Source organism: Helianthus annuus, chromosome 6, assembly GCF_002127325.2.
Source record: "Helianthus annuus cultivar XRQ/B chromosome 6, HanXRQr2.0-SUNRISE, whole genome shotgun sequence".
Lineage (NCBI taxonomy): Eukaryota > Viridiplantae > Streptophyta > Magnoliopsida > Asterales > Asteraceae > Helianthus > Helianthus annuus.
Genome location: NC_035438.2, coordinates 19,002,432 through 19,073,662, shown reverse-complemented (window position 1 = coordinate 19,073,662; position 71,231 = coordinate 19,002,432). Strand labels below are relative to the sequence as shown.

General features: G+C 38.0%; 7 protein-coding genes across 7 annotated transcripts; 2 read left to right on the top strand and 5 right to left on the bottom strand.

Moving 5' to 3' along the window:
• The first annotated feature begins 4,496 nt into the window (after positions 1-4,496).
• LOC110864902 (aspartyl protease family protein 2) lies at positions 4,497-6,496 on the top strand. The gene has a single exon (XM_022114068.2). The coding sequence runs from the start codon at positions 4,677-4,679 to the stop codon at positions 6,282-6,284; it is 1,608 nt and encodes a 535-aa protein (XP_021969760.1). The 5' UTR covers positions 4,497-4,676; the 3' UTR covers positions 6,285-6,496.
• A 24,511-nt stretch (positions 6,497-31,007) lies between these two features.
• LOC110864903 (protein PAT1 homolog 2) lies at positions 31,008-35,589 on the top strand. Its single transcript, XM_022114069.2, has 5 exons — positions 31,008-31,220; positions 31,658-31,803; positions 32,473-32,532; positions 32,920-33,001; positions 33,110-35,589. Exons 1-5 carry the CDS (start codon positions 31,181-31,183, stop codon positions 35,083-35,085), a joined length of 2,304 nt encoding a protein of 767 aa, XP_021969761.1. The 5' UTR covers positions 31,008-31,180; the 3' UTR covers positions 35,086-35,589.
• Positions 35,590-36,618: 1,029 nt separating this feature from the next.
• Positions 36,619-40,937, bottom strand: LOC110864904 (reticulocalbin-2). The gene is made up of 6 exons (XM_022114070.2): positions 40,134-40,937; positions 39,414-39,516; positions 39,242-39,307; positions 38,946-39,119; positions 38,729-38,825; positions 36,619-36,939 (listed from the first exon to the last, which is right to left on the bottom strand). The coding sequence occupies exons 1-6, from the start codon at positions 40,696-40,698 to the stop codon at positions 36,814-36,816; spliced, it is 1,131 nt and encodes a 376-aa protein (XP_021969762.1). The 5' UTR covers positions 40,699-40,937; the 3' UTR covers positions 36,619-36,813.
• A 2,902-nt stretch (positions 40,938-43,839) lies between these two features.
• LOC110864905 lies at positions 43,840-47,318 on the bottom strand. Its single transcript, XM_022114071.2, has 6 exons — positions 46,682-47,318; positions 45,881-45,979; positions 45,409-45,586; positions 44,996-45,093; positions 44,568-44,629; positions 43,840-44,315 (listed from the first exon to the last, which is right to left on the bottom strand). The coding sequence occupies exons 1-6, from the start codon at positions 47,153-47,155 to the stop codon at positions 44,114-44,116; spliced, it is 1,113 nt and encodes a 370-aa protein (XP_021969763.1). The 5' UTR covers positions 47,156-47,318; the 3' UTR covers positions 43,840-44,113.
• A 3,695-nt stretch (positions 47,319-51,013) lies between these two features.
• LOC110864906 (oxygen-evolving enhancer protein 2, chloroplastic) lies at positions 51,014-52,998 on the bottom strand. The gene is made up of 4 exons (XM_022114072.2): positions 52,629-52,998; positions 52,243-52,472; positions 51,618-51,668; positions 51,014-51,427 (listed from the first exon to the last, which is right to left on the bottom strand). The coding sequence occupies exons 1-4, from the start codon at positions 52,876-52,878 to the stop codon at positions 51,167-51,169; spliced, it is 792 nt and encodes a 263-aa protein (XP_021969764.1). The 5' UTR covers positions 52,879-52,998; the 3' UTR covers positions 51,014-51,166.
• A 6,545-nt stretch (positions 52,999-59,543) lies between these two features.
• LOC110944472 (cysteine-rich receptor-like protein kinase 8) lies at positions 59,544-63,542 on the bottom strand. The gene is made up of 5 exons (XM_035974422.1): positions 63,258-63,542; positions 62,953-63,163; positions 61,070-61,307; positions 60,807-60,957; positions 59,544-59,885 (listed from the first exon to the last, which is right to left on the bottom strand). The coding sequence occupies exons 1-5, from the start codon at positions 63,372-63,374 to the stop codon at positions 59,562-59,564; spliced, it is 1,041 nt and encodes a 346-aa protein (XP_035830315.1). The 5' UTR covers positions 63,375-63,542; the 3' UTR covers positions 59,544-59,561.
• Positions 63,543-64,283: 741 nt separating this feature from the next.
• On the bottom strand, positions 64,284-67,489 carry LOC118479508 (putative cysteine-rich receptor-like protein kinase 9). Its single transcript, XM_035974058.1, has 3 exons — positions 66,655-67,489; positions 64,698-64,774; positions 64,284-64,616 (listed from the first exon to the last, which is right to left on the bottom strand). The coding sequence occupies exons 1-3, from the start codon at positions 67,475-67,477 to the stop codon at positions 64,284-64,286; spliced, it is 1,233 nt and encodes a 410-aa protein (XP_035829951.1). The 5' UTR covers positions 67,478-67,489.
• Between the last annotated feature and the right edge of the window lie 3,742 nt (positions 67,490-71,231).

The window sequence follows — 71,231 nt, the reverse complement described above, 5'->3', positions numbered from 1 at the left end:
TGTAGGGTTTGTTTTTCTTTTTTCATTTTTAACCAAAAACTTTTTTTCTTTTCAAATTTAACCCCAACTCTTTTTAATTTTCAGTTTTGGTCTACCATACATTTCATCTTTCCCAAGTTTTTCGTTTCGTTCAAAATTTTGTGAGTTAACACACCGCAACGTGCGTGTGGGGTTCAACATTTTTTCGTATATTTTTTCACGTTTGAGTGGCCCGTCACAACATATCTATTTTTCTCCGTTTGACAAGTTCCTCGCAACGAGCGAGTCCTGGATTGACTTACTTATTTTTTCTATGTTTTTCGTTTCGGTTTAATTTCTCTGCAACGAACGTGCGTGATTCAAAGATTTTACGTCTGCTTTTTGTGCGGCATTATTTTTTTCCGTGGTATAGCATTGGTACTACTTGCGATAGTTTTACGACAACCACTGCAATGCAAGGGCTTAATACTAGTAATTTAATAAAGTCCTTAGTTACAATACAAAGTTTGTTAATCATAGGCACATAAGCCTATATACATATATAAGGTAAGAAAATAGTAGGAATAAAGAGGGTGATAGTTTGCGTAATGAAGGCGGAATCAATTACACAATTTGTTTCTTCTTAAAAAGTGTCATATGTTTTATCAATTCAATTGTATTGTTAGAATCGACGAGATGATAATTTCGTAATTAATTCAAAGTTACTGAAAGCGTTTTACACATTCGTAGAATTGTCTGTGAGCCTGTGTTGCATTATTATTATGTGTTTAGGGCGGGGCGTCCATGAGTGTTCCATCCGTATAAAAGGATGCAGTTGAAGAGTTCTTTTATTGTTGTTGTTGTTGTTGTTACTATTTTTCCATTTTTTATTTAAAAAAAATCAAATTATATTTTTTTTAAGTATTTAAACTAATATGTTAATGTTTTAATTAATAAATACTTTCTTTGTTATGTTTAAGTTTGACTAGTTTTTTTGTACGTCGCGCGTTGCGGTGAAACCGAGCAAATGATAATGTAAAACAAACGTGATTTGAATATATAACATGTTGTTTAGAAAGCCAAAGCATTAGAACGATTTAGTTTATCATCGTATCGTTTTATGATATCAAATGAATACTTTATTTTGAGTACAACTTCGTTTTTAACAAAACTTATAACAGAATGTCGGGAGAAAAAATTAAGCATAACTACGTACGTAAGTTTAGAAAAAAAGTTATAAACGTAATTTATTAAAGAAGTGGCAAATTAATTAATAAATTAATATATGTTCTAAAAAAGAAAAAAAGAATTATCAAAAAAGTTAGTAAAGAAAATATATGGTTTAAAAAAGGAAAAAAATAAAAAATATGTCATTAAAAGAAAATATAATAATAAACTATTATAATATTAAAAAAATAATAAAAAGCTATATATTATTATAAAAAGTTACTATTCATGGCTCTTCGTTAACAATATATACTAGTGGATATTTCCGTGCGTTGCATCGGATATTTGGTCGGTATCAATTCGGTTTATTATAGTATATGTATGATACCGGCACTTGATAACCGAAAGACATATGTCCAGGAAGATATCAACACTTGTTTTATGTCAATGAAATAAGTGGAAAAAAAACAAATGGCGGTACCGGTACCCTTGTTATATGTGTATGGTTACTTACGGTAGATTACAAAAAAATGATTATATTTGACAAATAAAACTTTGATCGAAACATCGATAAGAGTAAGAACGCCGCACCGGTAAATTTGAAGTTTTATGAAGCATTATATCATATTATTAAAATAACTAAAATGCTAAACGACGTTACTTTATATAAAAAAAACTAATGCATGAGAGTTGAGATAACTTTGATGACATATACGTTGTTTTGCTCACTTGTACATTTTTATTCAAATCTCAGCTTTGCGTAAAATGTATAGCAAGATGCAGATAAAATAAGCACGTTAAAACGACATATTCAAAATTTTATCGAACATGTTACTTAAAAAGTTATAAAAGAAAAACAAAATATGCTTAAAATAATATAATAGTAAAATAAATAAAATAATATGAAATGTTGTTACTGTTCATCAACCATGAACTTTAATACATAGATAATATAATATAATTGTTTATGTTTGAATTTATTTAATTTTAAAGTATTATATTGATATGGAGATGTGTAAGTTTGAAAGTCAAAATCCACATCATTGTATTAACTAGTTTTCAATAGTTCATTCTTCATCTAAACTTTAAACTCAAATAACTTTTATAAATTTATTGTGATTTTTTTAGTAAAACTTAAAATTGAAAATTTTGTTATCTTTAATATAAACTAGCATGATTCCTCGTGCTTCGCGGCGAACTTTAGGCCAGTATAAGTTCATGTTCGTTACAGGATTGATACTGACCTATGAAATTAGTACGGTATTGGCACTTTCTATAGCTTATGATACCAGATGATACTTTATTGCGAATACCAATCTATTTTGAAACGTCGAAAAAATAATTAAAGCGAATATCCATACAAAAGCTCTGGCGATATCAGTTCAAATCAATTATATTTGACCTTTGTTTTCAATGAAAATTATGTACGATTATCGAGAAAACCATAAAAATCGAATACTGATTTCACTTTTATTCGAACGACATCATCGATCCATTATGTCATAGTAAAGAACAAAATAAAATATATTTGATTCTTACAACTCTGTTTTATTTATTGAAATATAGATAAAAATATGCACATTGCAACATATATTATTGTAATTACAAAAATAATAAACGACATCACTTTAATTTATGAAAAAAATAAACTACAAAGAAGCTTTAATAACATGTACGTTCGTGCTTTGATTATTTTTAGGTGTACACTTTTATTTAAAACTCGATTTTGAATAAAATTTATAGCGATGCGTATATAAAAATTATATTTTGTTCGAAATGTATTTATAATAAGTTATTTTAAAAGCTTAAAAGCAAGGACAAAAGATTTTATTGTTGATCGGAGAACTTTCTGAGTGACGCACACCTAAGTAAAAAAAAAAATCGACAAAGAACCATTAATTATTTAATTGCAGCACTATTCGATATTTACATTTACCATAATAAATGTTTAAATGGTAAAAGAAAGCAACATAAAAACATAAAGGACCATGCATGCACAAACCTACCAAAAATTACTGTTTCTCAAAATTTTATAAATTGATAATACTAGATTTTGCCCCGCTCGTGTTGCGGGGCACTAAACCGAATATTTCTCTCTCATAACATGTCCGTCTGTGTTTCGATTACTTGTACATACTACTTATAACACGTTCTCAAAAAAATTACATTGAGTCAACAAATTAAATTAAAACACTATCATACTTTTGCTTAAGAAAAACAAAAATGATAGAAAAACAACAATTTTAAACTAGAGGCAAAATTGTAATTTTTCAGAATAAATGAGCGTGTGTCAGGCAGCCGCCTGACACAAATAAAAATTACACCGAGTCAAACAATTAAAACAAAGCACTACTATAGTTTTGTCAAAAAAAAAAAAAGAACTAAAACGATGACATGACTATAATTTTACAATGGGGTCAAAATCGTAATTTGACTGGGAAAGCAAAGGAAAACAATGGCAAAAATGTAAATTTAGATTGAGGCCAAAATTGTAATTTGGCTGGGTGGGGAAAAAACAAAACTAATGGCAAAACTATAAATTTAAACGGGTCAAAATCGTAATTTTGAATCGAGGGCAAAATGGTAATTTTTAGTTTGAGGGGCAAAAACATAATTTTATTTTAAATTGGGGGTAAAAACGTAATTTTGAACTGATGGCAAAATCGTACTTTTAAAGCGGGGATAAAATCGTAAATTGGTTGGGCCAATGAGGGAGTGCCAGACAGCTTCCTGGCACTATTCCCACATCTAGTGTCTGTAGTTATTTACTGGGGGCAAAATCGTAATTTTACTGGGAAAACAAACAAAAACAATGACAAAAATGTAAATTTAAATTGAGGGCAAAATCGTAATTTTAAACTAACGAAAAAATTGTAATTTTAAAGTGGGGACAAAATCATAATTTGATATGGCCTAAAGCAGGTGAACTATTGTTCACCAAATTTCACAAATGTTATAGAGTTAATATATAAATATTATAGACGTATGCTCAAAACAGAAACAGTTCATTTCATTAATAGAGACAAACTATACGATTAACCTATTTACACAATGCAAATATACATGTTTAATGTATTTACATTATACAAACATGTGTCTAGACGAATACTGAGTTTTGGGTACACATTACACTCCGGTCTAAATGTCCCATGTAAATTTTACATCTTACAGTAGCATTCCTGTAATGCACTTTCTAATAAAAATGATTCTCTCAATGAAACCGACCATATACATCTGAATAAAATATTCCAATAAAGTTACCCTATGTGGAACTTTTACCCATGCACGATTATTATATTAAAAGTAAAAAGATTAAACCCTCTCCTTCCTTGTGGGTCTTTTTCAACTCTGTATGAGAGAGTCAAACCAATGTTCCCACCACCATTATCAATCCTTTCTTGATTTTCAGGCTGCTTTCTTCATTCCACATTTTCAATCTCCAAATTCCCCTTTGAATCCTCCAATTTCTCATCCCATAAAACCTTTCTATTTCCCCATACACTCCACCCTCAAAACAATCAATTGTTTCTTTCCTTCTAATTTCTTCACCAATGAAGTTTAACAACTTTCTCTTTCTCCTCATCTTCATAACCTCTGTTTTCAGGTTTCATGCTCATGTTACTTTAAACCCTAATTCCTCTTCTCTCCTCACCGGAATCCAAATCCCACACAACTTCAACCCCGATTCATCTTCATCTTCTCTAGATTGCGACTTCACATCGCCGGAAAACTCACAAACCCTAACAAAACCGTCGGTCAAACTCCACCTGAAACGCCGATCACCTGGCTCGTTCATCGACTCAGCCGTTAACGATTTGACTAGGATTCAAACCCTTCACAAACGGATCCTAGAAAAAAAGACTCGCAACTCGCTAAAAAACCCGAAGAAAACCGATCACCGTCACACCAAAACCATAAAACCGAAACAAGAAGTTGAAGCACAACCACCGCAGCCGGCGGAAACCTACGCCGGAAAACTCATGGGAACATTAAAGTCAGGTGTGACCTTAGGCTCCGGTGAGTATTTCATGGATGTTTTCATAGGCACTCCACCTAAACATTACTCGTTAATTTTAGACACCGGTAGTGACCTAAACTGGATTCAATGCACACCATGCTACGATTGTTTCGAACAAACCGGACCTCATTACGATCCGAAACAATCTTCATCTTACAAAAATATTAGCTGCAATGACCGTAGGTGCAGTTTAGTAACATCCCCTGACCCGGTCAAACCTTGTAAAAAACCCGAATCTGAATTATCTGACACGCAATCTTGTCCGTATTTTTATTGGTATGGAGACAGCTCAAACACCACTGGCGATTTTGCGACCGAGACGTTTACGGTTAATTTAACCACAAACGTTGACGGTCGCAAAATGCGTCACCAAGAGGTGAAGGTGGAGAATGTGATGTTTGGTTGCGGGCATTGGAATCGCGGGTTGTTTCATGGTGCTGCGGGTCTGTTGGGCCTGGGTCGTGGCCCGTTGTCGTTTGCTTCACAGCTTCAATCTTTGTATGATCATTCTTTTTCTTATTGTTTAGTTGATCGGAATAGTAACTCGAGTGTGAGTAGTAAGTTGATTTTCGGGGAGGATAAGGATTTATTGAAGCATCCGGAGCTGAATTTTACGTCGTTGATAGGTGGGAATGAAGCGCCGGTTGATGTGTTCTATTATGTTCATGTTAAATCGGTTGTTGTCGCCGGAAAGGTTCTCGACATACCGGAGAAGACGTGGGATTTAACGGCCGATGGGTATGGTGGAACCATAATTGATTCGGGTACTACATTGAGTTACTTTGCGGATCCTGCTTACAATATTATTAAGAAGTCATTCATGGAGAACATCACACGATTCCCATTGGTCGACGATTTCCCGATTCTCGAGCCATGTTACAACGTGTCGGGGATCCCGGATTACAAAAACGATTTACCGTCGTTTGGGATTGTGTTTAATGATGGCGCGGTGTGGAACTTCCCTGTCGAGAATTACTTTATCAAGCTCGAGCCGGAAGAGATTGTGTGTTTGGCGGTTTTGGGGACGCCGCGATCGGCTTTGTCGATAATTGGGAATTATCAACAACAGAATTTTCATATCATGTATGATACGAAGAAGTCTAGGCTCGGGTATGCGCCAACAAGGTGCGCTGATGTTTAACTTAACATCGGGAAATATGTAATGAAGTTGTGTGACAAATAGGCGGATGTGTAAGCAAAGCAAAGTAGCGAACGAAGCCTTATTTTTATTTTTTATTCTTTTTATAATTTTTTTTCGGTCGAGAATGACCGGGGCATAGATTTAACACATGATTGACAATATATTTGTTCTTGGATGTCCATCAATAATATAAAGTTTTTATAATTGTTGTACTTGTGGTTGAACACTAACAAAAGTATTTTTTTGTGATGACTTTGTTTTGGGACAAATGGAGGACTATTTTTTAGAGTAGATTATTCGTAGTGGTTATCGCCTCAAGACTATTCTTGTTAGTTGTTACATATCCTATGAACACAAAAGTTGTCTCAAGACTTCTACATTCTACTTTAAGCCACATGATTTTGAAAAAAGTCCTTTTTTTTTGGTTATACACATTAGGGTTAGCAATAACAAAGCAAAAAGCGATGAAGTGGTAAGAGTGATTCGGTGGTGTTATGATGACAGTGCCATATAACTTGAGCGAACTTTTTTTTAACAACGAAACACTATATATTTGAATATATAGAGTCAGCAAGCCGTTGGAAACCTTACAATCCGACCCGAAAGGCAAAAGACAATTACGACAAGTTCAAAACGTTAAAATCAGACCAACATCCTCAATTCGTCTTTGGGCGATTAGACTTGTTGCTGACTCACATCAGAGAGTCCTTTTCTCGCTGCACGATCTGGTTAACCGGGATGAAGTTGTTCTCAAACACTTTTGCATTCCGAGCATACCAGATTCTCCAAAAGGTGGCTTTTATGATGACGTTCACTAGCATGGGCGAAGCTTAGTTATGTTCCGAGGGGGTGCCCGCCCCCCCCCCCCCCGAACTTTTCGATGCGTAGTGTTATGAATAGTACTTTCGTATAGAAATTTTTTAGGTATATATGTTCCCCCCCCCCCCCCCCCCCCCCCCCCCCGTTTCGGAAAAATTAGGGGGGGGTCAAGCTTCGCCAATGTTCACTAGTCTTTTCTAAATCTTTGACCCTGGAGCAGTTTCCATTGCTTCAGCACATCCGACAACAAGTTCAAATTATTTGGTTGAGGAACCCGGATCCACACAAAGATGTTCCACCACATCCCTCTTGCCAAGAGGCAGTTGAGCGAACTTTTTAAAGGGCCGATGCATTATTCACACAACGTGTGTTTAGACCCTTTAACTGTGTGTGTAACTCAAGCAACCTCCCAATAAAAGATGTATCTTTACTGTCAAAATTTTACGTTTCTACTCATAACATGTATTTATTACGCTATGATACACGTCTCAACTTCTTATAACTTATCACGCTTTTTAGGATTTTAATTTTGTTTTGAATATACATGGAGGATCAATCTAGAAACATTACATAACAACAAATTAATTTAAATGAACGATTTTTGGTATCTTGAATGATCATATTTTAATCCATTATTGAATCCGTGACAATTATATATACATTTTTTATTTATTCCATCAATCATGGTTATTGCCACTTTTTCATATACTCCATAATGGAAGGCCAATAATGTTTTTTAATTTCCATCGACTTAGTTTTTGTATTATTTTAAGGTTTGTGTTACAAGAAAAATAACAATTTGTTTATAACTTTTTTTGAAGTTGAATCTCTAAATGCCATTGATTATATTAGAGTATGCATGCACGTATCAAATACCAAGTATTACGATTTTTGGATGATGTAACAATCGTAAATGAACAAGTCTAATTGGATAAATTTCTAAAAAAAGTAATGAGTTTTTTAGACACGTTAAAATTGAAAGGATTGCATCTATTTCCATTTACTATCAATCTTTTACAATTTTATAAAATCAATAAACTTGATTAATAGTTTTCAAACTTGAATAAAAAACAAATGATAATTTTTTTTTTGTTTCTATTAAATAAAAAAGGTTGATTAATAGTTTTTATACTTTCACTAACACACCACTTGTATTATTATACAGTTTTAGTTCGACAAGATTCAAATTAGATAATATAAAACATAACATTGGTTTTCCCTTGTTTAGTCTTTTTACAGTGTAACCACATGTATTACTTCGATTAGAATAAAAAGAATCCATGTACTTGTTTTTATTTAAAAAAAAAGTATATTCAATATCACAAAAGCTAGCTTTTAGATTTTTGTGTTATACGGACAACCTGTCTGAAAAAAAAAAGTTTAATTTACGGGTGGGGGAAGTGGTTAATCGCTGGTAAGTGTTTAAGTTATTTTCTAGTCAATAATATCATGTCATGTCAAGTTTCTACTCCACTCCCAATTTTGCATTCAATCACTGGTAATGGTCAAACACATGATTTGGGCTCACCATTCACCCTCTCTCTCCCACCTTTCTCTTCTTCACCAAATCGGTGAGTAGTCACCGCCCACACCACCTCTCTCCTACTCCCCTATCATCACTCAATCACTGGCAATGGTTCCCCAATCAGTAAACCCCGCTCCACTCACTGAGACCACTCCCTCCACCCTTACATTATTAGACCATGCGTAGTCGTTGGGGGTGAATAATGCCCCATCCTAGGGCATTTTGTGCCATGTGGCATCCCAGTCAGCAATGGGACATTATTGGGCGTTTTCTAAAATGGGTGTAATTGGGATGTGAACATTGTAGGGCATGTAATGATCTTTGTATTTGTTTGGATGAAAGTTTGTTTTTGCTAGTTAAGAAAAAACAAGATAATGATAATGGACAAATCATAGATAAAAAATGTCATAATTTTTATTATGTTATAATATATACTAGACAACTCTTTATTTTCACATTCACATGACCATTACAAATGTGTTAAGAAAATTTCATAACCGAAACTAATGGTTATAGTTATAGTTAATGTTAAAAACTGAACTAAATGAACTTATGCACACCCTTACTTTGAATCTATGAAATTCATAAGTTTTAGATATGAAAATTTGAATATCTGACTTATTGAATTCATATTTTATCTAACATCACCGTGTTATTCATTTTTTATATATAACTTATTAAGTTCATATTTTAAGGGTTCATTTTTTTATTCGTTTCGGGTTCTGAAATTCTTAGGAATTATCAGGACGGCTCTAATTACTTATAGTAAGGAGATCGTAGATTTTTTAGATTTTTTTCTCATTGCTCGATTGTTAAACATGTTAGGATATCTTAGTGGAGACCTCTGCTCAAAGTCAACTTTTAATAAGAACTGAAATATAGCTTTGCGTTGGTATTTTGAAAATCTCAATGGGGATAGAGGCATACATAATATGTGTGGCTACGATTTCATCAACCATGTAACTCTTGACATAAAGAGTTGACGCGGAGGACTAGGAGGTGACATAAATGCAAGACTTAGTCATTGTGTTTATTCAAAATGGACGCATAAGGAGTGAACATAGTATTTCACATATTTAAAGTAGAGTTTCACTTGGTTTTTACCATTAACGATAACCATAACCGCTAGCTTCGGTTATGGAATTTCTTTAACGATAATCATAACCGAACTTCGGTTACGGTTAATCAGTTGTGATTTGATTTTGGTTCATTCCGGTTAATTAACCAAGCAAGGTTTGAAATAAATATGGGTGTGCATGGTTTGGACTTGGCTTGGGCATTCTCTTATAAGATAATGAAGACTACACGTTTTGGTTAAATTACCGATGTGTGATTTCTTTTAATAAGGAAATTCTCAACAAAATAATTACGATCATAGCACCTCAATTCTTCATCAAAATAAAGGGCATTTACATTAAGATCATTTTGTTACTAACATACTTTTATCTTAGACCGAACGTCGTGGGCCGTTTTTTGCCCGGAATCTCGCCCGAAAACGCCCGATCACGCCCCGGTGCCGCCCCCTAGGCTTTTTCCGGCGTTATTTGCGAAAAATGGAAGTTGGCGTGATTTGAAAAACGCCGGAACTTGATTTCTTTACCCAATTGAACCTTGCCATGTGTGTATACTTAGTTTTAATTAAAAAAAACAAAAGAAATTAGTTTTAATTAGTTTTAGTTAGAAGGTGATTTAAAAAACAAAAGTTGTAGGTTGTTGTTTGAGTGAAAGGAAGAAGATGATGATTTTTTATTTCAGCCCCTTCATTTTGATTATATTTAAAAAATGGATTTAAACTTCCAAAGTACTTAAAAAAAGACTTATTTTCATTTCAGCCCCTTCATTTTCATTTCAGCCCCTTCATTTTGATTATACTTAAGAAGATGATGATTTTCTAGTATTGTATTTTTTTTTAATTTAATAAAGTATTTTAAGTTTTTAATTAAAAAAAATAATTGTGTAATGATTGGAAGGGGCGTTATTGGGCATTATTCCCACTACGACACTTTTGTAATAATGCCCAATAATGCCCCCATGCTGGCAGAAAACGCCCCATGGTGGGGGCATTATTGAGCTAACCACTACGTATGGTCTTAGTAATAAACCTCTGTTTGATTAATGTAAAACATAAATCCATTATATAGACATAACACTACAAGTTCGGTTCGGTTTATATCGGTTAATCAAAGATTCATAAGTATAACCATAACCGATTGGTCGGTTACACAATTTTTCATAAACATAACCATCGATTATGTTGGTTATTGGTTAATAGTTGTTCGATTATGTCAGTTATGATTCGGTTATCGATTATGACGGTTAATTTGCTTTCCTTTAATTCAAAGTATTATATCTATCCATATCCCATCTAAAATTTGTTGCCAAATGGCAATGAAAAAAAAAACACATGTTTGATTTCTAAACACATGATAGGCTATTTGGCTCATTCAAGTTCAATCAAAACATAAAAGTCGATTGTTTTTTTGACTACTTTCATGTTCGACCTTCAATCAGAACCTCAAGTTAAAAAATCAGTATTAATTATTCAATCAAACCCTCAAGTTAAAAAAAACATCACTTACCTGCTTGCAACTTTCAATCCTTGCGCAATTCCGATTCTCATGGCGATCGCAATCTCAGACTCGCGTCTCTCAGTTCGGCAATCCGACTTTATGTTTGTCACCCCTTTGATTTGGTTTGTTTTATTGGGTTTAAAATTATGAGTTAAATGAGCTAAATGGTAATTGTGTATAAAGGGGTTTAATTAGAAATGTTTAGTAGGCCTAAAATAAGTCAGATGTTAACAAGCAAGTGAGCCTAAAATAAAACATTTTATTTTAGTTTTAGGCTTTTATTCTCTCTCTCTCTCCCTCCCTCCCTCTCTCTCTCTATCTTTCTCTCTCTCTCTCTATATATATACACACATATAGGGTTAGGTTTATTAGTGAACAACCTCCTTCATAGTAAACACCAGTGAACTAATCATATTCCTTGATTATCAATACACAAGTGTAAATCAATGGCCATGATTTGATGATGAAAATACACTAGTGTTTTTTACGATTTGATGATATAAATCAATGGCCAGGATTTGTTCACTCAGTTCACAAATACACTAACAAATAGGCTTTTATTCGCTCTCTCTCCCTCTCTCTCTCTCTATATATATATGTATATTATACATACATACATACATACATACATACATACATACATACATACATACATACATACATACATACATACATACATACATACATACATACATACATACATACATACATACATACATACATACATACATACATACATACATACATACATACATACATACATACATACATACATACATACATACATACATACATACATACATACATACATATAGGGTTAGGCACATTAGTGAACAACCCCCTTGATTATCAATACACAAGTGTAAATCAATGGCCATGATTTGATGATGAAAATACACTAGTGTATTTTACGATTTGATGATTTAAATCAATGGCCTGGATTTGTTCACTCAATTCACAAATACACTAACAAATCCCCCCCCCCCCCTCGTGGAGAATGGGTGTTGGGTTGTCGTCCACCTCGCCCATACCCAGAGCCGACCCTGCAAGTACTATCCTTAAATTCAAAATTTAACAAGGCTCATAGTTATGTTCCAATTTAGATATAATACACTCAAGCCTTTCTACTAAATCGACAATTCTACCAAACTTGGAGATGCAAACTCCCCATGAAAACAAACACTATGAAGTTCATTTTAAATATGTTTTAGTGATGTAACAACACTTTAAATTATATTAATGTAGTTTATTTTAAAGGATGTATGGGCTTATTAGTATTTAAACATGTATAAAAGGTAATGATTTTTTTTTTGTTTTAGTTTATTTTCTTAAGAAGACATCCTGATAGTTAAGTGATATACTCAACTATCAAAATGTTACACCGTGCGTGCTGGGCTAGAATGTTGGATTTGTAGACACGGGGCACGACACCTAGGTATGGATGGGTGTTTCGCACCATGCACACCAAGGCACTAAGGCATGGAGGGGCACTTTAATGGTTTTTTAAACCAACTAAAATATACCATATCACCTCATTTATTTTCACACTCACATTATACCATTACATCCGTTTCAAAGGATGAATGTGGATACGTCTCCTGCTTTTGGCGCTGAAACATTATCTAGAATGCATCAGTTTTTATTTACATTCACACCACACAGGTTGTATTAAAAGTACAAATTTGCAGTGTATTAATGTTAGAAAATGTTTGCTATTTTTAAAATTTATATTAATCCTATGAAATCTTTGCTATTTTAAAAAGGGTCTGTTCTATTTTCACACCCCTATAATCTTATTTTCACATCCCTATTTGTATACGGGCCGTATATAATTATACGGGCCGTATAGAATGTTTATGCACAGAATTTAATGAGTGGAATGTTTTTTTGTTTTTATATGTATACGGGCCGTATATTATATACGGGTCGTATACATACTTGCATATTGTTTCGAAGGTTGGACAAGGGTTTTTAGTTTTGAAATCTGTATACGGGCCGTATAATGTTATACGGCCCGTATAGCAAGAAAGGTTAATTTTTTGATGAAATCGCGAAACCGTTTGTTGTATATATCGGATTATGTTAGGAGTTTGTAGTTAAACGTATTTATTATGTTTAATAAGTTTCCTCTTTGTAAAACGATAAATATGTATAGAAAAGTTAATTTTTTGTTGCAATCGGGAAACCGTTTAATAAATTTTGAAAATTTTAAAATAGTGTTCTATATATCGCATTATGTTACGAGTTTGTAGTTAAACGTATTTATTATGTTTCATAGGTTTCCACTTTGTAAAACGATAAATATGTATAGAATAGTTAATTTTTTGTTGCAATCGGGAAACCGTTTAATAAGTTTTGTAAATTTTAAAATAGTATTGTATATATCGGATTATGTTACGAGTCGAGTTTCTAGTTAAACGTATTTATAATGTTTAGTAAGTTTCCAGTATGTAAAACGATAAATATGTGATATGATTATGATAAACTACGACAACAATTATTAAACAAACAAGTTAACATCTAAACATAAGATTAATATTTATAATGTTTTACATCTAAAACAAAAAAAAAAAGATAAACTTTTACAAAATTTCAAACGTAAAATAACAAAATAAAAATAAAAATAATAATACAAAAAGCAGCTACGGCGGTGGTGGTGGTGGTGGTGCTGCGCCAGCTCGTGGAGGTAGGGGCGCGGCAGAATGCATCGCCACAATCGCCTCGACCATCCACCGTACATCCTCTCTCACTGCAGCTAAATCCCCTCTGACTGCAGCTAAATCCCCTCTGACTGCAGCTACATCCGATTCGACCTGAACGAGTCTCTCCTCCACCCCTGGTGGAGGCATCACACGCTGTCTCACGCTGCGTCGAACGTACGGGCGATCACCCCATAACTCCTCCGCAACTATCTGTGATCGATCGCCAGCATGACCGACCCCCTTTCCGTCGCCTCCATCTCCGTCGCCTCCATCTCCCTCCCCCTCGCCTCCCTCTCCATCGTCTCCCTCCTCATCACCACCCTCATCACCACCCTCTCCACGGGGTCCCTCACCCACACCATAAGCCCAAACCAGCTGCCCTCCCCCGAGCTCGCGAGCCAAACCCATCGATAGGGCTGTGTCCCTCCCAACCCTGTCAAGCTGGCGTGTCAGGGTCATATCACTTGCCACCTGCGGGGACAGGAGGCGAAAGAAACCCTTCGCCAGACGGGTGACGAAGGCCCCACAGCTGATGTGGGAAGAGGGTCGCTTAAAAGCGTAGTCGGCGAGATATGCGGCCAACTTGTACGCCAAGTTGGCCCTCCCGCCGCTAAGTAAGTCGTGCAAGAAGAATAGGTCATTTTGGGTGACCCATTCCCTGCTATCATGACGACCAGCGATCGTCACGACGATACACCGATGTAGGTATCGGTGTAACGGGTCGTAAAGATCAGTCGCCCGTGCCTTCGGGGATCGCTGCTTCGGTTTCGCGAACTCCCCGAACCTAATAGTGCGCCAATACGGCCACAACACGTCAGTGTGCGTGCTGACTGGCGCATCAAAAAATGCGCGGGACCTTGAGTCCTCCTGTGAGTACAGACCCAAGGCAATAGCAAACTGAGGAAGTGTCATCCTCTGACTCTTGCCGCAAATAGTAAAAGCTACGGCCTCTGTCGTCAAAAAATGCTGAAAACCCCCACCCCGGGTGTCCGTAAATGAAAAGGTAGATAAAAACTCTAAAGTAATCTCCTTGTGGGCCCGCTCTGCGGCGGCATCAAATAAGCGGTCCCACGGGGAGTTAGCTGGCATGAGCTCTCAGACCCGACCGATCGCTCCAATATCGGTCAAAAACTGAAAATCTATGGTCCGAGGCGCATCCAGCACCATCTCCTGTAATTTGCCCAAAACCCTATAGGCAACCGTACCTCGGGGGATATCTCTAACAAACTGCCCCGTCTCAGTAAAATCGGGCACAACCTCCTCCTCCTGTCCACGTCCACGTCCCCGTCCGCGTCCACGTCCACGGCCCCGACCCTGACCCTGACCTCGACCTCTACGGGCCGCACCAGCTGCTGATGACTCAGCCATATCGTCTGTAACAAATAACAATTACAACTTAGCAATCACTATACGATTATCGTTAACGTATTATACGAATACTGTTCTTGTATACGAACGTATTGTACATATCATATACGCTCGTACAATGTTTGAATATTCAACAAGTATACGACCGTATACATTATATACGCTCGTATAACCTTCGAATATTCAAACAGGTATACGACCGTATATAAATATACGATCGTATAATGTTTGAATATTCAAAGGTTATACGAGCGTATATAATGTATACGATCGACAAACCTTTGATTATTCAAGTATATACGGTCGTATAAATTGTATACGATCGTATACAGTTTGAATAATCAAACATTATACGATCGTATACAATTTATACGACCGTATACACTTGAATAATCAGTTACAATTTTCTGTTTCAAATTTTTTTTCAAATTGAATTATACAAATCGTAATCGTTATGCCTATCTACGCTTTACTATACAAGACCATAATCTAACATGTTACGGAATTTGAAAGTTTACTATACGAAAACGTACCGTATAGGAAGAACGAGAAGAAAACGCCAAAAACGCCGAAGAACGCTGTCCAAGAACGATCCGAGAGAAAACCGAGAGAATTTTTTGTGGAATGTTGAGGCCGTATGGTGGAAATGAGGTCGTATAAAACTTATACGATCTTTTTCCTGTGTATACGGGCCGTATAAATGTATACGGCTCATATACATTAATTTAATTTATTATAATTCTGTCGTATACTTAATATACGATCACTGTATACGAGGCGTATATTTTTATACGGCCCGTATACAATTCAGTATTTTTCATTTATTTTCAATTACTATATGCGGAACTGACGAAAATACGGTCGGTATGCGTTAACGTTGATTCGTTTAAACGTTTTTCAAATTCAATTTCAACAAGTTGCCAAAACATTTATATAACGTGTATGTTGATCATTACAAATTGTCAAAACATGTAAATAACATTTTATATTCACAACATCCCTATATCTATGCAATCCCTGGTCCTATATTCATCAACGATCGTGTTATATTGGTCAATACGTTCCTTGTAATAGTGATACCAACTTTCTGCTGGCGTATTCCGTGTCGGTTGTCGCCAGTATCCTGATGGGGTTGGCATTGGATATTCCCCTTCTAATCTGACGTGAATAAAATGGTTCCTGTTTACATGTACAAGCGCGACTGTTTGATGCAGAATACTTTCTTCGGCTGTTTTGAACATGGGAAAAAATGAAGCACAACCAATGTCACTTAATAAGAGACAAATGACATTCCACCGGTTTGCTATCATAAGCCCCGTGAATGGCATTTTTAGCCACTTATGTCGAGGTGCTCCGACTATTTGGTCGGACCAAACTAATGATTCCAGAACTTGTTGATACTCAACTTCATTTATGTTTTTCCAAAATTCGTGGAACCGGTTGCACTCATTATGAAGATTCTGCTGTATGAATGGCCACTGCCACTCTTTAAGCGATAAGCCGACCGCTATAGATCGAAACCCACAATTACCATCACCCTGCACATTTTGTATGTGACTGAGGTGTGGATAGAAGCACGGTGGAATGAACTTTTGGAAGTGCAAGAACATATTAACTTGTCCGACAGGCAGCAAAGGTAGATCTGGTGGCTCTTCCTTTGATTTTGCGACCTTGTTTTTCGTTTTCGAATTCTTAGCGCCTTTCGCAATCTCGCCAAAGAACATAGGTGTTTCAGTACAATAACTTTGTGACTCGACAAACGAGCTGTGCCTGGTAGGTTCGATCGCTGACTCTTGTGTGCCAAACCCATTTTGTGAATCACTATACTGGTCCTGCGTTGTAAAAAAGCTGTGTCTAGAAGGCTCCGTAAACGAATCATCCTTCCTTTGTTGCTGAGCTTTTAAAGTTGGACGACCCCGTGTGTTTTTTTGCACAACTGGTTGTTTAAGCTTCGTCTTATTGAGTTGTACCAACTCCTTCATCTTTTGAATCAAGTTTTTCTTGAGTTCTCTCGGCTGATGTAACAACCCGCACCTTCGTGCGTTGTTACTACTCGACACACTCGTTACGCCTAGCACCGGAGATTCGGATCATAATGTAATCATACCAATTTTATCGCTAAATCGAAGTATAATCGAATAATTACGCATATTCTATCGCTATTACAAACCTATTTTGCATAACACTCACGATGATGTCGAATATGGGCCTAAACTACCCTTCTCGATGAGCGTGAGGTGTCAAAATGTGAGTAATTAACGCTAACGAGGGTTATCGGGTGAGTACTATGACTCTAACCGTCATGACGATGATGGCAATATGAGTAAGTGGTGCCCCGATAATCATTGTGGCACATCACATCGAAGAACGCACTCGAAGGCACGCGTAACTCGATCACCGCACTGAGAATTGGATACATAAATACGTATATACGGCCCTTTTGTGATTAATAATAATAAATAATTTAATAATTATATAAATATATGAAAATATGGCTCAAACCGTCGAAATCGCACCAAAAACGGGATCAAAAGGCTTCCGAACGGATCAATTCGATCAGGCTAGTCAAATCAATCATCGAACTCAAGTGTGGAGATTCTAGTACTTTTATACGTGTGTGTGTGCCTTATGTGTTACTTGTGCATGTTTACTTTTATGTTAAAGTGTGTGGTGAATCAATCAAATCAATCAAGACTCAAAGGTGAATCAAACTCAATGGAAATCGAACCCGAAATGGTTGTAAGGATGCTCGTATGTTAGATATAGTATTTGGGACTAAAAGTAATTTGATTAGGAAATCCTACCATCCTCAAATCATCGTTCTAAGTCGAAATATCAAAAATCATCGCGAAACACTCAAAACCAGGCAAGCCGATCGAACAGGGCAACCTGATCGAACAGGCTAGCCGATCGAACAGGGCAACCTGATCGAACAGGCTAGCCGATCGAACAGGGCAACCTGATCGAACAGGCTAGCCGATCGAACAGGCTGTTCGATCGGGCAGCTGCTCGATCAGGGATGCTGTTCGATCAGCTGACCCTCTCCTCTTTTGGAAGCCTATAAATAGGGCTGTCTTTGTCAAACTTTCCACTTTTGGAAAAGCTCTGACCGACCAGCCTCTTCTTCTCACTAAATCTCAGATTTCTCTCAAACCGGTAAGTATTACGCTCTAATCCTTGTACGTTTTTGTTCATTAATCGATTCTACATCTTTCTATCTTTCAAAACTTGAATTTCATCCATGAAATCACCAAGATCTAGGTGTTCTTGGGTGATGTCATCATGTGTTCTTCAAGAACACTAAGTTTTGGCATCATTCCACCATGAATAGCTTAGATCTAACCGATTTCCACATAAATAACCTAAAATCTACCAAAGATCTTAACATTTCACGGTGGGAAAGGATTGGAAGATGGGTTTTCATCTATCTTTCAACTCTTTTACACTCAAACCGGTGAAAACGAAGCTTGAACCGATTTATAAACCATTCTAAACAAACACATGGTTCAAGATTCGGGTTCTACCGAGAGATATACCGATTTCGGGTTAAACGTTAAACTTAGGTTCCAAACCGTCTCTGACCGAGTTTGGGTGATTCCTGCTCGAGTCAGTGGGCTAAGTGGGGACTTCAGTTTTGTGGTTCAACTCGTAGTCAAAATATCTCTAAAACATCGACAATTAACGGGAATAACCAAGTGTTAAGTGATAGGTTAACCAAATCGAGAAGCTGGCCGAACGGCTAGGCTGTTCGATCGAACAGCCCAACCGAACGACTACGCCAGCCGATCGGCTAGGCTAACCGATCGACTAGCACCTGGGCCCTCAAACTCAAAGGTGTGGTATTGACGAGGTACTGTTCGATCGACTACGCCACTCGATTGTGATCATTACTACTCGAATCATGAGATACTACACTTCAAAACACTTAGACTTTTCAAAACATTGGAATGTCACCCGATCGAGCATGCCAACCGATCGAGTGACATATTTGAAAACATTGAAGTGCTAGCCGATCGGTTGGGCTAACCGATCGAACAGCTGTTCGATCGGCCAACCTGAAAGGTAGTACAAACCATCATACACAAACACATCCTTCACATCAAAGGAAGAAACAATCCACTTGAAGGAACCAGCCGATCGAGCCAGCCGGCCGATCGAATGGATGTTCGAACGGACTTTCGAACCAATCGAACAGCCCACTCGATCGAACTGCTGTCCGATCGAATGGCCTACTCGATCCAAGCACATTGTTTACTTTTTCCGCATTACTCATCGTTGTGTTATCGAACTATTCAGGCTAACCTATTCTCAGTGTTCCTTTCAATCCACAACCAACCACTGTGAGTATACTTGACCCCTTTTATCGAATTTTGGGTGTAACATACGTTCCATAAAAACCGAACTTATCAAACGAATGATTTAATTGGACTATTTATCACTTGCGAATAACTGTTTGCATAGATATACGTGATGCTAGTACATGTATGCTAGGACTTATACTCGTGACGTCCCACCAAGACTAGTATAGTACTATTTCGCCCGACGGGGTCTAGTTATGCCATCAAAGAGTCGAGCATCGAGGACTTAGCTGGTAGTATCAGTTTTGTGAGTATATATGTCGTGTATTACGTTTATGCATGTGGAAATTCGCAGCACTTTTATTCTATCACACTATCACATATCAAACCTGTATACTCGCCAATACTTTTGTATTGACAAAGTTTTAACGTATGTTGCAGGTTTAGCCGAAGTTTACATCAAATCAAGCTAGGAAGTCTAGATACTCATCTAAATTATAGGTTGTCGGATTTGAATTGTTCGAGAGGACAAGAAATCTGTGATAACTTATGTGATTGTATTGTTTGTTAGTATGGGATGACAAATGTAATAAATATTATCGCAATATAGTTGTTATGGATTCTCTTGAGCAATCTGATTCGCCTAGTGCCGCACCCCGATGATTCCGCCATCGGTTGGGGTGTGACAGATTGGTATCAGAGCCATAACTATAGGGAATTAGGCAAAGTTTGAGACTTGACCTAGTCCGGGTCGATGTCTTAGAAAATTGACCTAGTCTATAGTCTAAGTACCCACAGGCCAACTCTTACGAACTCGTTAGGGTTTGTTTGGGCCAACTTGCTACTCTCGATCGAATTTGTTGAAAGTTACAACTATTGTGTGAACACCGCATACTATAGCTTCACACAAAGAGCCTTTCCTAAGGCTAGAATATTACTTGGCCTTCCCTAAGGCCGACACAATACACATGTTTTCAAACTACTCGTACAACAAAACCGAGTGATCTAGTCGAGACCAGGTGTGAAAACCAAGAACTCTCGATAAGATCGCTCACTCAGCGTATTTTTCTAGCACGAGAACTCTTCGTTGAGCTAGGAGTGACATCCACATCTCGACAAAAGGTCTCCATCTCGAAATTCTGGTGGAACTCTCGGATTTATTCGATGAGCACAACCACAAATGGGAACGAAGTTGTTAAGCCAGGGGTGAAACCCATACCTTAATCAACCGTTCCACTCCATAAAATGGTTTACAAAAGCTCTCACCAAGGACACGACCATAACAACGACCCAGGCTACGCGAAGACTAGAGGAACGAATGTCAGGAGCTGCATCCCAGTGGAAGCATAAGTCCTCTAGGTCAACGCGTATGCCCGAACTTGTTGGGTATAGTCGGGTTACTTGGGTAGTCAACGCCTAAACACCCAAGGCATTCCATCTAAATTTTACGTGTATGGTTTACGTCTATGAGTTTTCAAATTTAAGCTTTACGATTTACCGATTTCTCGGTTTATCGAATTTACGAACCTCGATTTACAAAGCGCACAACCCGCACAGCCATCGCAATCTAAAACAAAGACCGAATGATCGCAACAAAACAAACGCCTAAGTACTCGAATTCGCTTACGCTATTCCTCTTACCGCGCCCTCGCGAATTCTGAATCAATATCTATGTGTAACCTACAACTATATCTATACGTATTAAATACAAAACGAATCAATTATGTGAGAATTTAGGAACCTAGAATTTTCCTATGTGGCTCCTATGTGTTTAATTAAGTTCTATACCGAGTTTTGATCGAATCGAATCGCATCAAAAGTTCAGAAATCATTATGATCGAATCTCATTCCGAATCCTTCTGTCTAGATGCCTTCCAACAACTCGATCTCGAGACGAGTAGCTAGGAGAAAAGCCCAACGACGCGCCGATAAGAGGATTGCCTCAATTGTGACCAAGGAAGTGGTCAAGCTCATTCCTCAAATTGTCGCGCAAGTGCACTCTCAAAGCCACTCTCGAGCCCCGGAAGACGTCAAGACGGAATCTGCATTCCTCTACAAACACTTCAAAGCCTGTGATCCGATGCCTTTCACAGGTGAAGGAGATGTTTCTCAATTACTCCAGTGGTTCGATGCCATCGAGGTTACCCTTCGTCAGAGTGGGTGCCCCGAGGACCTTCAAACTACTTGCGCCACCGGAGTATTCCAATCCCGAGCACTCGATTGGTGGACCGCCGAACGCAACAAACGTGGGATCTCCGCAGCTTACGCCCTCTCATGGGGGAGCTGAAGGAACTCATGAAGGAAGAATATTGTCCCCCTCACGAAGTCCAGAAGCTAGAGAACGAATTTTGGGAAATCAAGCAAACCGAAGGTGACAATGCGAGCTATACAGCAAGGTTCAAACAGCTTAAGCTTAATCTGCCCAAGTCAAGTCGACACTCCGAAGAAAGCTATCGCGAAGTATATTCGTGGCTTACCAGAGTGTGTGGGTGATTTTGTCGAAGCTGCAAAACCTACTACCATCGAAGAAGCCTACCGTTTAGCCGCAGAGCTCAACAGCAAACGAGTCGTGGACGGATTCTTCTCCAACAAGCCTGTCAAACGAGCTCATCAAGCAATCATCATCAACTCATCCGACGATTCCTTTGGAGAATCGGTCGATGGTTCATCTGACCGCGCCTCGGAGGATTCTTCCAAGAATCGCTCCGACAATGCCTCCGTTAAATCGTCAGGCGAATCCGAAGACGACACTGCATCAACTCAAGAAGCCCAACCGAGCCGCAAACGAAGGACCGTGAGCCCAGACTCTTCAACAACTGGACTGCCGCAACCCGAACCTCTCCGATCAGTCCCAGTTCAGTCACAACGCGCTTACAATGGATCTCATCCCCTGTGTTTCACATGCACGTATCATCACCCGCTAGAAGCAAAATGTCGCTATTGCGCAAATTGCAACTGGTATGGGCATTATACGTCGCAGTGCCGTACAGGACCGTGACCTGGAAGGAAGTCATCAGCAACCGCCGTCTCCGCAAGTATCCACAACAACGTTATTTTGATCCTAATGTTGTTGTAATAATCCGACTTATCGCTATCATTTCTGGAACTTATTTCATATATCATCGTGTGTGGATTCTATTTCTCTTACAATCGAGCACTATCTAGACGCTAGCACTATGTACTATATTATGAATTTTATCCCTATAACACTCTTAGAACGAGGTACGGTATACGTGCAAGGGACAACTAATCACGGGTGCACACGGGATTATCTTGGTCAGTGCACGGAGATCGTAGTGAAGTTCTAATGGTGCCATAACGTTTAAAAGCACGGTCAAGGCCGTGTCAACAAAGTGTGACACCAAAGCACGGGGCATAAGTAGTAGGGGTGACGCGGGGGTACGCTTTACCATACTACCGAAACTTCGTGAAGAAAGTGCCATGTGGAGTTGGACGTTATTAGACCTATTATACTATTATGGTTAATTTGACACTCTACCATCAATCACAAGGCGTAACAAAACTAAATCGCATCACTGCGAGGCTTCACGTAAGTCCGCGTACACAAATTGCCACATCGATGAACTTAGGTAAGTTCACCCCGAAGAGCAATTGGAGCAACGCGAGACTGGTCGTAAAGTCTAGAACGCAACTTAATCGCAGTTTTGCCGGATCAATCTCGCAATCAAATCATTCGATAAGTGGCTCGAAATCGCAATCGCATCATGTGTTTGTCTAGAAATCTCTAACGCTAGTTGTTGTCAATTGTGTGAACTTCTATCAGCTGGTGTGGATCGTCTATTGTGGATTCGCTAGACGAGTATCGAGAATCACTCGCCGCCTTCCACTCTTAACGCGCCTCGCACCTAATCCACCAACTCGATACTCTTATCATGGTTCGCTATTACTTATCAATGCGCGCATTCTACGTGTCATGTTAGCGCACAAGACCTCGCTTCACGAGACGAAACTAACAAGGTTGAAACATGGTGATGTTTTGACCATATTAGTTGACTTTGTGGAAAAAGGCCGTGTGGGCTAGCCTTAGTACTATTCGTGGTGTAATCAGTTCAATCAATCGTCTATCACTCGCAACGCAGCAATCGTCGCTTATCAATCTGTTGAAATCTATTGTCTATCGATGTTCGAATGTTACTTGGAAGTCATCGCAGGTGGTGTAATGTTAGGGTGCATGACATTGCTTCACAAGATAAAACTAATATGAAAACATGGTGTTTGTCATATTAGCAAGTCTTGTGGAAACGTGCCATGCGAACTTCGTGTGGAATCAAATCGAAATCTCATTTACCCGAATCAAAATCGTGTCATTCGTTGCCCAACCAAGCATACCATATCAGCGTTGTGCGACCGGACTACTCGCACCCGCTGCCTACGCTTGGTTTGCATCCAACTTATTTCTATTCAAAACTCGGTCTAGCACCTCATCGCTAGGATCAAGGGAATCGAAATTCTATCTGTGTCTTATCGGCACGCATGACACTGCCTCATGAAACCGAGTTAATATGGGTAAAGCATGGTGGATACGCCGCTGGTACTTCCTATATATAAGTGTTTTAACCATATTAACGAACTTTTGTGGGAAGGTGCCACGTGGGGCCCGATGTAAGTTATTTTTCCATAGTATTAAGGAAAACCTATTTTTATAAAATTTTTACTAAAACCGTTGGACAAATGAAATTCCTGACAACATGGAGAAAACATTGAATCAGTTTGGCTCCGTGCCCAATGAAAATTTCATAAGTCCAATTCTTTTCTTAAAAACCTTTGCAATGACCGACAGGAATCTTCCCGAGAACGAGGGTTCGGCAGTCGACTTCCGCTCGAACCCACGTTGTAGGAAAGTTTTCTTAAAACTTATTTTGCCACCTGATTCTTTTAAAATGTAAAACTCAAAACCTGTTATCAAATGACAAAACCCTCCACATAGCGCTGGTGTGGACATCAAAACGGTCGACACCGCGCCATGAGGAGATTTTTCTTAATTAACTTCGGAAATTAATCGAGTATTGGTAAGTTTAAAACGCTATAAAATTTCTTTTTGTATGTGTTATCACTTCTAAGTAATCGAATCGTATCTTCTCTCCGTTCTCACTCGTCAAATCGTAATCAATCGCTCAATCGCATCAACTCTTACGACCCTACTATTGGATTAATTTCGGGACGAAATTTCCTAAAGGAGGGGATACTGTAACAACCCGCACCTTCGTGCGTTGTTACTACTCGACACACTCGTTACGCCTAGCACCGGAGATTCGGATCATAATGTAATCATACCAATTTTATCGCTAAATCGAAGTATAATCGAATAATTACGCATATTCTATCGCTATTACAAACCTATTTTGCATAACACTCACGATGATGTCGAATATGGGCCTAAACTACCCTTCTCGATGAGCGTGAGGTGTCAAAATGTGAGTAATTAACGCTAACGAGGGTTATCGGGTGAGTACTATGACTCTAACCGTCATGACGATGATGGCAATATGAGTAAGTGGTGCCCCGATAATCATTGTGGCACATCACATCGAAGAACGCACTCGAAGGCACGCGTAACTCGATCACCGCACTGAGAATTGGATACATAAATACGTATATACGGCCCTTTTGTGATTAATAATAATAAATAATTTAATAATTATATAAATATATGAAAATATGGCTCAAACCGTCGAAATCGCACCAAAAACGGGATCAAAAGGCTTCCGAACGGATCAATTCGATCAGGCTAGTCAAATCAATCATCGAACTCAAGTGTGGAGATTCTAGTACTTTTATACGTGTGTGTGTGCCTTATGTGTTACTTGTGCATGTTTACTTTTATGTTAAAGTGTGTGGTGAATCAATCAAATCAATCAAGACTCAAAGGTGAATCAAACTCAATGGAAATCGAACCCGAAATGGTTGTAAGGATGCTCGTATGTTAGATATAGTATTTGGGACTAAAAGTAATTTGATTAGGAAATCCTACCATCCTCAAATCATCGTTCTAAGTCGAAATATCAAAAATCATCGCGAAACACTCAAAACCAGGCAAGCCGATCGAACAGGGCAACCTGATCGAACAGGCTAGCCGATCGAACAGGGCAACCTGATCGAACAGGCTAGCCGATCGAACAGGGCAACCTGATCGAACAGGCTAGCCGATCGAACAGGCTGTTCGATCGGGCAGCTGCTCGATCAGGGATGCTGTTCGATCAGCTGACCCTCTCCTCTTTTGGAAGCCTATAAATAGGGCTGTCTTTGTCAAACTTTCCACTTTTGGAAAAGCTCTGACCGACCAGCCTCTTCTTCTCACTAAATCTCAGATTTCTCTCAAACCGGTAAGTATTACGCTCTAATCCTTGTACGTTTTTGTTCATTAATCGATTCTACATCTTTCTATCTTTCAAAACTTGAATTTCATCCATGAAATCACCAAGATCTAGGTGTTCTTGGGTGATGTCATCATGTGTTCTTCAAGAACACTAAGTTTTGGCATCATTCCACCATGAATAGCTTAGATCTAACCGATTTCCACATAAATAACCTAAAATCTACCAAAGATCTTAACATTTCACGGTGGGAAAGGATTGGAAGATGGGTTTTCATCTATCTTTCAACTCTTTTACACTCAAACCGGTGAAAACGAAGCTTGAACCGATTTATAAACCATTCTAAACAAACACATGGTTCAAGATTCGGGTTCTACCGAGAGATATACCGATTTCGGGTTAAACGTTAAACTTAGGTTCCAAACCGTCTCTGACCGAGTTTGGGTGATTCCTGCTCGAGTCAGTGGGCTAAGTGGGGACTTCAGTTTTGTGGTTCAACTCGTAGTCAAAATATCTCTAAAACATCGACAATTAACGGGAATAACCAAGTGTTAAGTGATAGGTTAACCAAATCGAGAAGCTGGCCGAACGGCTAGGCTGTTCGATCGAACAGCCCAACCGAACGACTACGCCAGCCGATCGGCTAGGCTAACCGATCGACTAGCACCTGGGCCCTCAAACTCAAAGGTGTGGTATTGACGAGGTACTGTTCGATCGACTACGCCACTCGATTGTGATCATTACTACTCGAATCATGAGATACTACACTTCAAAACACTTAGACTTTTCAAAACATTGGAATGTCACCCGATCGAGCATGCCAACCGATCGAGTGACATATTTGAAAACATTGAAGTGCTAGCCGATCGGTTGGGCTAACCGATCGAACAGCTGTTCGATCGGCCAACCTGAAAGGTAGTACAAACCATCATACACAAACACATCCTTCACATCAAAGGAAGAAACAATCCACTTGAAGGAACCAGCCGATCGAGCCAGCCGGCCGATCGAATGGATGTTCGAACGGACTTTCGAACCAATCGAACAGCCCACTCGATCGAACTGCTGTCCGATCGAATGGCCTACTCGATCCAAGCACATTGTTTACTTTTTCCGCATTACTCATCGTTGTGTTATCGAACTATTCAGGCTAACCTATTCTCAGTGTTCCTTTCAATCCACAACCAACCACTGTGAGTATACTTGACCCCTTTTATCGAATTTTGGGTGTAACATACGTTCCATAAAAACCGAACTTATCAAACGAATGATTTAATTGGACTATTTATCACTTGCGAATAACTGTTTGCATAGATATACGTGATGCTAGTACATGTATGCTAGGACTTATACTCGTGACGTCCCACCAAGACTAGTATAGTACTATTTCGCCCGACGGGGTCTAGTTATGCCATCAAAGAGTCGAGCATCGAGGACTTAGCTGGTAGTATCAGTTTTGTGAGTATATATGTCGTGTATTACGTTTATGCATGTGGAAATTCGCAGCACTTTTATTCTATCACACTATCACATATCAAACCTGTATACTCGCCAATACTTTTGTATTGACAAAGTTTTAACGTATGTTGCAGGTTTAGCCGAAGTTTACATCAAATCAAGCTAGGAAGTCTAGATACTCATCTAAATTATAGGTTGTCGGATTTGAATTGTTCGAGAGGACAAGAAATCTGTGATAACTTATGTGATTGTATTGTTTGTTAGTATGGGATGACAAATGTAATAAATATTATCGCAATATAGTTGTTATGGATTCTCTTGAGCAATCTGATTCGCCTAGTGCCGCACCCCGATGATTCCGCCATCGGTTGGGGTGTGACAGCTGAGCACTTAAATGTTGTTTGAGAAGAGCAAATTCGCCGTCTAAGTCGAAAGAGTCCACCTTGCTCGGTTCCACTATGGAGTCCAAATTTAACTTTCTCCAAAAAGGGTCCATCAACTCCAACGGGATCATTTCACCTAAGAAACATATCAACAAACAACATAAACGTCAATAAGATTTTGCGTGATGAAAGGCTATGATTATAAAATGTGGTTGGTCGAATAATGTATTACCATTCGTTGTATACGGTACCAACCGACACGCGCACGGCTACCCACAGCTTGTATACAAACGGCACGCGCATGTACGGTTATATAACATTAATTTTTCTATTTCATTTACTTCGTCTGATATCAACTCTAGGCAGGCATGTGAAACCTTCTTTAGTAGGAGATTAAATATTGGTTTGTTATGATGACCCAATGTTCGGCTCCTGCTTGTTTCAATGCTGCCTTTGATTTCTGTTACCTGGTTTCTTATGAGCTTATCGATAAGTGGTACCACTTTCTCTAGGGTGTAATTAGAGTCGCCTAGGTACTGCTTCAAAAGGGCATGTTGACCCTCTGCCCTGTTCGTTGTACGTTGACCGAAGTTCAGATGTTGGTCGCTCCAGAACGAAACAAACCGGTCTCTATATGGTTGTAACCAGATTGAATCCAAATAGTTCATAATCTCTGTAATAAAAGTCAAGTGCAGTTAAGACAAGTCAAATAAATACGATTATTAAGCAAAAATTATATAAAACTTACCGTCGGTTTTTTTGCGTGGCAAGTTTGATCGTATTCGCTCGTACCAGTAGTTGTAGTCATGATCGGTCGTTGAGTTAATTAGCTCGCGCCACTTGTAAAGAAACCTTTCCCATTGATCATCTGTTTTAAAGCTTTTCCTGCAATGTTTTAAGATGTTTTGCTGTATGTGCCACCTACACAATGAATGTCTAGCCCTGGGAAACACGGTTGCACATGCGTTCATTAGGGCGCGATCTCTATCCGTTACTATTACACGGGGTTCCATAACACTGTCTAATGAGTGTTTCAACCTCTGTAGAACCCATGTGAAGTTTTCCTGTTTCTCGTTGCTTATGAACGCATGAGCAATGCAAAACGACATCAACGTGGATGTAACGCCGATAATCTGGACTAGCGGCATTTTGTACCGATTCGTCTTGTAGGTGGCGTCTATAAGCAACACATGCGGGAAGGCGCGCCACAACATGTTCGACTCCGGGTGGATGAAGAAAACATCCTCGACCCGTTCGCCATTTTGAGATGTTCTATGGTAAAAAACAAACCCAACCTTCCCCAACCGGTCGAAAAGTATCTGCATTGGAGTCTCGCCGACTTGTTCCATTCGACCCAATTTGGCCCGAGCGTTGTATATGGTGTTTCTTGTTGAGACATTATGGGGGTTCTGTTCTTTAATGGCAGCAAGAATGTCTCGTGGTTTTATGTTTTGATGCGTCATTTGCTCCACCGTCCTCTCTTCTGATGGAGTCAGCCTCATTAGGGACGGATGACCCTCTGGATACAGAAAATGGTTCGTGGTTATGTTTAGCTTCATCAACCTTTAGTTCCCAATAACCTAACCTCTTTTTGTATGCCCCGATCAGTTGGAACTTGCAACCGGTTTTCCTGGTCTCGCTGCGTCTGACCGTGGCTGCTGATTTGTACTCGCCGGCACAATCGCACGTAAGCCAGATTTTTAACGGCTGACCGCTACCCTGTTTATCGTAGATGGTGCGTTTGGTGACGAGGGCGTAGCCATTTATGCGTCCAACGTCTCTACACCACTCTACCAATTCATCCATGCTAGCGAATTTCTAACGAAAACACTTATATGTGTCAATTAATGATTAACCAATCGGTTTAGCTTTAGTATAAACGGGTTCGGGTCAGTTTCAGGTTGAACCTACGAACCCGTTTGGGTTAACGGGTCGGGTTCGGGTCAACATGGTCGGGTTGGCGGCTTGACCCGTTACACATTTATACTATATTATGTTTTTTAACAATATATTTTACGTCATAAATTAACCCACGAAAGTTCGGGTCGTGTTCGGGTTGTTATGTATGATACGATTTTCGGGTTCGGGTCGAGTTCGGGTTTGTGTAAAATTTTCAGGTTCAGCTCGGGTTGAACCCACCAACCCGCGAACACGACCCGTTGAGCAACCCTAATCTAAGGTTTTCATAAAAACAACATCAAACGTAAAAACACTAAAATAGTTAACGTACAACAAATAAACGTATAATTAAATGTTATACCTGCTTGTTTTGAAACTCACTACGTTCCTGGTCAGCATTTGGACCCTCCGGCGGTCCATCACTTATGGGAGGAGACTGAGAACTATCAGTCAGTGGTCCAAAACTAACAGGAGGGGCTTCAAAATTAACCGGGTGTTGCGATAGATAATAACCAGCATAATTAGGCTGAATTGCATCCAAACCCCAACTATCCTGACCTGCATCAGACGCAAGAATGGGATCGAACGGAGCATTCAGATCAAACATGCCCGCTTTTTTATCTTCATTGTTATCATAACTCCCCTGATTCGCCTCGTTATCAAACACATTAAAAAAGTTACCCCAACCCGACATTATAGCGTAAATAATTTGAATACAGAGAAAAATAGAAGAAATGAATAGAAGTTGAATGAAAATGAATGAAATTAGTGTCGTTTATATAGAGAATTTTACGGAATATTACATCGTTTCAAATGATTAACACGCGAATCGAGGAATCTAACGTCGAATCAAATAACTCGCACGAATATCGAGGAATCTAACGTCTAATCACATAAATCGCACGAGAATCGAGGAATATAACATCGAATCAGAGAATCTTACGTCTACTCGCACGTGAATCGAGGAATAATACGTCGCGTCAAATAGTAATAAAACAATAAAATAAAGGAAATTCATTGTATACGAGCCGTATAGATATATACGACCCGTATAAAGTAGTCGTATACTATATATACGACCACAGTATCATCTTATTTACACATGGTTTATACGGGCCTTATAAGGTTATACGGCCATATAACCTTATACGGCCCGTATAAATCATATGTAAATAAGATGATACCATATGAATTTATTAGTTCACTTTAAAAAGTTCATCCAAAAGACATAATGTCTATATGATGCTAACTCAAATGACACAAATTTTGATTTAAATTCACCATCATTAATGTCTTATTTACGTGTCAACTATATTCTACACAAACTTATATACTAGTTTATTTTCATTAAATTAATTAATAAAAAAATGTTTTTAGATCCATATACAAGTAGGGGAGGGGAAAGCGTCATGCTGCTTCCTTTTTTAGCTTTGCGTAGTTGAAGAACGTCAACTCATCACTTTCATTATTATTCATGCTCCTCCTCCTTAGATGGTGATCTTGATCTACCCCTTCAAAACCCCTTTTTGATTGGTGGGTATGGACCGATCTGGTAGCAGCATCATTCGGGCTTCATCAAGTGAGCTCATTTCTTTACCCAACATTTATCTTCTTCTTATTAGGGCTTTATTAATCATAATTGTTGCCTCTTATTGATTGGTCAATTGGGTTGGCTTTTGACTTCATGATTTGTGTTAATTGATTTGGGTAATTTGAATTTTCTAAGTGTTGAAGATAAAGAAGCTTCATAGATGTGTTTCAGATGTAAATCTACAAATCTGATTTGGGAATTAATTAATTATGAATTATGATAGTGAGGAGTGAGTGAGTGGTTCATAATCATCTGCAGTTCATATGTGCATAAAGTAATTGTTTTTTTTGTTTTGTTTTGTGGGGAATGAATGCCTGTTCCCAGCAACTGTTTTTCTGTTCATATGTTTAAAGATTAATAGTTACTTTGAGAATTTTTTTTTTTATAATTTTTTTGAATCTGATTCATTTTCGATTGTGATGCAGATGGCAAACTCTTTGATGCATCACAGTATGCTTTTTTCGGTCAAGATAGTTTAGGTAAGGCTGATTTTGGGTGTTTAGAAGGTGAAGAAGATAATTCACTAAATGGACCTGGCGATGATGAATACCGTTTGTTTAATAGAGAAGAGGTATGTTTGTTTGTTTGTTGTGGACGTAAATTATCGATGGTTGTTATGCATAGAGAAACTTCTGGTTTTTAGTTGTGGTTTGATGATTGTTCTGCCAAACGGTTCATCGTGTGTTACTTGTTTTTCTTTTCTTTTGTTCATTAAGGCTGGAGATGCTATATTGACTAATTGCTATAATCTTGTTTGCATGCTTATCATCATCATCATCATCATACTCAGTAAATCCCACAAATAGCAAAGCTAAGGCAGGGTCTGAGGGGGGTAGATGTAGACAGCCTTACCTCTACCCCGTAGGAATAGAGAGGCTGCTTCCAGTGAGACCCCCGGCTCGATTGTAATTTTGTATCAAGCCTTGGACCTAAGGCACATAACACTCAAACCATCGGGACAGAGACCGATTAGTGCATGTACCCCTGTGTCTTTCAGCTATCAACGCCACCACATGATGCATGATTAACCATCCGCCGCTTTTAACGTTATTTTCACGAAATTAGTAAAATAACGTTAAAGTTTGTACCATTTCACTTTTGCCCCTCGAGCGCCCACACATATATACATTATATGCTTATCTGTTTTGTATTTTGACTTCTAAAGTTACTATATTCTTGTCGGCTTTCACTAATGCAGAAATATAAACTAATACATGTCAATTTGCTTTTTCATTTTCAGGAGTCAGGGCTTGTTGGCTCTCTATCAGACTTAGATGATCTGTCAACTATATTTTCAAAGGTCAGTTTCCTTCAAGTCTTCAACCACAAATCTGCTTGCAATAAATATATTTCTTTTGATTTGACTTTTTAAAATTTAGTATTTTTCTTGCCAAGTCAAACCAAGTAAACTTGAAATTGAGGTACAAACACTATATTTCTGCTTGTGTCCTTGGTTTAAAAAACTCTACCAATGTTTATGGTGTGGGATAAGCGGGTTGGAGAAACCGATAAAGGGAAAACGATTATTTTTTTAGCATGGTCAATTTGTCCTAATGAGTCGGGCCGGGTTTGTCCGACACAACAATACTTTTCTGTGCACCTTTTGAATTTCATTAATAAAAACCTATGTTGTTAACCAAATACGAAAATTAAATGGTAAATATCAAATATGTCTTCTATTTTGCAGTTGAACAGATCAGTTAGTGGACCTAGGCACCCTGGAGTTATTGGTGACAGAGGATCAGGATCTGGATCTATTTCAAGGGAAAGTGAGTGCATAAATAACCAAATATATATATATATTTTTTTTTTACTATTATTCATATTATATTTAAAGCTTGTCATCTTTACAATTAATTAATCAAAACTAATTACAGGTTCAGCTGCCTCTGAATGGCTACAAGAAAGAGAGTTAACCGATTGGGTGGATCAACACATCTCCGACACCGAAACCTATCAAGGAAACAAAAGATGGTCATCACAACCACATCTCTACTCAGACGCAAAATCGTTGTACAGAGCTTCATCTTGCCCTCAAGAACATCAGTTCGTCAATGATCCCGGATTGATACCCGACCCGTCATTCCCTTCCTTCGCTTCTAATATCTCCTCGCCACATCAGCATTTACAGCTTCCGAATCTTTCTCCCGCCATCTCTAATCCCCAGTTAGCCTTTTTAGAGAATAACAATAATCTGCAGTTAAGCGGGGCCCTTCATGGATCCCGGGGTTATAATGGGAGTGGGTCCCACCTAATCTCAGCTGGCTTTTCCGGTTATTCTCAGCCGCAAAACTGGACCAATCATATGCTATATGTTGACCATGCAGGTCTACAACAGAAATTGCTTCATAACGGGTCGCTACCCCCACAGTTTATGGCGCCACGTCATCACTCGGTTGGTCCTTTTTCACCACTCCAACTGAGTCCACTCTCTTCTCTTCCACTACACTTAAGTAATCTGAAAACGAAACCAACACAAAAGAGCGGTAGGCACAGTGGCCGTCTTTCCCGCCAGGGATCTGACGGTAATAAGAAAAGTGATAAAGATAAACATCGGGTACAATTCAAGTCGAAATATATGAGTGCGGAAGAGATTGAATCCGTTATTAAGATGCAACATGCTTCGACTCATAGCAACGACCCTTATATCGACGATTATTATCATCAAGCCCGTGTTGCTAGAAATTCTTCTGATTCAAAATCGAAAACGCGTTTCTGTCCCTCACATCTTAAAGATTCTTCTTCCAAGTCTTCACGTAATAGTACGGAAACGAAAAATACTTTCAGTATCGATGCTCAGGGAAGGGTTTCGCTTCCGTTCATCCGTAGGCCCCAGCCGCTTCTTGAAGTTCACCCGCCAGCTGGCACTGAAGAGAAAACATCTGAGAGATCATTAGAACAAGAACCGATGCTTGCAGCCAGAATTACAATTGAGGACAGCCTCTGTCTTCTTCTCGATGTGGATGACATCGATCGTCTCCTGCAATTTACGCAGCCTCAAGATAACGGTGTTCAAATGAGGCAAAGACGACAGATTCTTCTTGAAGGGTTGGCCACATCGCTCCAGCTTGTTGACCCCCTTGGAAAAAAGTCAAACTCAGTTGGGTTGACTCCGAAGGACGATATTGTCTTTTTACGGTTAGCGTCTCTTCCCAAGGGTCGGAAACTCATTTCAAAATATCTTGGACTTCTCTTGCCAAACAGTGACCTTGCACGAATAGTATGCATGACCATTTTCCGTCATTTAAGGTTTCTGTTTGGCGGTCTTCCTTCTGACCGTGAAGCTTCTTTGACTGTTACCGGTTTAGTCAAAATCGTCTCCACGTGTATTGGGTCAATGGATCTTAATTCTCTGAGTGCTTGTCTAGCGGCAGTAGTGTGTTCTTCAGAGCAACCACCACTTCGGCCACTCGGGAGCCCTTCTGGTGACGGGGCTTCGGTTATTCTCAAAGTGGTTTTGGACCGGGCCACCCAGTTGTTAACTAACCCTCAAGTTTCAACCGACCCCAGGTTGCAAAACCCGAAACTTTGGCAGGCTTCGTTTGATGCGTTTTTTGGGCTTCTTACGAAATACTGTTTATCAAAATATGATAGTTTCGTGCAAGCTATGTGTACATGGACCCCACCGAGCGATGAAAATATCGTTTCAGACGCGGCTAGTGGCATCAATGGGGAAATGCCGGTTGAGCTGCTGCGTGCTAGTCTTCCACACACGGATAGTAATCAGAAGAAAATGTTGCTTGATTTCTTACAACGGTCCATGAGTGTTTCTGGGTTGACTACAGACGGACCACCAGCGGTCAGGCCAGCATTGTGCCTGTCAGAGGATGTTATCGAAAGCGTTGTACAATGACTTAATGTTTTACTAATGGTTGACTTATGACAACTTTAGGTTATGAGTGGTTTGTGCGTTTTGTGTTGGTTTGGCATCGAATGTGGTTACTTTTGGCTGATGCAGTGGTGGTGGTGGCGGCAATGGTGGATTCGGGTGGTTGAAGTTTGGAGCGTTTTTAACTTGTAGGATGACTTCTGTGTATAGGAGGTACACTGGTCGGAGCGAAAGGGGAGGCGTATTTTTGTGGCCCTCCTGGTTTCTCACATCTGAACCGTTGGATCTAATACTGCATTCTTGTTTTTTTCTCTTGAACTTGTGTTGTTCATTGAGATAGTATTATGGGTTATAACTGAATTACCCAACTGATCCATTTGTTATACGGGTTATTTGAGTTTCAGGTCAAACCGAACAAGAAACGGTGTATTTGTGTTGATGGTTGCTTATTTATTCATATCATTTAACACAAGTGTATCGCGTAATCTAGTACATTAAACATATAGTTGAAAGTATTGTTGAAATTCTTACAGTTTCTAATACATCTACAACACAAATTGAAAGTTGAAACAAGATGAAAAACAATTGCTGCAAACTTGCAATTAAATCTTTAGATAAAAACATAACTAAACTAGCATTATATAAAAGCTAACTATTGATCAAAAAGAATATTAATGTTTCACTTGGGGCTTGTGTTATACTTCGTGGCCTCGAGGAAGTAGGGTGCCTCGTAAGCTACGCTCACGTGAACACCATGGCCTGCGTGAGTCTTCTGTGGGCACCCTCCCGCTCGTGAGGCAAAATTCATAAGCATAGCAATTTCAGAGAGCCAATGAAATCCATACATTTGGCAATTTTATTTTAGTTTTTATTTGTGAGACATGCTATAAAAACAACTTATTTTCTGTGTTTTTCTCATAAAATTCCCTTCGCTTCTTTTTTGCATATTAAAATTCAACATACTTTCTATTTTTTCTCACAAAAGTCCCTCAACTTTTTTTTTCATATAAAAATACTTTCTATTTTTTCTCACAGAAGTCCCTCAACTTTTTTTTTCATATAAAAATACTTTCTATTTTTTCTCACAGAAGTCCCTCTACGTTTTGTTTTTCCATATGAAAAACAAAGTTGTTTAGTTTCATTTTTCTCCAAATAGCTTGTACTAGTTAGCTTTAAAAAAATAATGAAACACGTTGTTTAGTCTGATTTTTCTCCAAATAGCGTGTACTAGTTAGCTTTAAAAAAAATAATGAAACACACTTTTATTTTTTTTTCCTGAAAATTCCGATATAAACTTAACGAAAACTGAGTTATTTTTAAAATAAAAACACATTTTTTTTTTGTCTTGTAAAGGGTTTGGGTTTTCACAGTTTTAGTTAAATGTGAAGGTGAGTGGCTCTTCTGCTACAGACGTCTGCAGATGTTGTCTGTAGACGTTTTACCTCTGAAAAAACAAACAACCCCTACGTATAACACATCCTCTTAATAAAAGTTTTACGATATTGATCAAATGCCTGAAATATGCCATTAGTAAATCAACAAAAATAAAAAATAACATGAAGTAAAAAGTGTTTACTATATTTGAAATCCCAACTATAGTTCAGAAACTGAAGTCAAAATTAGGAAAAATGACATAAAATTGCTTTAGAACCTAGCTATTACATATGAAGAACATCAACAAACTCTAAAACTATGCTGCAAACATAAATATCCATACATCAAATGAATCCTAGTCTTTACCTAAACTCAGATTTAACGAAACTCATCATGGTATTCATAATCTTCATCTTCATCCTCATTGAAGATGGCGCTATAAAATACATATGGACTGTCGATCATTTCTGCCAATGACAACCGCCCATCTTTATCTGTATCAGCCTGCAATAAAAATGTGGAATTCAGGGTTTGGGAATTTGCTACTTCATATTCTTAATCCGCTTGTAATGAACCCTAATTCACATAGTTGTAAATAGCGAATAGTGGACAACAACAACAAGTAACATATACGATACATAGCGATAGCAATGAAACAGTGGGCGCTATGCCGCTATTTTATGTTTAGCGATACACTAGAAGAAAATTTTATATGTATATTATATATCCAAATACTGTGTTTCTATACGTATATTTAACAAAAAAACCTAAAATCCAGCTATTGCATATGTACATTTTACCGCTATTTATATTTAAAAAAAAAAAAAAAACTAAATTCCCGCTATTTACTCTTTGAAGGCGCCAAAATCAGATAGCGATGAATGAGTGCTTCTCTATGCTATTCGCTATAGCGCTCATAGCTATTAACAACTATGCTAATTCAGATTCAATTTCCAGAGCAGCTAAAAGTCTATCTATGATCTGGCTTTTTAAGGTCAAACTAGCTAAATTTTGACAGTGATATAAAAGGGTAAAACTTTATTGTTTGTCATTTTTTAACTGGTTCCTATGGTTGCAAGTTGCAACAACGCATACAGATTAAAACATTAGAACAACACGCCAGTTTATAAAGTACATGATCTGAGCATGAAATGAAACTTTAATATATAGTTAATACTTAATAATTACCAGTGTTAATTCATATACCAGTCAGAAGATAACAGATCACAACTGGGCCTAAATTTGGCAACAAATTTCTGTTTTTATCAACAAATAATAGTTTTTATAGTTTGCATTCAATATACTTATTGTTTATAAAATTAAAAAAAATGCTGATTGAAAGCCATTTGATCTGTTGCAGACTAACCATTGTTGAGAAATACCAAATTATCATACTATGCTTCTTCTAGTGGTGCGGCCCCGCTTGCGGTATGCGCATATATGCAGTTAATGCGGTAAAATATCGGATATCGGTCAAGGACCGATATTTGAAATATAGGTTATCTCGGTGAGATATCGGTGGGATATCGGTACTTTTAATATAATGCAGAATTTATATATATAGCAATATAACACCAATAATTCAGTGAGATATCGGTTATATCGGTCAAATATCGGTGATATATCGGTCAATATCGCCGATAATATCGGTACCGATATTTTGACCGATATTTGACACCGATATTTTACTAAGGGACCGATATGACCAATATAACCGATATATCACCGATATTAATTGCATAGATGCGCATATAATATACTGTATATATGTGTGGGCGCTTGGGGGGGCAAAAGTGAAAGTGCACTAATTCTAACGTTATTTTACTAATTTCGTGAAAATAACGTTAAAAGAGGCGGATGGTTAATCATGCATCATGTGGTGGCGTTGATAGCCGAAAGACAAGGGCGTACATGCACTAATCGGCATTTGTCTCAATTGTCGAGTGTTATGTGCCTATGTCTAAGGCTTGATGCAAAACTACAATCGAGCCGGGGGTCTCACTGGAAGCAGCCTCTCTATTCTTACGGGGTAGAGGTAAGGTTGTCTACATCTTACCCTCCTCAGACCCTACCTTAGCTTCGCTATTGGTGGGATTTACTGAGTATGATGATGATGATGCTTATTCTAGTGGCGCAAGTAGTATGTTTATAAATACAAAATCACACGCACACAAATATATTATAAGAAACCATATTAGGCTAAGGCTTGTCAGAATAAATTTATCTACGAAATTACTGCAACTTCATGGCAACTGGCAAGATACAAATAAACATTAATTTTATAAATGATTACCTGTGATATAATATAATCCGCCTGCTGTTTAGCATAATATCGCTCTGATGGATGAAGCTTTCCAATGATAGATAACAGTTCCACATCAGACAAGTATCTACACCAGGAAAACTTAGGTTCGTCAAAACTACGTAGTTTTGGACATGCTCTATATGTAAAAAGCTCGCTGTGGACTCCCAAATCTTATAAAAAAAATATTACTTAGGTTTAGATTTACCTGTCACCGTCTTTGTCAAGCTGCGCGAAAAAGTTTCTTGCCGGGGATTCCAATGAATCAGTAGATTCATGCGAAGAATTATGAGCTTCGTCATCATAGTTTCTTACCAGGTCAAAGAGTCCATGGAAGAACTCTTTGAAATTTATCTTACCATCTCTGTCGCTATCTCTTTCCCTGCGGGAAATCAAGAAAATAAATAAAACTGTTTTTTTTTTTTTTTTTTTTTTTTTGATTAGGTGACTTGTAGTTGCTACTGGAAAAAAAACGTTGCGAAGTAGTTGAAAATAGTATGGCACCTTACTTCCTCCTTGCACAGCCACTGAAGAAGTTTTGGATTTTTAGTGTCTGCAGGATGTTGAAAGCTAGACATAACAAAAAATAGCACAAATTAAGGTAACGAACAAGATGGAAGTTTAAAAAGAAGCTACACACATACGCCTATGCTTTCGACAGAGGAAATAAACTTACTCATTGAACTCGGTTATATTCAGAAAACCATCCCCGTCAGCGTCAGATGCATTAAAATGCTCCTCTTTCCACCAACCCATATCATACCCAAATGAACTATTATCTGGATAACCAGATTGAGTTGTAAGTTGATTATTCCAATACAGAAAATAGACACACCAAACCAACCAATCAGAAATCGCCATATAAGCTAGGCCGGCTAAAGAGGCTGAAACTTAGCCAACACTATAAACATTAAAAAGTACACAGGGTCCACAAAGCAGCCGATCTAATAATCACACATATAAAGTGCCGGCTGGCTAGATCTTAGCCAGCGGCTAAAGGAGCCGGCTATATCTTAGCTGGCACACGAAAAAAGAGAGGGGACTAAACTTTGACATGCAGAAATAACCCAAATGGCTACGTTCAAGCATAGTAGTCAAAGGCACCAGCCACCAGGCACCAAAACACTAGTATAAACAGGTGTGAAACAACTAGGGGGTTGTCGGGTTGTTTGGCAACCTCTGTTCCATTAAGTGTTGAACCAGTAAGAGGCCCGCCTAACTGGGTCAGAGACTCTAAATACCTTTGCGCCTTGAGTGTGCCTAGCGCATTCAGCAACTATGCATTCAAGAAAGTTCTCAATGGGAAGTCAGTCAAGATTAACTAATCTTAATCTATCTAAACTACATATAACATAAATGGCATCAAATCAACATTGCAACAAAAAACATGGATTACCGGAATCACGAACCCAACTGGGCGGCTGATACTCCTCAAAAGAAACCAAGCCATCACGATTCTTATCATGCAACTCCATCTCCCGTTGACTCCGATGCAACACCTCCCTTTGAGACTGCTCAAGATTCCACTCAGTCAACTCATGTTCCGTCACAAAACCGTCAGTAGGATCTACATCAATACTGGGAAACAACACCACCAACCTATGAGTAATATTAAACTTGTGTTCATCATTCAAGTAATCTTCCGCATCAATAAAATCCTCCCATTCCGGCTGCGCCTCCATTCCAGGCGCCGGTTCATGTTCCGGTTCATTATTATTGTTTTCAAAATAGTGGGTCTTTTCCCATAGTTTGTCTTCTCGTTTGCGCTCAATGTCGGCGACTAGTGGGTCGAATGAGATGTGGTGGTCTGATGGGGTTGTGGTGGTGAAGTTGGACCGGAGTTTGAGGCGGCGGTGGCGCCGGTGGTGGTTGTTCCGGTGGGATTTGTTGGGGGAATGTGAGATTAATAGGAGGAGGAATAAGGCTACTGTGATGTAGATTATGACTGAGAGTTTGCCCATTTGTGGTGGTGGTGACGGTGGTGGTGGTGGTTGTGGTGGTGGCGGTGGGGTGTTTTATGTAATTTTGGTGGGTCAAATCTTGATTTAGATTGGGGTGTTTGTGGGTGCTTTGTTAATTTAATGCGAGTGAAATTGAGATGTGGGAAAGATTGGATTGAAGATCAAGAATCAAGATTTTGGAGAGAAAAGCATGATGGAGAAAACGGTGGTAGATCTGTTTCGCTGATTTCGTGATTTCATATTAATAAATATATTGCTTTTATGGTATAATAATTCACACCCCAAAATCTTAATTTCATACATCTTGTACCCGTATAGAATAGTTTGACACAACCAATATTGGATCGTATAATGTTATACAACTCGTATACATAGAGAAAATAATAGGTCGTATAACATTCTATACGGGTTGTATAACCTTATATGAGTCGTGATGTCGTGTAACATTTTATATGGGTCGTATAATGTTACACGTCTTGTATACATGGACAAAAAAACATTATGACATTTTTTTGTGCAACAATTAGTTATACGGCCCGTATAACTCTATATGGGCCGTATACATATAGGGTGTAAAAATAAGATTTTAGAGGTGTGAAAATAGTGGGAGCCCATTTATTATTATTGTGTTGGAAAGATTGGTTTGTGATTTTTTTTATTAAAAATGATAAATAAATATTAGATTTTTATTTACGATACAAGAATTATTAAAATGATAAATGACTCATCTTTATTTATTTTTCTTTTTGGGTATTGCTTTACGTGACATGTTTTTAATATTAAACCACTATTACCAAAACATCTTGATGTGTGCCACATTTCCATGACAGAATACATGCACACGTTCATATCCATTTCTTTCATGTTTTGCATATTTAGTTATTTAGTCCGTAACATTAGGTTTGTTAGTTAGTGGGTTTAGTTTGTTAGCATATTCTTTTTCTGATGCTTTTGTAAGCCTATAAAATGGCACCTATTATTTGAGTCAAGATATGAATGAAAATTAGTCTAAATATCTCTCTAAAATTCTTTCTAGTTTTCTATCTATTTTCTGGCCATTCGGTTGTACCGACTGGAACCACATCAGTGGTATCAGAGCTGTTGTGATCCCCCTGGACCAATGGCTGCTCAAACTCTATCCGAAATCGAGTTCTATCAATGGATGAATGAATCCCTTGTGAGACTCGAATCTCAGTTGCAAGCCATCTTCAACGAATTTCGATCGCTCCGAACCGCGTTGGAAACCCCCCAAACCCAAAACTCATCACCACCATCTCCACCGCCCGTTTCCGTCACCGCATCACCTGTTTTGGCAGCCAAACCACTAACCATTTCCGCCACCGCACAGCCACCAATAACGCAACCACCACCAGTTGTCGCTTCCGCCTCACAACCACTAACAGCCGGCCCATCATTGAAACCAGCATCGAAAACTTCAGCAACACAGAAACAAGCCACTCGCATAGCCCTTTTGCCACCGAAAAGTGCACCATTCACAGCCACAAAACTCACAACCCCACCTACAAGTTATCCACTTGAAGACACCTTCATACGAGATCTCAAAATCTCATACGAAGCTTCACTCCATCCTAAGTTTATGCATGTTGTCATCTCTTATGGTGTTCGACAGATAGCTATAAGCTTTCTAAAAAAGAATGTTTTCTTCCATCTTCCTGGTGAGGATGTTAACAACAGAATGGTCCACCATTTGGGTAAAGATTTTAAGAGGCGAACAACTACCAAAAGGGAGGCCGAAAAACGCGAGTGGCGCCCTCCGTGGCAACCCAATAAGACGGTTCCGAATGCCACTACCAGGACCGACTGGCGGCCGCCGTGGTTGAGCATCTTTCGATTGCATATCCTTGAGGACAAGGATTGTTCGAGCGGGAGAGATTGATGTGTGCCACATTTCCATGACAGAATACATGCACACGTTCATATCCATTTCTTTCATGTTTTGCATATTTAGTTATTTAGTCCGTAACATTAGGTTTGTTAGTTAGTGGGTTTAGTTTGTTAGCATATTCTTTTTCTGATGCTTTTGTAAGCCTATAAAATGGCACCTATTATTTGAGTCAAGATATGAATGAAAATTAGTCTAAATATCTCTCTAAAATTCTTTCTAGTTTTCTATCTATTTTCTGGCCATTCGGTTGTACCGACTGGAACCACATCACATCTTTGCTTGACTTGAAATTTAATTTATTTGTTGGTTTAGTAATAAGTTGAATATATAAATAAATTTCATCTACTTTGTCTTTATAAACCGAAGACAAAGAAACTAAGTGAAAACAAGAATGTAAGTTTGAGATCCAAATAATTTAATTTTAACAGTTTGTTAGTTTAAGGTTCGTTTTCAGTTTGAAACTTAGAACTGGCAAAGTAAACCGAACCGGCCCTCTAATTTTCTTGTTCTTATATTTATTTCTCATTCTTGATATGCATATGTATTATAATCATGAACCATCAATTTAAATATTTTAAATTAAACTGATAGTTCTAAAAAATTAAATAATAATAATAATATCATTTCAAGTCATCAAAATCGAATTGTTAAAACATTAAACGAGCTGATGCAATAGACCCACACAAACCGACCGGCTTAATTGAGGATCCGATCTAGAGTAAAATTCCTACTCCCATAATCCGCCCTACCCATGCTTAACACAAATGAAACACCCATAAATGCCTCGAAACAACCAAGGATACCATATCGACAAAAAATAAGCCATTAGATGTTACAATGATAAAAAGAAAAAAGAGTTGAAAGTTGAATTCCAAAATAAGAAAGTATGACGACGAAATAGTTTACGTTTGACACAAACGAGGTTGGTGGTCATTGGCAAAAACAAAGCCTTTAGGAACACTTATTATGGTTAATACCATAGAATAGAAAGCAACCTAAGATGACATTATATCTTATCTATAACATTATAGTAGTAAAATTGCATCACCACCACCCCTTGCCACCCGCCATCCCCACCACCGCCATCCCCGCCACCCACTTCCGCAACTCACCACCACCGCTCGCCACCTGCCCCACCCCCACTCCCGCCACTACCACCCACTTTCGCAACTCACCACCACCGCCACTCAGCACTAATTTTATTCATTCGTCCTTTTTTTTTGCCAACCAAACGACACAAAGTAATGATTCATTTCATTTCTACATGATAACCAAACAAGACAACGGAATGGTAATGATCGATTTCATTATCTCGTCCATTCCATTACCACATACCAAATAAACACTAACTTTTAATTTACAATACAAATATATTATAATTATATATGGACCCGTATTATAACCTAGAACTTAATTATAAATCTTCAAAAAAATGATGATAGCTTTAAGGGTTACATCTCTCAGTAGTCTTACAAAAGCCTGGAGGACCAAAACCTATGGAGTCCCTAATTAAGAGCCATCACCTGAATCCTCTGAATCTGAATCTCGATCTGGATCTAAATCTACACCAACGACCATCTTTTCTAGTGAATCCACATCACCGCCGACCATCTTTTCTAGTGAATCCATATCACCGCCGACCATCTTTTCTAGGGAATCCATATCACCGGCTTCTGCAACTGTATGCAACCGAAGCCTTTCAGCATCCTCACTGTCAAATTACAAAGGCAGTTAAAAAATGTCGCAGCACTTGTTAGCTCTGCAATCACCGAGGCAGCTGGTTTGGGTCAAATGGGTCGTTTTGGGTTGTGTTTTTATAATTAATGGGTCAGATGGATTAAACAAAAGGATTCAGTATTAGTGGAACAGGTAAAAGTCATCCGATATGTGTTTAAACGTATAAAAAACTTGTCGCTTTATCAAAGAAAGTATAATTATTTACTCTAGAAAGAACGATGCTTACTCTGCAACACCGAATATTTCTTTCACTATCAAGGAGCTGTCTCTTGCACAAAACTCTGGCAGCTGGTAACACAATGTGAAGTGAATACAATCAACAAAAGTGTATATTAAAAATAAAATAAACACACAAAATATATCATGTTTTGGTTGATGCAGGAAAGGTATGGTCCGATTGCTCATACATATATCCCTCAAAAATATCAATCAATAATATTATTTCCGTCCTTTTTCAATTACATTAACCTACATAATTGGAGTTGACACTTGAGAGAAGAGGATGTAATTGGTAACTTGGTATGATTGGAAAAATATAATATAAATATGTATAAGGAAATGTGCGCTATATGAACAAGTTGAAGAACTTCTTCAACCTGTAGAATGAAAATTTATTTAAGATATGCTCAAGAAAGGTCATTTTAATAGTTGTACCTCTGAAAGATATAAGATCTTTCCGAAAAGAGCTTGGACAGCAAGCTTTCTCCTCAAACCCTTTTCAGAATATCCCGATGTGTTCATGACAACTGGACCTGCAACATGGAAGAATCATAATGAGAAACTAATGTGTGGTAGTTAAATCTCTTAAATATTAACATGTTAATCATTATGATGAAAAGAATATCATTACTATGATAATCTAAATCTCTGAATTTAAATAATTAGGAGGTTATATGTTGCCTTAAAATTGGACTTCGTGTGACTTTTGACCCCTTTCAGCTAAAATTTCTTATTTAGCTCATTTGATAGATTCTATAAGACATGGAAAAAAAACAGAATCCTTGAAAATTCACATGCTTTTGACTTATGTTTATCATGTTTGCATAAGATATAAGCAGATTTTGTACCAAAATCCTTAACAATGCGCCTTGAAATTTCATTTAGAATTTCAGCAACTTGAGAATCATCCAACATTGTTGCTTTCCTGAGTTGAATTAATTCTGCAACAAGTTTCGGGTCGAACGGTTTTTCATTCAAGGAATATCGGATATATTTACGCAAAATATCCACCATGCTGAAGCCTGTCTGCATAGAGAATTACAAAAGTATCAAAAACCCATTCTCTTTACTGAAGTCGATAGTAAAGAAACTAGACAAACACACAAGAACGATAAATTATTACTTTAAAAGTTATAAAAACGATCTTCTCTAGTTAATTCTATATGCAGTTTACACTACGACTCAGTCACCATCCTTGATGATAAAACATGTAACAGGGTCTTTCCAGTTTTGTATGCGGACGTAACACACATAACGAAGACAAAAATCATTATACGAAAGCTTTCCTTGTTATCAGTAGAAAAGTTTAATGTATATGACCTTCTGCATCAATTCCTTTAAAACTTCGTGCCGTACTCCATTGTTCTCTTTATCAAGTAACTCGTCTATTGATCTGCACAGCTCTGCATTTTTACTCACCTGAAATATACATCATTAGTCAGTTGTTTAATCATGCACAGATGATGTTTAGGAAGTTTCTGGTCAATTAAACTAAAGAACAGAAAAACAAAACAAATTTTGGCTGTGTTACTTATATCTTCATCGCATTCTTACTTTCTAAGGTTTGCCGATACGCCTTACACTAAAAAAATGCAACACTTTCCATTTTTTAAAAGGATTCTTATGCCTATTAACCGATTTGCCCATTAACGATCATTACAAAATAGAATGTTCAATGTTGCCCTTATGTCAACTTATGAATAGAGTATCTTAACCAAGAAAGATTCAATAATGATTCGTTACTTTGCCGATACGTTAACGTTACTAGCAGCAAGTGACTTATACATCACTACATCATGCGTGTTTTGTGAGTCCGAGCTTGAGTCTCATTTCCTTCTCTTCTTCAGATGCCGGTTCCATTAACATGTAACTATGAAGTATGATTAAGCCATTTGCAAAGATGAGAAAGTCTCCAATTCTCGAAATAGTATTGTTAGCTTATTTGTTGTGCCTTGAGTAAAGAGGATCTCTATATGGAGTGTGGCAAGACATTTAGTAACTTCAACTAAATGTAATATCAATTTACATATAGCAAATAAGAAACAAACCTCTACAGTTCAAACAATCAAAACAAAAACCATAACCCTAAGAGAAACAAAAATCAAGCGACTAGCCACTCACCAGCCTCCGGCGAGCATGTTTAGGCGAAGAAAACTTCCGAAGGGTCTTAACAACTGCAATAACAAAGGAGATTCCAACATAAGCCAAAGGAAGGGCTAGAATCCACGGCAAGGAAGATCGTCCAACTCGTGGACCAGGAAGTGTTTGTGTTACTGAGCCACTAAATTCAACAATATCCAGAGCTTTCTCCTGTATCCATGGCAAATCCTCTTCCACTTCTTCAACCTCATCTTCCACCTTCTTCTTCTTCTTCTCTGATTCGTTAGGGTTTGTATTGTTGTTTACTGCAGATGCAACGGTGGAGGAAAGTAATTGAAGACGACGACGACGAGAGGGAGTTGATGATAATGGAATGTTGAAGGTTGTTATATGAAATTGGGGGAATAAGAAGAAGTTGGTAGTGAATTTAGTGATTTTTGATTTTGATGATGGTGGATGTGGTGTTAAGACTGAATATCCACAAGTAGTGGACATTGTAGCTTCTTCAGGGGGTTTTGATTATTATGGAAAGGTGAGATTGAGTATCTTGCTGCGAGAGTCTGGGGATATTTCCGCCGGTAGCGACGGTTGGCTACTGCTCGCTCGGCGGTTAGAACAACGTCCTGGGACTGGGAGGGAGTTACAAGCACTGCGTTTTGGGCTATGGACCGTGTAAAAAAATTCAGGCCCTATTTCGATTTGGGCCACCCTGCTCTGGGCCGGCCGGCTCTGGTGATGATGGTAGAATGAAGCAGGGTAGAAGATGGTGGGGTTTTAATAAAGGGGAAATGGACTGTATCACCCTCAACTATGCAAAATTGGCCGATATCACGCCCAACTTTCAAGTTGGCTCCCACCACTCCCTACTGGACAAGTTGGTGTCACTGTCACCCCTTCGTTAAAAAAACACTAACTGAGTTAGTATTTGAAGCCTATGTGGCATTTAAATGATGACTTGGAAGCACACGTGGACAGAACCTCAATAAATACCCCCTTTCCCTCTCTAATCAGTTGCATTTCCAACTTACCCAGTTCACCAGTTCACTTCGATGTTGGCGATCAAACCCTAGTTCCTTGATCATCGACGATTGCAGGCAACATTCAGACTCTCAAGAGGTAAGGTTTATGTTAGGGTTGATTGCATTGTGATTTTACACACTGATTTAAGTTATGGAGCGTATAGATGTTATGCTTTGGTACGGTGGTTGTCTTGATTTCTCTTTTGATCTACCTCAGTATATTGATGGTAATTCTAAGTTAATCCAAATGGATTTTGATCATATCGCATACTTTGAGCTAGTTGATTATGTAATGGAAACCAACGAGTATGAAAATAGGGATTTTATATGTATGGGATGGATGCGGATAATGGTGATTTTAAACTGTTTCGTGATGATAAAGATGTGTTGGAACTTGCAATTAAGGCTAAAAATTGGAGTGAACCGTTCATTTAAATGCCACATAGGCTTCAAATACTAACTCAGTTAGTGTTTTTTTAACGAAGGGGTGATAGTGACACCAACTTGTCCAGTAGGGAGTGGTGGGAGCCAACTTGAAAGTTGGGCGTGATATCGGCCAATTTTGCATAGTTGAGGGTGATACAGTCCATTTCCCCTTTAATAAATAAGAGTTGTGAAAAAAATGGTGAGATTACAATATTGCCCCTTTAGTCAAATGGTTATACTAACATCCATTTGACAAAAGGTGGCATCGTGTGATATTTTGCAAGTAGAAGGGCACATAAAATAAAAAAAAGTCTAAAAGTGACAATATGCACCTACCATCAAACCATAGAGAGGTAAATTGCACTTTTCTCAGGAAAATATGTATAAGACTTAAATAAGAAACTAAAAAAATATATAAAACCAATTCAATATTTTTTTACTTTAAAACCTTTCCAAAGAAGATTTAATGCTCTATGACAAAGAAAGTTCACGTGTTTACTATTTAACGTGGTTTGAATAGCACTGATGCATGCGCGTCGGTACTCCGCAGATCTAGCATCAACTAGGGTGATACGAGGAAATGTTGATAACCCTTTCTTCCATGGAAGGTTAGGGCATCCTTGAAAGATCTGATGGGAGGGAGAGGGTGACGAAGTGTTCAAAAGATGTGATATGGAGTTGGTTTGAATTAAACTTGGAAGTTTGAATGAACTCTTTGACAACAGGATTAAACATAAATGATTTTTGGGGTTTTTAAAAGACACTATAAGGGTTACTAACGGCATACTAGTAATAAGAATTTTAGAATAATCACAATAAGAAATCTCATATAACCGGTTGGTTTCAGACACGAACGATTTTCTAAAACTAGGACTATACCGATAAAGACTATGATCTAGATTTAGACTTCTACAACAATTATCTTATACCAAGCTCGTACAACTACAGCAGCTGAGACTTTAACGCAATTAAATGAAATTATTTGATTGGATATATTAATTTATTCTCAAATCTCACATGATGTTCAAAGAAATTTCAAGTCACATCACATGCATAGATCCACAAGGCAACTTCTGATTATTGCATGAAATTGTCTGATTGTACATGACAATTAAATTAAACTCACACAAGGACCAAATGTGTAAAAAATACAAATTTCATGTTGCAACTTCGAAATTTCAATTCACATCACATGCTTAGATCCACATGGCGACTTTTGATTGGTTCGCCAAATGTCACATGAAATTATCTGATTAGATATGGTAATTTTTAAATCAAACTCACTCAAGGACCAACTACGTACAAAAGTCAAACTTCATGCGGCAACTGGCAACTCATCTCAAAACTCATGTGAAGTTCAAACAAATTTCAATTCACATCATATCACATGCTTAGATCCAAATGGCACCTTCTAATTGGTTTGCAAAACATCTAATATTACATGAAATTATCTGATTAGATATGGTAATTAAATCAAACTAACTTAAGGACCAAATGTGTACGAAATACAAACTCACTCAAAGGACTTCTTTGCAATTTCAAAAAGTTTAATGGCCAAACTTTAAAAATCCTAAGTAAGTTTGGCATGAAGCTTTTAAGAGCTTTTAGGAGCTTCAAGCTTTAAGCTTTTAAGGAAAAGCTCATACTCAATAAAAAGTCTTGTTTGGTTGAAGTAGCTTTAAGCTTTTAGGTTAGGAGCTTGAAGCTTTTGGTTGAAAGCTACTAGTAGTAGCGTTTAGAAGAAGCTACAAGCTTTTAGGGAAAAATTGACTAATTTAACCTCTAAAAATAAGGAACTTTTTAATGCACCAACTTTCTAAATTTTTAGTTATGTCTATTTTGGTCATTTTATACATTTTATTAATTGCTCCAGCCAACGTTTTAAAAACTGGTTTTTAGATCAAACCGGATTAGGCTGAAAAATGGTTCAACCGGTTGAACCAGGTTGTACCAAGCGGTTCAACCGGGTTGACTAGTTAACTCTATAATTTCATAAGTTACAACATCAACTCAAAAGTTAATCCAAAAATTAATGATTATGTATTAAAAGATGATCCAAAAGTAAATCCATAATAAAAAATAATCCAAAAGATAATCGAAAATCATTCAATTTTCCAACAACCTCTTTTAAATGAATGTGTACAATATGTTTAAGTCATTTGAGTGTTGAATATATCAACTATTTTCGTTTCATACAATATTAAATAAGAACTTTTAGTTACCAATAATCATAATATATAAAAATTACATAAGATAAGTAGCATATTCATTGAAAATAAGTATCAACTCAAACTATAATAACCCTGTGCCGGTAACGGTATTACGTTTCAAACCGGTATACCGGATTTTACCGCCGGTACAAACCTTATGCCGTTTCACTTATTTACCGGGGTGTTTCGTACCGGATTTACATTTGGAAACGGTAATACCGGTATACCCGGCCGGTATTTACCGGTTTTTAAAACATTGGCTCCAGCTACTCTACCAAACACCAAATATATCTAAAAAGCTACAGCTACTAGCTACCAGCTACAGCTACCAGCTTCCAGCCACCAGCTACCAGCTACTTTTGCCAAACATACCCTTGGTTATTCATCGGTCTAACCTATTAAACCCACAAAAACTCAAAGAAGATAAAAATTAGAAAAAATAAAACATGGTGCAACCCATTAAATTGGGTTACTGTTCATCCATGGATCGCTAAACCATCCAATCGTACACAAACGGTTTACAAGTGCTCAATCGGATCGGTCATGTTCACTGGTCATGCTTTAATGGCCGATCCTATTCATTTATCACCATTTGTGGATCTATAATTTTTTTGATGGTGTCACTTGTCATGCTTTAATGAATGTTTTTAATGGCCAGTCAGTCGAGTGGCCTTGATGTGTTGTGAAGACATATGGAATAAATGCAAAAGGCTCATTATATTGATTAGTGTTTAGACAATTTATCCACAACCACTTGATTGAAAAAAATACAAACGTCTCGATAAGCCGATGATCGACAAAAGAAACGCCATACACTTAGGCGTGGTAGTTACTAATTACAAAGCACGATCTTAAGCTACACTGAATGAAGAAGTAGAGCCCTCGACGTATTTCCTTGCTCCTTTAAACCATCTTTTGTCACCCGCTTGTGCCTTGCAAATGTAAAGTTTTCCGTCTGAAACGGTGGCACTGATCAACTGGTGTTTGCCCCCCTCGTCTCCGTCAGCGGTCCTTGTTAACACAGACAAAAAGTAGTATTGTTTGCCATCCACAGTCGGGGTCGCAACCTCCAATATGTTTGCAGTTGCAACTGCATCTTGCTCAAATCCTCCCTAAACACATAAATATATTGCAACAAAATGTGTTTAACGTTGTTATTAGCAAGTCAAACAAGTAAAATTTAGAAAACATGTTTATATCGTCGTTTTGACACCCTCTAAAACATTACTTGTGCTATTTAATGCCTTGTATATACGATTTTAATATGAAAATAGCCGTTTTAAAATGAGGTGAAGCTGTTACCTCAGATGCGGTTTTGCCAAAGTAAGCTTGCTTTCCGAGCAAGTAATCAACCTGAAATACGATAGGTTTATGCAATGCTTAGTCAATCCCAATATCATTGTAAAATACATTTTTCTCAATTTGTAACAATCTTGAAACAATAATAACAAGATACTATGCAAATATGGTAGATTAAAATTTAAAAGTCTATATGCGTCACACCACTATTAGAGATGTATGTGTTATACAATATCAAGGATCTAATATTCGTTTTTATGTGTTATTTACATAATGGATAGTCATGTCACCTTAAACGAGTGGCACATGCAAAAAAAAACTACCCTAGGACCATCACTATGTGAGGGCACGCAAATTTTTTCTTAGTTACATTAAAAATAATTACATTTTCTTTTTACTTTCAATTAAATAATATTTTTCTATACCTTTATCATCACATTTTCTATCTTCTCGACTCATAGACACTTTCAAAATATATTAAAATATTGTTGAGGGTGATTAGTGTCTCCTTATATTAAGATATAACCATTCAGCAAAACCACTTATATAACTACTTTTTTATAATATAAAAACCACATTCATAGAATTTGATGGAAGACATGGAATGCTCATAGAAGTGTGTTTATACCTTGGAGAGGAACTCCTCAGGGGCACCATAATCGGTGATCGCTTTCTTATCGGTAGGTGTAACCATGACTGCAAGATTGCTAGTGGTGTCAAAGTTGTCTTCATATCTAAGCACCTGACCGGGGTACTCAACCTCTTTGCTAGGGTTCCACTTTGCCGGAACCGACAGCTTGAATCCCGGACCAGTGTATTGCGAAAACTCAGTCGACTTCTGCTTCCCGAACACATTAGCTAAATTCATACAAACCCGTTTCACATTACAATCCACGCCATTAAATATTAAATACGTAACAAGGTATTGTAAGTAGCGGCCTTAAAAAAATTCATTAATTACGTGATTGGGTATTGTAAGTAGCAGATTGGTCTTATAATAAAGGTACCACTTACCTGCTTCACCATAAGCAGCATCCGCTGGGGACACTTTGGTGCCAACAGCAGCTGCTCCGATCAGAACAGTAAGAGCCAAGCGGCGAGAGATGGCTGCGTCATTGGTTGCAGTTTCTTCACGTTTCTGTGAGCGGATGATGAGCTGGTTGGGCTTGATCGGAGCGGGCAGGCGAGATGAAGATGACTGTAATGATGATGATGATGATCTGGCTGGGGTTGAGAGTGCGTGGAAGCATGAGGCAGCAGCCATTGTTGGTTGTTGTGGTGGAGACTGAGAGAGTTGATGGTTGTGAGAAACTGAGAATGATTGCAGAAGTAGGAGGGAGTGAGGGTGGTGATGAAGAAATTAAGAGAAAGGATTGGTTGGAATGGGATGAGGAAGAGATTTGGATAAGGGTTTGATGGCTCTATTGGATGCCAACTGGACATAGATAATCTTCTACTTCAGCCAGATTGGCAACGTGGGCTCCATGAACACTTGAGCAATGTGTTTTACAAAAGAAAGTTGAAACTACTTTGGTTCTCCGGGTGGGTTATAAAATTTTACCTGTTTAGTAAAGTGGGTCAGGCCCAGCATCTTGAAACGAGATATTAATGGAAACTGTAATCGGGTTAATTAACGTTTGAGGAGTAATTGGTTAGTAGTTTTTCTAGCCGTAGGTTTGTAACTGTTATAGATTTTTTAAAGGGAAAATTATAAAATTGGCCAAGAATATGTTTGACTTACCAAATTAGTCAATTGATGCCTACTTGGAGCAGGGCATCCCCCATTTAATGCGTCCGCCAATGCTTAGTTGACACGTGGCAAAAGTTGTCTGATGCGTCAGCCGCCAGCGCATCCCGGCCAAAAAGTAGGCTGATGCATCCGGCTAAGCTGCATCCGGAGCCAAATGGCTGGCTTGGCTGTGGCTCGATGAGTGGCTCCTTGGAGGAGCTGTAAGACGCATGGAGGCGCGTGGGGGGCATCGGTTTTCGTGCTTTTTTTTATACTTTACATATTCATTTATATATTTTGTTAATTCAATCCTTTCTACTATATATAGTAATGAAAATCAGTTATTTTGAACATGCTCTCTCCAAACCAGTTTTTATAAAATGCTTATGTCAATGTATCCGCCTTTTGATAGTCTCCAAATAAAAATGAAGTTGTTTAACAGTGTTGAAGATGACGTTTTTCTGAGCTTTAGAAGTGCTACTGTTTATGGGTGACGGGACCTGCCCCGAGTGACGGAAGTGATCTGTCCTCCCATTTTTTTGTAGGTGGATTAACGAAGAAATGCGAAGAACTCACCTACAACGGGAACGTTGGATCACTTCGTGTTATCGAATTTCCCCGCCCACGTCCTCTACCGCTCCTCCAAGGCCACCAAATTATTCAAAAACAAAGGTGGAATTGGAGACCGAGCTTTTGTGGAGGAATTGGATCACTTCGTGTTATCGCTTAAAAATATTTTTTGTAGTCTGTATATTTTTTTGGTTTATTTTGGTTTGTTTTTTCTATTAGGTTTAATTGTTGTATTTAAAGTAAATAAAAAGTTGTATGTTATTTCTTTTATTTTTATTTGACATTTCTATCCATATCTCCATCTATATATTTAAAAATTGCTAACTAGTATACCACTAAAGAAATAATTAGAAGAGATGGGTGGTTGTGAATTTGAATCATTGGGTGATTGCAACCCGCCACCAACCCACTGTACACCTCCACCAACCCACTGTACACCTCCACCAGGCTGCCTTGCACCGCCACTAGGCTGCCGTGCACCGCCACCATCCTACTCTACACCGCCACCAGGCTGCCGTGCACCGCCACCACCCCACTGTACACCGCCACCAACTCCCTGTACACCCCGTCCAGTCTACCGTGCACCGCCACCTCCCCGTTTAAATCATAATTTAATCAACCCACTGCCTCTGAATACTGATGATGAGTGGGACGGTATCACCAATGAAGAAGCAAGCTTTGCTTACGATTGTGCCATGGCAAAAATCCAGTTTTTCTGTTTGCGAGTTGGTGGTAGTCAGTCAAACTACATGGATTGTGGGGAGCTCAAGAAAAGTGACCACCGTTTAAATTAGAGAAATAGTTATTAATGGTAAAATGTATGTTAATGGTAAAATGTATGTTAATATGTTATCAAAAAGTAGTCCAAATTTTAGGTTAATTAAAAACAAATTTTATAATTTATATATAATTCAGTAATATGTTATGAATACACATAAATATATGAATCTGAATTTTTTTTTTTTAAAAATAAAAAACATGCATCTATTTTCTAATTTTTTAATATAAAAATGTTAAAATGTTATTAAAGAAATTCATATTTTAGGTGATTTTTTATAAAAGAGATATGACAAACAAATTTTTATAAAATTTAGCAATTAAATATTTATTTTGTGATTTTGTTATTTTTATATTATTATTTAAATTATATTTAGTGATTTTGTTATTTTTTATTATTAATTAACTTATAAAGGAATTATTAAATAAAGAACACAAAGTAAAACGATCATGAAGGTAAATTAAAATTTCCGTTACAAAGTAAAACGATCATGAAGAAGCTGCCCATACGGCTAATTGTATAGAAGCTGCCCGGTCATAAATGATTACCAAATCTGGATGCTCGCCGATGCATTCTTTCAGTTTTGAAAGGAACCACGTCCACGACTCACCGTCTTCAGATTTGCCAATGCCATAACCAATAGGCAAAATCTGATTGTTTCCGTCCATGCCAACAGCCAAAAACATTGTTCCCTTAAATTTCCCCTTCAAGTGTGCCGCATCTATGATGACAAGCGGTCTTAAATTACGGACAAAGCTCCGAATCTGAAAGCAATAGAATAATGCTAGATTTTTGTTGAAATTTTTATTTATTTATTATTTATTTATTATTTAATATAGTCTTTCACTTACCACCGCACCTATGGCTACAAATAACATTTCAAAACGACTTTCAGAATCAGTGCGTATGTGTGTCACTGTTCCTGGATTAGCCTTCTCCAAGTTATAACAATAGATGGGAAGTTCGGCAAAAGAACTTGACGAACTACATTGCAAAAGTTCTAATGCGTTACATTTCCCACGCCATGCTTCCATGTATGATAAATTGACTTTTTCTTTAATCCTAAAATCCTTTACAATTTCGGTCGAACGGTATATCCGTCCACAATCTTTGAATTGTTCTTTTAGTAAGCTACCCACCACCATTGGGTTTGCTTGTCGCATATGTGGATATGTTTGCGTCTTAGAACATGTATGTTTTTGGTTAAAATGTTTAACGTAAAACACATCACAAGATTCCCGACTCACTGCCTTGAAATTCCAATGGCAATTCTTATCAATACAAGATACTTCGTAACGAGTTTTGGATGATCTGTCTACTTTATACGAAAAACCTTCGGAAAGACACATTTTTCCTAATTCTATTTTCATTTCCTGCTTGTTACGAAAAATATAACCTATGTAAAACTGGCTTTTATTTTCAAGAGGACAATTAACATTATCAGTAACTCCAGATTTATATGATGCATTAAATTCATCTTCAGGAAAAACATTTACGTTAAGATCGGGACATTTAAAAAAATTGGTAGAACCCGCAGATGAACCAACACCAAGTTCTTGCACCACATATAATTTAAATAACTCATGAGAGTTTCCTTCCGCATTATTGAAAAAAAAAAGTAAGATCGGAATCATCAATTATATCAATGGGATCGCTAAAACTTGACATTTTGTAAGATACATGTGTGATGTTTTGAAGACCTGTTGACTCACTAAGATTTTTTAAAACTGTTTTATAAGAACTTATAGTAGAAGTTTCAAAACCACGTCTAACAGAATCTGGTTGGACCACGTACTCTAGCCTCCCATCAACGACTTCCCACTTGCCTCCAGAGTAAACAACAAATCTGATTGCCATATCAATAGAGAAAAAAATATAAAATAAATAGATATTTGTTGTAAAAATTTTGGAGATGAAATTATCTAAACTGTAAAGAGTATACTGCTTGCTACCTAGACTAATCTAAAAATAGAAACGTGTAATATATCAAATTAATAAAAACGAAAACTAATTTTTTTTGTCTAAAGCGTCCAACGAGACTCCTCCAATGCGTCTGTCAGTTCTAAAGAGTCAAAAAAGTACTTTTCTGATTACCGACGCATTACAAGCGTCCCGTTTGACATGTGTTGCGTCATAGCCGCATAACTTGAGGCGTCTAGAGATGCATAAATCAACGAGAAAGCTGACAACCGAAGCGTCTTGTAGACGCATACAAAGCAGCTATAAAAAAGCTGACAGAGGAAGCGTCCATAGACGCATACGAGGTAGCTTTGAAAAAGCTGACAGAGGGGCATCCAAAAGCTGACAAATGGAGGCGTCCTTAGACGCATACGAAGCAGCTTCTAGGGGCATCAAAAAGCTGACAGAATGGAAGCGTCTTCTAGACGCTTAAGAAGCAGCTGTGAGGGGCATCTAAAAGCTGACATATGGAAGCGTCTCATAGACGCATTAGAAGCAGCAGCGTGACGCATAAAAATTTGTACCTAGCCAGACGCATCACACTAAGCCAGACGCAAGCTAATGTGGATGCGTCTGGTAGACGCCTTCGAAGCAATATAACTTTTCAGACCCAATCATTAGCACACGTGTCGCTTGCCTATTCCCTGACGCTTCCTTGTGACCTGCAGACGCATAACAACTCTCGAAAAATGGGATGCCCTGCTCCAAGGAGGCATCAATTGGCTAATTTGGTAAGTCAAACATATTCTTGGCCAATTTCGTAATTTTCCCTTTTTTAAAAGGAACTGGTTTATAACTGGTTAACAAAAAACCGAAAAAACGAAAAAAAGGGTAATTAACAAAACCGGTTAAACTGAAAAAAAGGAGAAAAAACTAGTTTTTAAAAAACCGGGTAAAGTAGTAACCAGTTTTTTTTAAACTAATCGCCGGTTCGGTTAACCGAGCCGGTTTCTCAAAATAACCAATTTGTGCACCTTTGTTAAAGGGTGGGAAGCTTTTACGGCATTCTTCCACGCATTTTGACAAGAACTTGGTCAGTATAGGATTGATTTGTTACAGTATATAGTATATGGACGATATATAAAACCGCAAGAGAAAATCCAAAGAATAAAGTTGTGACATGTCTAAAAGGATGTAAACACGTGTTTTACACCGATCGAAAACCTTCAAAATTCAAAACGATACCACTTAAAGCCGGCTCAATCATTTTAGAGGCCCTAGGCGAAAAGAAAAACAGGGGCCCTTTTCCACAAGTCATTATATTTATTTTTTAAGATATAATAAGAGGGATTTAATCTCCATTTTCCACATGCTCGCCTTTCTGACGACTAACTCTCCCTCTATCTCTCTCGCCGACAACTAACTTGGTGATGTTGCCCGCCATTGTTTCCAGAGCCATCACTCGACCTACATCCAAGTAATATCTCTCCCCCTGTTTGAAGGCAATCAACAAACAAAAAAACACAACAAGCAATATGATGCTACGTGGACCGGTAGGAGCATACTACTATTCGTTTGAACTTTATTATGTATACTGGTAATACGACCCGCGCGCGTTGTGGCGCGGGTACTTCGCAAACGTCAAATGAATTAGTCCAAGGGTTACGTATATGATTGAACTCAGTTTAACCTATATAAGCATCGCGATTGGATCAAAACGTAAAGTAAATTGAATTTATACCATACAATCATAGGATATTATATGCGACCCGACTAACTCGAATACCGTCAAGTCAAAACGAATATGCGACTTGAATCATACGTAGGAAATGTACAAAATAAAGCACGGAAGTATACACCAAGTTAACGTCGAAACGTAGACAAACTCGAACTTATCGGAAAAATATATGAACTTTGTGTCGAAATGTAGAGAAACTTGAATATTATATCGGCTATGCGGCGTGATTATATATAGCTTATTAGCAACCCTTTACGTTAAAACATAGATCAAGTCGAATTTAATAGACGAATCAAAATGTATTATATGTGACCGATTGTTTTTATACAAAACTTACGCCGACACGTACATAGAAAGTATACTCGAAAACGTATTATAATTGAAAACAAAATTTACTTGGAAACGTGGACCAACTTGAATTTATATTGTCAAATCAAGACGTATTATATTTGACCTGAATAGTTTCCGAGCAAAACTGACATCGAAACATACATAAAAAGTAAGCACAAAAACGTATTATATTTGATCCGAACTTGTTTTCAAACAATTTTTTTCATCGAAATGTAGACAACACATTTTTATACCAACATGTACATAAAAATAAGCACACAACAATTTTTTTTAAGTTAACGACCGAATGTATTAAGAAAAAAACAGTTTTGCGCAACGCGAGCGAATATTTAAAAAAAAATAAACAAGTTTTAAGAGTTTTGAACAAAAAAACAAAGAAGCGCCGAGCGAATATTTAAAAAAAAAATAAACAAGTTTTGCACAACGCGACTGTAACATATGTTACAAATTACACATCATTATAACATATGTTACACAAAAACTTGTTTATTTTTTTTTTCTTAAATCTGGTCGGCATTTTTTGATTTTTTTTTTTTTGCTCAAGACCCTTAAAAACATGTATATTACATGTGTGTGTGTGTTTTTTTTTTCAGAAACAAAAAATGTCCGGAGGTTGAGTTTTCTAGGTTTTCTCAATTAAAAGAGTTTCTTATATATCCTTTCCCCGTAAAGTAATACACTTTGCATACATAAATAAATAATAAAGTATTATATACAACCTGTTACCAATAATCATTGAGGTTGATATATCACACAATCTGTTACAACTAATCACACACATTTATTAAAAAACCACACAATCACAATTTTGTGTTTTAATAAAAAAAAACAAGAATCAAACAAATTAATTGAGTATCCTTCCGCCACATTAACCAGGCACACTTATCTTGGAACTATTTCTGATATTGAAACATCGTTTAAAGAACTATGGGATGATCTTTGTTTCGAACGAATACTTTTGGTTGATGAACTATATTCAGGATCAAAGCTAAAAAACGCAGGCTTAGATGGTACTGGAAGCGAGAGAGAAGGGCTATTAAACATAAGAACAACCAGTGACATGGTTGGTCTATCACTGACATTTTCTTGAACACATAATAACCCAATGTGAATACATCTAGTGATGTTGCTCAATGAGTCAGTTCCCATCTTCAGTATGGGATCTATCATGTTTGTTGTTGTATTATTCCGCCAACTTTTCCATGCCTAAAAGAGATTTTCACTTTTAGTTTCTTCATACAATTAAACAAACCAATTTTCAATATTTCATCAAACATAAGTGCTTTTAGTTCCCGAACAAATGAACTATTGTTGATTTGATTAAGTCATTGAAGTTTTATTTACAAATACTTAACTTTCTTTTAGTAGGTAAGTCCTCAGGCAGGCTTCTATTTGGTTAATTTTACCGATAAGTTAATTAAGTCATTAAAATGTATTTGTCATGTCCTGAAATCATGGAAATAAACCACATGTTTTGAACATCAAATTTAGACCATCTGTAATGGTTAATGCCCCCTAAGGTGCATTTTCCGCCATATCAGCCTCACAATGCCCCTTTAAAAATTGTGTAATGGTTAACGTCCAATAATGCCCTTTCAATCATTACTTTCTGTTTGTTTTCTCTCAATTGGACATTATACTAGAAATGTCCCTCCCTCTTCATGCCCCTACAACACCTAAGGAGGCGGTGTTGAGGGCATTATCAAGCCCCTATAATGCCCCATTACGCATGACCTAAATGAATCATGAAAATAGTTTAGGTACTAACACTATGTATCTTTCAAATTTCAATAGATAGACATATCTTTTAAAATTCCATCGGTTGATAACCCGTCGATGATGCTCTGCCAGAAAACGTGATATGGGTAATGCGTTGAAGACAAATTACCAACATGATTTATTGAGAGATCACCGATGGGAGTTTTTGCGATGGATTATCGACAATTATGTAATCCGGATTCGCAACTAAGACGTGTGGGTATTACCGATGGCCGTCTATCGACAAATTACCAAATCAATATGATTAAGTTGATGCATATAGGAATTTTAGTTACACCCCCAAAATAGTAGGATTAAATTGGTGCATACCAACATTTTAGAGTTTATAGTAGTAGGGTCAATACTTACAAAGCTAAGAAGGTGTTCTATGTTCTCTCCGTTACGAAAACATTGGTTCTTTTGACCTGTTGTCATCTCCAATACTAACACTCCAAAACTATACACATCTGATTTTACTGAGAAATGACCATACCTTGCATATTCTGGTGCCATATAGCCACTGTAGGGAAAACATATAGAACGAACAAAATGTAAGAAACATGTGCTATATAATAAAAGAATTCAAATAAAGTTACATTTTAAATTTTATTGAAGGAACTATATATGCTTACTAGGTTCCGACAATTCGACTTGTATTGCCTTGAGTTTCCTCGGGATTAAACAATCTCGCCATGCCAAAATCTGCAATTTTAGGGTTCATTTCTACATCTAATAAAACATTACTAGCTTTCATATCACGATGAATTATCCTTAGGCGGGAGTCTTCATGAAGGTATAAAAGTCCCTTTGCTATGCCTTTGATGATGGTGAATCGCTTTTGCCAATTGAGAAGTGTGCGTTTAATTGGATCTACAACCACCATCAAGAAGTATTCATGTCGATAGTCAATTAAAAAAAATAAAAAAATACAATCGTTTGTTTCGCGAAGAGTATCACTAACTTTAGTCCCTTTTTTGACATTAGTTACTTGTGATGTAATAATAAGATTTAGAGTAAATTATAGAATACATCCTTTATGTTTATACCAGTTTTCAAAGTTTGTCGACTACCTTCTAAAATTACAGAAAATGTACTTTATGTTTGAAAACCTTTATACGTTCGTCCTTTAACTCAAACCTTGTTTATTTTTAACGTTAAATCTGATAACATGGACCCCACATGAAGGTATTTTTTCTTATTTAAATAAATATGAAAATAATAAATTTAAAAACTTAATATATGTAACACCATCTCTATATGAAACAACACACACTATCTCTCTTTTACGACCATTAATCAAACAACACTAGTAATCTCTTTCAACCTCCACCATGGACCACTGGCCACCACCACCACAACCTGCCACCGCAACATCCACCCACACAACCTAAACCCCCTAAAAATCCTTTTACCACCACCACCGCAACACCAAATCCTCTAACCTATACTTTCCTCACATAGAGACCATTACCCACACGAAGAAACCGGAAAAAATAGTGTAAAGGGAAGATTTACAGCGTCCTCTTCTGTGTCTGTCCTGATGATGTCAAATCAAACTAGGGTTTCTATTTTGGAGTTTCTTAGAAATTGATTAGGGCGTCAATCGGTGGGTTTAGGGGGGTGTTTGGGATTACTTAGGGGGGTGTTTGGGATTACTTATTTTAGTGACTTATTAGCTTATTGACTTTTTGAAAAGTTAAAAGGTGTTTGGCATGAGATTATTATGTGAGAGGAAAAGTCAATATGTCACTTCATTGTGACTTATTAACTTTTCCAAAAAGTCATAAGTTGTTTTGAAAAGCTAAGCCAAACATGGCCTAGGTCCAACGAAGGAGGGGAGCCAAATGGATTCAGTTTATATGGCAGCGATGGTTATAAGTGGTGGTTCGCTTAGGTTATAGGGTTTTAAGGTGATGTGGTGGTTATAACGACGAGAAAGGTAGGGGATGTGAAAGGTTGCAGACAGTGGGTAGTTAGGGTTTCAAAGAGGTGTTGGAAGGGTAGGATCGGTGGTTCCGGTGATTTGGAAGGGAATGAGGTTTGTGGTGGTAAGTTGTGGTGGCGGTGGTGGTGGTGGCTATTAACAGTGGTGGAGGGTGGTGGTGGTGGGGGAGGTGATTTGTAGGGGAAATCAAGGGGGAATTGAAAAGAACAGCCAAGCCAATGTAAGGCTAGCCCACTTGATAAAGGCACTTGCCTAAGGTTGTGTGTAGCGGATAACATTTGCCGTTAAAAAAAGAATGGAAAAGAACAATTATGCCCCACATGAAGTGACCTAGTTTAACGATAAAAATTAACATGGTTTAGGTCAAACATAAAGTACATTTTCTGTAATCTTTGAAGCTAAAAGACACACTTTGAAAGTTGGTATAAACATAAAAGACATTTTTTGTAAGTTACTCTAAGATCTATCTTAAAAAATGTGTACCCTATGTAAACAATAAATCTTGCATCTATATCTAGTTATCTTATTTTGGGATATCACATGTGGTGGTGGTATTTTTAAGGAACTTACCAAATATAAATTTATCAAGACTTTCATTGTGCAAGAACTCATAAATGAGAAGTCGTTCGCTCCCTTCTAAGCTAAAACCAAGAAGTCTAACCAAATTACGATGTTGAAGTTTTGCGACCAGCAAAACCTCATTCTTGAATTCAATGTCACCTTGCCTGGAATCCGTAGACAACCTCTTAACTGCTATTTCACACCCATCTCCAAACTTACCCTATAACCATATATGATACATAACAAGTATAAGTGACTATGTGATATTAATGTTATCTTTTGGCACATAACTAGCAATATCAATTTGTCTATACCTTGTAAACCGCTCCAAATCCACCTTGTCCGAGCTTATTGTCTTCCGAAAAGTTATTTGTAGCTCCTCTCAAAGTACTAAAGTTGTATTTTAAAGATTCAATGTTGTCAATCTCCATGTTTTCAGCTAGTAGAGAGATAGAGAGAGAGAGTTAAAAACAAAAGTTAATAATGCAAGCCAAGGATCAATCTTTTATTACTTTTAATATTTGTGGATGTCATTTGCTTCTTCTTCCTGCTCATTAATCTTAAGAAGATACACATGAAAGCAATGATTATGATGAGGCTAACTGTTACAACAACGATTACTATTTTCCTAGTCCGTGTCACGTTTGAGCTTTTACCTGCAAATAGGGACAAGTATTAGTGTATGGATTAGGATCAAATACAAAGGCTCTTTAAAATAAGAAGTGTGCAAAGCCTCCTAAAAAATCATGCTTGTCTAAGGTTGTGTGTAGCGGAGAAACACCTAAAGCGTTACCTACCACCGACGTCTATCAAACCTGTCAACTCACCTTCACGCCTCCCCTCCGTCCCCTTTAGGGTAATTTCTGTTGCCCAGAATCTTCTTAACGAACAATGAATATAACAACGAATGAAATAAAAACAAACTAACCTTGATTGAATGAATACAAATCTTGAATGTATGTACAAGTGAATGAATGAGAATGTTTTTACAATAGAAATCCTAACCCTATTTATACTAATTGAAGAGGTGCAAATCCAATAGACGTGTCTCTTCGCGAACAGTTGCGTCTTTTGATCTTGTGGCTCTTAATCGATTTGAAAGGTTGCGTCCCTGTGTTTTTGTTTCCTGTCCTCGATCAGAGAAGGGTACGCCCCTTTGGATGTGTCGATCCAAAAACATGTAGGTTACTATCTTTCGTTTTGTCGCATCTAGTCCCCGCACTTCTATCACTAATCTAATTCTAATAAAAACTAACTATTAATTAATTACATAATAAACCCTAATACTTATAGGATGTGAAGAGATTATGATTTCATTCACCCCCTAATCTCGAACATCCTTAAGTTGCACCTTGATCTTTTTCCATATCTTGCTTGCCATCGTGTGCTTGTTGAAGTAGATCATTGCAGTCTTCTTTGATTGCCATTAGGAGAGTTGGTTCCTCGTCTTCCTGTACCAGATTTGTTTCTTCTTCTCTTTGGTTTGACTCAGGACAATCTGAGGCATAATGACCAAACTTTTGGCAATTGTAGCATTTTATCTTGCTTAAATCCTTCCCAAACTTTCTTTCGTTGCTTCTACTCTTATAAGCATCATGTGATGAATCTTCATCATCTTTTTCTTGTTTGAACTTTCCATCACGCCATTTGTCTTGCGATGAGTTGAACCTTCCCTGTCCATTCTTCCCAAAACGCCTTCCACGACCATAGTTCTTGTCGCGTCACGTATACATGAGTTTCTCTTGATTATATACCGGGTTTTCATCCACCAAACCGGTCCTTTCTTCATAGGCTTTCAACCTTCCAATTGTCTCGTCTAGCGTCGTTGTTTCTAAATCAGCGAATTGTTCAATGGTTGCAACAATTTAAACGAACCTTTTTGGTACAGAACTCAGAAGTTTCCGTACTAAAGTTGGTTGATCAAAAGTTGATCCAAGACCACTTGCCCTCGTGACAATACTATTTAGTCTTGCAGTGAACGAATCGATAGTGTCTTCCTCCTTCATCTTTAACATCTCAAACTCTGTTTTGAGCGTTTGAAGACGTGCCTTTTGCACTCGATCTGCACCGACGTGCCTAGTCTTTAATGCATCCCAAATTTCTTTTGCACTCTTGCAACTTGTATTATCGTATCTTCCGGTAGTGCTTGAAATAAATAAGCGGTCGCCATCATATCCTTCTTTTCATCCGCTTGCGTATTTTCTTTTGGTTCTATCATTTCCCATAATCCGTTTGCCCTCAAAATGGTTTTTATACGGATTGCCCATACCGTATAGTTTGTAGACTTTAAGATAGGACACTGAAACTAGGAGAACGAACTACCATCTTTAATCACTACCGCGTTTGACGGAGAGGCTCCTCCTGAATCCGCCATAATTTCTTTTCCAACAATTTTCACTTTCAAAACTTTTGTTTTCTCCTAAAACCGAAGTCTATGATTCCAAAAAAATTCACACTAACTTTCTAACGTGGAATCAAACCAATTTCTAAACCTTATATAAATTCCAGAAAAAATAGAACGTAGAACCTGGAATTTGCGAACCGACCGACTTCTCTTATCGTGATTCACCGCACGGTTTTCTGACTTTTCTTAACAACCCTCTTGGCTGCGTTTTTTTTCTTCCTTCTTGATTCGCGACTCTCTAAACACAAACCAAAAAATCAGCCCCAAACCCGCTTGATTTGCCACTAACCTTCTCAACCGAACACCCTCTTGATGCTTTGATATCACAAAACTTCTCAGATTTTGTGTCTTTTGCAAATTTCAAACAACCCAAACTTCTCAGATTTGCGATTGCTTCTTCAAACCGGAATACAAACTTCTCAGATTTGTTTCCGTCTTCTTAACTCGAATCGTAGCCTCTTGCCGTGATTTGAATTAAACAAAAAAACTCAGAATCTGAACACCCTCAGTGATGATCAGATAAAAAATCGAACACCCTCCTGATGAACGATTAACGAACGAACAACAATCGTACCCGCTTGATGCGATTGATGTTAAAACTTAACAAAAAAACAACCTAATCGACGCCTCCTGCGTGATTAGAATTGTTAGGGGAATTCAACCACCCGCCTGATGATTGTTTTCCAAAACGAATTTGAGCCCTAGGCTCTGATACCACTGTTGCCCAGAATCTTCTTAACGAACAATGAATATAACAACGAATGAAATAAACACAAACTAACCTTGATTGAATGAATACAAATCTTGAATGTATGTACAAGTGAATGAATGAGAATGTTTTTACAATAGAAATCCTAACCCCATTTATACTAATTGAAGAGGTGCGAATCCAATAGACGTGTCTCTTCGCGAACAGTTGCGTCTTTTGATCTTGTGGCTCTTAATCGATTTGAAAGGTTGCGTCCCTGTGTTTTTGTTTCCTGTCCTCGATCAGAGAAGGGTACGCCCCTTTGGATGTGTCGATCCAAAAACATGTAGGTTACTATCTTTCGTTTTGTCGCATCTAGTCCCCGCACTTCTATCACTAATCTAATTCTAATAAAAACTAACTATTAATTAATTACATAATAAACCCTAATACTTATAGGATGTGAAGAGATTATGATTTCAATTTCACCCTCATTCTAAGACGCTAAACTCTCTTAACTATCTTAAAATCATGTAAAACTATCTTTTTGCCCCCAATGAGCTCATTCACAACATAGTATAGATACTTAAACTTAGATAAACTGAATTACATTTTGTACCTTGTAGTGATGGTGATGATGAAACTGGTGGTAGCGACGGTGATGACGATGAAACTGGCGGTGAAGGGATGCCCTCGTTAAAAAACCGACTAAGACCATAACTATATCTGCACATAGGTTGAAAGACTGTCCCTCCAATCTTCCCACTTTGGTTAAAAACCGTCGCATAGTAACTGTATGCATTTTCCAAGCAATCTATGCACTGCATCTTCGATAAGTCTGGAGTACACTGCACAAGCCCATAAATCGTTACAAAATCGGGCCCAGTCGTGTTCCCTGCAGCAAACTTCAGTAACGAGTCACCAGCAGCCGCATCAGCTTTCAGCTTATTCATCAACGACGAGAGATCCTCAACAAACCGATCCCTTTGAGCTGAGGTTATTGTGTTAACCAAAACTCTATAACCATCAATATGATAAATGTTCCCCAAAACAGACTTTGTGGAGTATTTTAACCAACACATCTCATAGTATCCTACTGCTTCCTTTTGGTTAGGACAGAGTTCTCGCAACTTAACCATCGAGTCATTTAGACAGCTCAGGCACAAATCTGGCTCTATGTCGCCTCGACAAATGGCTGCGGAGTAGACCATATCGTTCCCTTCCAGGGTAGAGTGGTTGAAGAAACCCAAGCCAGAGTTGGTGGTGGGGAGAGTGGAGAAAGTGGTGTCGAGGTTTCTTTCAAACGTACTGTTTATGGTGTAATTATCGTTGTTTGCACAAAAATAGAAAATAAAATCGGGTTGAGCTAAGGTGACGGTATTGGTTATACATATAAAACAAAGAAAGATCCGTAAGAAGAGTTGTCTGGCAGTTATGAACATGTTTTGTTGGGAGGTCTTGGGAGATATGGTTATGAATTTGACAATAAGGGTGGGAGGAATAGGCTTATATGAAAATATAAGCAGTAAATTAAAACAAGTGGTGCATGTGGTACTTTAAATATTAAATCTAACAAAACCTATTGTAGTATTGCCAAATGTAATCACCTTATGGATACTGAATATCTCCAACGTTGTAAGGTGAAAGAAACCAACACCTGACTTGAAATAGAGGGGGAGGATGGATGGGTTTGACATGACGAGGTTCGCTCCGGTTTGGGTATGCGGTTCGAGTTCGCGATTCGCTAGTTGGGACGAATTCGGTTTGGGGGGGGGGGGGGTAAGTTCATTTTGGTACGATCCGGTAAGGTGTACCATTCTGTCCGGTTCGGTATATACAAATTAAAACAACAATTACTAAATTCATAAATTCAAATGATCAAAATACAATATTCATATTACCAAAATAGAAAACATAAGTTTTAAAATCCTAATCTAGACGTGTCCTTGATCATCACCACGGTTGAATTAAAGCCTAGAATTCGCTGAATTGAAACCTAGAATTCGCGATTTGGAAGCGTATGAAGTCGTATTCGTATTCCGTACCATACGAAACGTACCAAAACGAAAGTTGGGCGAATTCCGTGACTATGGTCCGACATGACACAGACATCGAATAATTGAAACATAACCGAAGTAAAGGAAAAAATGAACCAAAACAACCTAACCAATTGGAAACTCGGCTGTTTGGTTTATGATTTTTTATTTATAACTGAATTTTATGGTTATTGTTATATATCACATTATCCTTAGAAAAATATAGTGTACTAATCAGTGATAGTTTGATCTGACAGTGGAAAAGGACTTCAGTGGTTATTGAGCCTTAATGGTAACTAGGTTGTCAACAGGAACTTTCTACAGAGGATTGAAACTAGCTATTGAATGATAAAGCAACACTTTTGGATAAGGGAGGATTGGTCGTGATCTCGTAGGTAGGGGTGGTTGGAGGAGATCTAAGAATAATAATTAGTAGATAATGTTCATTTAAGTTTATAATTATCTTAGTAGGTTTTATTATTGTTCTAGCTCATTACATTACATAATCAAACAATTACAAGTAACACCGTAACTCAAAATGGCATGACATGTTACATTGTTACTTCAGAATCAAGTCCAAACAATACAAATAAATAAAGCTCAACATAAGTAAACAATCTATCAACTTATATGAATTTTCAAGGCAGTTCAACTCCGTCCGGTTATTTCAAGAATTGTGAACTCTTCATTTTCCCTCAATGTAGCATTAATTACATGTATTGTGAACCGATGACTGACCTCTTAGCTTAGTCGACACCAAGTATCTATCTTTATGGAACAAATGAATGAGTAATATAATGTAACTGGTTATATCATTCGTAGCATGGCCAACATAAACGAAACTGAATATAACTAAACTGAACGAAACTTAAAACTAAACTTAATTGGAACATACTTGAACATACAAAACATAATTATATGCGAGGTCCAAGTAAACGCTTATGATATTAGGGTAAATCTCTGTGTATTATTCATGAAACAAAGGACCCGTTATATAGGGATGTACAAGCCAAAAATAAGGAAACAGTATATCTCCTAAAGCAAATACAATCATACAAAATACACAATATATCTCGCTAATAGTCCCCCGCAGTTCGAGCGGTATTAGAAAGGACGCTCAAATTGGATCTGAAGCTTTGAAAAAGTTGTCGAGGAAGTCCTTTGGTAAAAATGTCGGCATATTGACTGGAGGCCGGTACATGAAGAACTCGAACATGACCAATTTGAACCTTTTCACGCACAAAGTGAATATCCATCTCAACATGCTTCGTGCGTTGATGTTGCACTGGGTTCTCAGACAAGTAGACAGCCGAAACATTGTCACAGTAGACTATAGTAGCAGTACGCAAAGGAACATACAATTCGAGAAGCAGATTACGTAACCAACTTGCTTCAGCAACTGCATTAGCAACGCCGCGATATTCAGCTTCAGCACTGGAGCGGGAGATAGTGTGTTGACGCTTGGACGACCAAGAGACGAGATTGTCTCCCAAAAAAACACAATATCCAGATGTGGAACGTCGAGTGTCGGGGCATCCGCCCCAATCAGCATCGGAGTATGCGGTCAATGCTAAGGACTTTGAAGCCGAGATCCGTAGACCATAGTCGAGAGTGCCCTGTAGGTAGCGAAAAATGCGCTTCATGAAAGCGAAATGGGGTTCACGAGGTGCGTGCATAAATAGTCAGACTTGTTGAACGGCATACGTAATATCTGGTCGGGTGAAGGTAAGATACTGAAGGGCCCCCGCGAGTTGACGGTATAACGTTCCATCTGGTAACAACGTACCGGTAGTGCCGCTAAGTTTAGTGGACGTGTCCACTGGCGTAGTGCACGGCTTGCAGTTTGCCATAGAAGCTCGTTGTAAAATCTCCCTAGTGTATTGAGCTTGAGACAGAAAGAGACCGTTATCGTCACGTGTAGCCGTGATGCCCAAAAAATATGCAACTGACCAAGGTCCGTCATGGCAAAGACGGAAGACAAGGAACCAATAATGCGAGCTAACAAACCTGGTTCAGACGCAGTCAAGATAATGTCATCCACATATAATAAAAGATATGCCATATGGTTTCCTTGTTTGTAAATGAAAAGTGACGTATCACATGTGCTACTTCGAAATCCCTGTGACATAATGAATGAGGCAAATTTGTGGTACCAAGCCCGCGGTGCCTGTTTCAGTCCATATAAGGACTTCTTGAGTCGACACACATAATCAGGACAAGCCTTGTTGACAAAACATGGAGGCTGATGCATATACGTTTCTTTGAGATCACCGTGTAAGAAAGCGTTCTTGACATCAAGCTGATGAATAGGCCAAGAACGTAAAACCGCAAGAGATAATACTGTACGTGTAGTGGTTGGTTTAACAACCAGACTAAACGTGTCTTCACAATCAATACCAACTGTTTGAGACTTCCCATTTACTACTAACCGTGCTTTATAACGCTCCAAAGAACCGTCGGACTTAACCTTATGACGAAAGAGCCACATACAACGTATAACCGGGTTATCCGTGGGACGCGGCACAAGTTCCCATGTACCATTATTCTCTAAAGCACTATATTATGTTTTCATAGCTTCGAGCCAATTAGGATCCGATAAAACTTTAGCGTATGAGGAAGGTATGGGAGAGATAGTAGAGGAGGTGGTAGTGAGGAGATTAAGACGGTTTTGAGGTTTAGAAATACCTGCTTTGGCACGAGTAGTCATCGAATGCTGATTGGTTGTGGGAGGTATAGGTGCAACAGGTGAGGGTGGTGGGTTTGCGGATGGATGGATTGGCAGTTGGGTGGTAGAGGTGGGATGGTGTTGGGCCAGTTGTATGTTAGGGTGTTGGGTCGGTTGGGCTGGTGAAGTCGGGTGGGGTGTTGAAGTAGGGGTTGGCTGTAAGGGTGGTTGGGCCGGTGGTGTTTGCGAGTGGGGATGGACCAGGTGTGGGGTTTGGGCCGGTGGTGTTTGCGAGTGTGGTTGGGCCAGGTGTGGGGTTTGGGCCGGTTGTGGTGGAGCAGAAGGGATGTGGGCTGGATAAAAGATGGAGGGGCTCGGATCGTCATCCAAGAAGAAGTATGAGGAGGACGAGATCGGATGATTAAATGGGAAAGTAAGTTCATCAAACAGAACGTGGCGAGATAGATGAACTTTACCGGTAATCGGGTCAAGACA

What these genes read in the sequence shown, in the direction of transcription:
- LOC110864902 (XM_022114068.2), top strand. Translation starts at nt 4,677, where the DNA reads ATGAAGTTTAACAACTTTCTCTTTCTCCTCATCTTCATAACCTCTGTT.
- LOC110864903 (XM_022114069.2), top strand. Translation starts at nt 31,181, where the DNA reads ATGGACCGATCTGGTAGCAGCATCATTCGGGCTTCATCAA. An exon ending in GTTTGTTTAATAGAGAAGAG is followed by an intron (nt 31,804 to 32,472) that starts GTATGTTTGTTT and finishes TTTCATTTTCAG; the next exon opens with GAGTCAGGGCTTGTTGGCTC. An exon ending in TGGATCTATTTCAAGGGAAA is followed by an intron (nt 33,002 to 33,109) that starts GTGAGTGCATAA and finishes AACTAATTACAG; the next exon opens with GTTCAGCTGCCTCTGAATGG.
- LOC110864904 (XM_022114070.2), bottom strand. Translation starts at nt 40,698, where the DNA reads ATGGGCAAACTCTCAGTCATAATCTACATCACAGTAGCCTTATTCCTC. An exon ending in CAGTTGGGTTCGTGATTCCG is followed by an intron (nt 39,517 to 40,133) that starts GTAATCCATGTT and finishes CTGGTTATCCAG; the next exon opens with ATAATAGTTCATTTGGGTAT. An exon ending in AATATAACCGAGTTCAATGA is followed by an intron (nt 39,308 to 39,413) that starts GTAAGTTTATTT and finishes TGTTATGTCTAG; the next exon opens with CTTTCAACATCCTGCAGACA.
- LOC110864905 (XM_022114071.2), bottom strand. Translation starts at nt 47,155, where the DNA reads ATGTCCACTACTTGTGGATATTCAGTCTTAACACCACATCCACCATCA. An exon ending in GCGCATTGTTAAGGATTTTG is followed by an intron (nt 45,094 to 45,408) that starts GTACAAAATCTG and finishes TCCATGTTGCAG; the next exon opens with GTCCAGTTGTCATGAACACA. An exon ending in AGATCTTATATCTTTCAGAG is followed by an intron (nt 44,630 to 44,995) that starts GTACAACTATTA and finishes TTGTGTTACCAG; the next exon opens with CTGCCAGAGTTTTGTGCAAG.
- LOC110864906 (XM_022114072.2), bottom strand. Translation starts at nt 52,878, where the DNA reads ATGGCTGCTGCCTCATGCTTCCACGCACTCTCAACCCCAGCCAGATCA. An exon ending in TGCTGCTTATGGTGAAGCAG is followed by an intron (nt 52,473 to 52,628) that starts GTAAGTGGTACC and finishes GTATGAATTTAG; the next exon opens with CTAATGTGTTCGGGAAGCAG. An exon ending in CTGAGGAGTTCCTCTCCAAG is followed by an intron (nt 51,669 to 52,242) that starts GTATAAACACAC and finishes ATCGTATTTCAG; the next exon opens with GTTGATTACTTGCTCGGAAA.
- LOC110944472 (XM_035974422.1), bottom strand. Translation starts at nt 63,374, where the DNA reads ATGGAGATTGACAACATTGAATCTTTAAAATACAACTTTAGTACTTTG. An exon ending in GATTTGGAGCGGTTTACAAG is followed by an intron (nt 63,164 to 63,257) that starts GTATAGACAAAT and finishes ATATGGTTATAG; the next exon opens with GGTAAGTTTGGAGATGGGTG. An exon ending in TAGAACACCTTCTTAGCTTT is followed by an intron (nt 59,886 to 60,806) that starts GTAAGTATTGAC and finishes AATCTCTTTTAG; the next exon opens with GCATGGAAAAGTTGGCGGAA.
- LOC118479508 (XM_035974058.1), bottom strand. Translation starts at nt 67,477, where the DNA reads ATGTTCATAACTGCCAGACAACTCTTCTTACGGATCTTTCTTTGTTTT. An exon ending in ATCATCACCATCACTACAAG is followed by an intron (nt 64,775 to 66,654) that starts GTACAAAATGTA and finishes TCGCTGATTTAG; the next exon opens with AAACAACGACGCTAGACGAG. An exon ending in GTTTGGTGGATGAAAACCCG is followed by an intron (nt 64,617 to 64,697) that starts GTATATAATCAA and finishes AAGAATGGACAG; the next exon opens with GGAAGGTTCAACTCATCGCA.